The sequence below is a fragment of the Lepisma saccharinum genome, chromosome 18, assembly GCF_977018435.1.
Source record: "Lepisma saccharinum chromosome 18, izLepSacc3.1, whole genome shotgun sequence".
In the NCBI taxonomy this organism is placed as follows: domain Eukaryota; kingdom Metazoa; phylum Arthropoda; class Insecta; order Zygentoma; family Lepismatidae; genus Lepisma; species Lepisma saccharinum.
This window is the reverse complement of record NC_139246.1, coordinates 34,695,127-34,756,875: the sequence shown is the minus strand read 5'-3', so window position 1 is coordinate 34,756,875 and position 61,749 is coordinate 34,695,127. Positions and strand designations below refer to the sequence as shown.

The 61,749-nt window shown below is 36.2% G+C and overlaps 1 protein-coding gene across 2 annotated transcripts; it reads left to right on the top strand.

Annotated features, from left to right (window-relative positions):
* The first annotated feature begins 1,347 nt into the window (after window positions 1-1,347).
* Window positions 1,348-30,911, top strand: LOC146001955 (endoglucanase A-like). 2 transcript variants are annotated; one of them, XM_083139674.1, is made up of 9 exons: window positions 1,348-1,405; window positions 6,714-6,878; window positions 12,473-12,568; window positions 14,924-15,106; window positions 20,567-20,744; window positions 23,714-23,876; window positions 25,308-25,472; window positions 26,816-26,958; window positions 30,553-30,911. In XM_083139674.1, the coding sequence occupies exons 1-9, from the start codon at window positions 1,363-1,365 to the stop codon at window positions 30,758-30,760; spliced, it is 1,344 nt and encodes a 447-aa protein (XP_082995800.1). In that variant the 5' UTR covers window positions 1,348-1,362; the 3' UTR covers window positions 30,761-30,911. The 2 variants fall into 2 exon arrangements, with proteins under 2 accessions (XP_082995800.1, XP_082995799.1); XM_083139673.1 differs by lacking the exon at window positions 1,348-1,405 and adding an exon at window positions 4,124-4,233.
* Window positions 30,912-61,749: the final 30,838 nt, after the last annotated feature.

Below are 61,749 nucleotides of genomic sequence, written 5' to 3'. Positions count from 1 at the left end.
GAATTCCATGTAATTGCCCTTATTTAGAGATGCTGCATTTTCCTCATGGCCTCGGAATGGCAGTTCTTGCTTTGCTAATAGCAGACGGCGTTAATCAACCTCTTTAATATTTCCCTGTTCTTTTTTACTTTTTCAGTGTGTAACTCTATTTCAGCTTTTTCGTTGAGTATCCAAAAGAACGTCAATTCTAGTAGGGGTGGCAACAAAACTACTAAATTTAAAGAAACTAGAAAGATGCAAATCAGACTCATTGTGTTTTTTTTACTGCAGTATTTAGATGATTCAAATCCGCATACCCTTGATAATTCCAAACAACTTTTTTTAGTCGAGAATAATAAACATGTCCAACAGCAAAATTTATTCACCACATCACACCCGCAAAGCCAGTCTGAAATTTCATAGAGTTCTTTTCGAAAATGTCTCTCAAAACCTTTTCCAGCACCACTTTTTCCTTTAACACATGTTGACATCGTGAGATTCGGACATGGTCGAATTGTCAATCACTTGTTTCTTCTCTGAATACGAAAGCGAAGAAAAGGAATTATTTAAATACCTTTGCAAAACACTTTCACTATTCTCCATCTTAAAATAATCAAATCACTTCACACCATACGTTCAAAAAATAATGCACAACAATCACGAGCAAAACAACGCGGAACGCGAGGTGAGTGAAAGCGAAATCGTTGGGAACAAATACATGTAACCATGTATTGTGGGTGGCAGGGTGCGCATGCGCGGTCATCCTATGTTTTGGCAGTGGTAAGACGTTGGATTTCCTCTCCAACAGACCCGGGGCCGCTTCCATCGTTAGAAAAGTTCCCGGATTTGAACCGGCCGGGGATCGAACCCGGGACCTTTAGCATGGTAGCCAGACCCCTTACCGACTGAGCTATTACCTCTGCCAAGTGTAAATTTCATCGTCGCATATCCTGACATTGTCTTTAAAATAAAGGGGTTAAAGCTCCCGAGGCTTCAGCGCCCCCTACTCTAGCCCTCGCTACGGGCCTGTCAGTTCAGTAACAGAAAGAAATAAACAAAAATTGCCATAATGTTTATGAACCGGATATGACGAACACCTTTCGGTACACAAACGTTCAACAGTAGCTAGGCGATTACGTTTTCCGGAAGGAAACAATTTGGCGTTGACAGATAATTGTTTAGTTAGAATATTCCTGCTGCTGAACAAACACAATAAGAAAAAATCCTTTTCACAATGTTGCCACGCCATGTCACTATTTTCTTGCACGCAAGGATTTAAAATAGTGCTTAGTAATGCAGGATTCATGCTTCGTTCAACCGTGACTGCAAATATAGTATTGTAGCATCACGATATTGTGGCCAACAATGTTTTAAGTGCAAGTGATGTTTGCCGTGCTGGTAATTTTAAGCCTTTTGCTTCAATTTGGTAAGAATACAGATAGTATGTATGACTATTTTTATTTTCTAGTTACTGTTAGTTAGTAATATGTTTATATAGTAATGTGTAGTAAAATGTTTCCTATCTTTCCAAATAGTTTAGTCAGTGTATAGTACTTATGATGTCTGAGGCAGTAATGTGCGTCTACGCGTAAACAACGATTGTCTACATTCTACGTGTAGACAATGTAGACTATGTAAACTACGTAGTCTATGTCAATGACGTAATAAACGTAGACAACAAGGCGCTCGGCGTTCTTCATGCAAAGCACGCGCATCGTTCTAGAAGCAGCAATCAGCATCAACAGGTGGAAATAGAAAGTGTGGAGTTTTCCACTGTCCAGAAAAATATGTGTTATAAGTATTTATTTACGTTCAACCAATTAACTAGGTACTGCAAAATTAACTTGTTGCGACGGCCCTCAAAAAATGCGATGTCGTAGAATTACAAGATTTGATTTACTTCTGTTTCCACCATTTTAATCTGCTTTAAAGACACATGCACTTTCCTATGCAGTAACAAGACAATACAAATATTTTTAGCCTTCCCTTTTCTCAGTGTAAAAAATGATGTCAGTTTTCACTATGGCTGTCATTTGTTTTTCTTCCGATAGTTCATTTTCCTCTTGTAAGTGAAAATTCGATACCTTTGATTACGTCCAATGGTCTTAAGTTTGTTATAGGGCCAGATTACAGACATGTTTGAAGAAAAAATACTTGATATTTCTAAGAGCACTGAAGATTCTTTCTTCCCTGTTGTTTGCATTGTCTACAGTATCTATGTAAACTATAAGTCAATGTAATCTTCGTACACGTAGACAACGCATGTAGACGTAAACTGATAGTCTACGGCACATAACTGCTGAGGTCAATTGGGGAGGACTTTGTAAATCAGGAGTGTCGTAATATACAAAATGTTTGAGAAGTTACTTGTTAAAAGTTACTCACAGTACACTTGCATCGAAAGGCAAATCTCGTTCTCCCTTGGGTCATCCCCAGTAGCGGAGTGGTTGGAAAATCGCGCTACGACACCAGGGGTCCCGGGTTTGTATCCTGTCCTGCACATGGATGTTTGTGAGTGTCCATTCATCAATTTCATCATACAATCATCATCCCCATCTTCGCAAATTAGCCAAAAGTGGCACAAAAACGAAGTAAAATAAAGCAAATCAAATAAAATGAAGAGTCGTTCTCCCTTGGAGTCTCGAAATAGCGTAACTTACATATTTACATTTCCTAACTTGGTCTGTACTGAGTATGCCATTAATAAAAAATATAGTAAATGCAAAAGCACAATAATATTTTTAACGCGGTGGCTCAGTCGGTAACGCGTCTGACTACCATGCTAAAGGTCCCGGGTTCGATCCCCGGCCGGTTCAAATCCGGGAACTTTTCTAACGATGGAAGCGGCCCCGGCGCCCACCCAGCGTCGAATAACATGGGTACCTGGGGGAAACCCTGGAGGGTAAAGGCGGTCAGGGGCGTGATGCTGATCACATCACCCCACTCACGACCGGATCAAGAAAGTGTGGGGCGTTACCCCCACACCCCCTATACGCCTTCATGGCGTGGTGCTATGCACAGGGGAACACTTTACCTTTTACTGCAATTTTTGGCAGTGTATTAAATAATTAATTGTGGTAAATTTATTTTTCCTCCGGCAAACTTAATATACATACATAAAACAACAACAAAAACAACGTGTCACTGCAGAAGCTTTCAAAGTGTGTAGGGATCATTAAGGCAAACTTTTCATCATAATGCTTTTCTGGTTGACGCCTCGTATCGACGCTACGAATTCTCGATAAATGGAATTTTATTATTTATTATTAATATACATGAAACTACGGTATGCTGTACAAGCTGACAAATACTAATTTTGATATCGGTCTCCTACACTATGTCTCGGTCTCGTCCCGACAAGTCTCGAAGAGCCTGGTCTCGTTCTCGTGTTGACTTTTACAAGTCCGTCTCGGTCTCGGATCCATTCTCACCCTTCTCGCCACTCAAACAACCAACGAGGGACTCTCAGAATCGGGAAAGAATCACGAAGGGTGATAAAAGAAGAGGAAGAAAGATACTGAAAGAATGAGAGAGGTGATAAGGAAAGAGAGGGTGACAGAGGAAAGATAACTTACAGAAAGTAGCAAAATTAAGATAGAAAGAAAGCAAGAAAAGGAGAAAGTGATAGAGAATCAGAGAGAAAGAGAGAGAGGAAAAGACGTAGAGAAAGAGAGATGATAAGAAGAATAAGGCTATTTCTCAACAGAACACTATTTTTATGCAGCCATTAACTTATATTGTTGGTTATTCTACAGAAAACAAGAACATGTGCAAGGAGTATGCTATGTGAGAAAAAAGTAACGCATATGTGCACTGATTTGTGTCAAGGTTAATTAACAATAGTACTCTTCTTTATCTTCACGAACGAGCATTGCCACACAAATAGCAACCAAAATGCAACATGCAATATAGAAGCATTGCTCCCGTTTTCGATTGTTAATTTTATCACTGATGAAGCCAATTATACTTGAATTATTCCTGCAAACTGTTCCTAAGTTCTGGTATCATGTGTTTTATGTTTGTCTTGCGTTTAACTTACTTCTTGTGATATGTTCTTAGGTCTTCAATTGCTTGTTAAGCTTACATTTATCTCTTATGAAGAAAAAATATGGTACACATTTTTCTGTTGTCAACTGATGCATACACCTAGGTAGTATATAAAGCTGCTTCAGATGTTAAGGAGTGTCTACTTCAGCATGTGGAATCTAGGAGCATTAACGTGCCTGTTGCTTATCGCAACAGGAAATGTGGCAGGTAATAACAATTAGATGTAATTTTTATTTTTCATTTAGTATCTACGATTAAGGGCGTGCCAAGAATAAAATTCAGGGGTGGTTTTGCCTGATACTTAATATTTGCAAACACTGTGTATAGACTCAACCTAAAATATATAGATCTAAACGCACTTCCATGAAAATAGGCGGTTGAGCAGAATTGCGCTGGTGCCACATATGAGAAAAGCAAAGCGAGAGCTGGACAAAAGTCGCTGGTTCCCGCGCACTGTGTGGCAACATCAACCGGGTTGCGTTGCCTAGTTCGAGCGTCAGACGCACCTCTCTCCGGGTCATACAGTTGTCGTCCCTTACCTTTCGAGCAAATACTGTCAATTTGTATCACATGGATTACAAACACCAACTAAACAACGAGATCTTTTATTCTCTTAAACCTCCGAACACACGAGATTGTGCTCCGACGTGGCAACAGCGCGAACTTCTGCCACCCGCCTAATTTCATGGCCGTGCGTTTAGATCTATATATTTTAGGTTGAGTCGATAATGTCAATAGTCTTACCGAATCAAATTTGTAGAGTTGCTCGAACATTTCACAAATAAAAAAGTTGCTTAGAATTTTCTTAAAACTTTAATCTACCAGAACTTTGATTTAAAATATTCGTACAATTGCAGATGAGATAATAGGAAAATTAAGATAACTTTAATTGTAAAATCGACTTTTGCCACACAGTGTTGATGAAAACTAATTAAAATTATGTATTTTGCAAAATTCACAGGGAAATTAGCGAAATTGTTCAGCATTTTTGAGGCCCCAGATCTCGACAATTAAATTCTAACAAAAACTTTCTATCTGTCTCTCTCTCTCTCTCTCTTGTGTGTGTGTGTGTGTGTGTGTGTGTGTGTGTGTGTGTGTGTGTGTATATATATATATATAAAGACAGAGAGAAAGAAAAACAAAACTGATTTCTTAAGCTTTTGTATTACTATTATTGTATTAAATATATTTCGAGAGGGTTGATCCAGACCCAAATGACAATTTTTTTAAAACATGAAATGATACTGGATTTACAAAACCTTTTCTCTTAATTACATTGAATTTGTTACCATTTTCAAGTTGAAATGTGAGGCATATTGTTGATAATTTTTTGTGACAAACAGACATTTTATTGAAACTAATAAATGATCATTTATAATGGGAAACTATTCAACTAAGGTTCGATTCCGACATGCTCTAAATAAGCTACAAATACCATTCTAAACTCACAATTAAAAAAATCTAGTTATCCGTATGCCCGGCAGGTAGGTTCAAGGGTCTCTTGACTCCTTCCCCTTTTCGAGAAAATGGCACGCTCTTATTTTAATTCCTTTATTTTAATCCGTTTTCTACTTTCGAAATTTATCGGAATCTCCTTTTCTGACAGGTAGACAATAAGTTCTGGGAAAATAGCTAAAACAAGCACAGATATAAATTATTCAGTTTTAGAAAGTCAGCCTCTTTGGATGTGGCTTTTAGCTCCATTTTAGTCACGTCTTAGGTCTTTTCCGCTAATCTGTTTTGGCAAATACGATAATTATCGTGGGTTTATCAAACATATTTAGGACAGGTAAGCCAGATAGGGCCGGATTAGCAAACATGTATACATAACCGAACCAATCAGAGGTGTTGATGCTTCAAGGACAACCAAGATGGTTATGTGGGGGTGTAAGGGGTGCTGCTTCCACGTAGTGCACCCAATAGTTAACCTCACTTCCACGTAGTACACCCTGGACTGCAGACTAACGAGGCTCTGGCGACTGGCCCCATGGCCAGTATAATTTTGTTTGTGTGGTCCTGTCTTTTGTCCTCAGCTTTTAACGAAAGTCAGAATATTTTAATATTTTATGATTTTAGTCCCGGGTTCGATCCCCGGCCGGTTCAAATCCGGGAACTTTTCTAACGATGGAAGAGGCTCCGGCGCCCACCCAGCGTCGAATAACATGGGTACCTGGGGGAAACCCTGGGGGGTAAAGGCGGTCAGGGGCGTGATGCTGATCACATCACCCCCACTCACGGCCGGATCAAGAAAGTGTGGGGCGTTACCCCCACACCCCCTATACGCCTTCATGGCGTGGTGCTAAGCACAGGGGAACACTTTACCTTTTTTTTTTACCTTTTTTAGTTCTGCAATGTTAGAGTTGTTATGTGGAACGATAAGGGCTGGACCCCGTATAACGTGACGGCTGCAAAATAGCCTTAGTGCTGACGCACTCAAAATTTTAAATTCAAATTCAAATTCAAAGATGGTTATGTTTACATGTTCGCTAATTCCATTCAATCAGACGTGCTTTGTAAATTTTGTTTTAAACTTTTCTTGAATAAATACGAGTCTATTTATAATGTTACGTTCACATTCTCGTGCATCTTTTCCCTATCAGTTGTATTTTAGAGAAAATGTTTTTTGCAAAGGTTTTTTTGTCCATTGATATGTCAACTTAATACAATGAATGTTTCTTCCTCTACAGTTGCGCAATACAACTATGGAGAGCTCATAGGGCTATCTATGATGTACTATGAGGCTGCTAGATCTGGGAAGCTTCCAGCAGACAATCGCATTCCATGGAGGGGCGACTCCGCTCTCAACGACAGGGGGCAGAATGGCGAAGATTTAGTAGGAGGGTATTATGATGGTAAGATCTAACAACTAAACAAAATCTCGATACACAATATCCATCTGAGGGTCAGGGCTTCCCAAACGCCTTTTCATTGCGTGACGCAATCTATTCCTATCACCGTTGTTTTCTGACCCAAATTGTTTTCATGATGCTGTGTCAGCACCTAAATTTTTGTGCCCCATCAGGCATCAAACCTCTTCTAGATTCTTATATATTAATGTATTTTTATTATTTTGTGCCGATCTTCTTCTCCTTTAAGCTAATCCCTGCGATGAATATGAATGATGATTAGGAAAAATCGATGAAAAGGTTCTCATAAGGGAACACTCATGTCCACTTGGGATTCGAACCCGGTGGCGCTGTATCAACATGGCATCTAGAAACAATGGAGTTAAACGCCCCTCTTGATTGAGTTGGTGTTTGAAGTCCACTTCATGCACAGTGAGGCTAATCGGGACTGGATTGGATTGGATTGATTTGGTGTTTTAAGTCCACTTTATGCACAATAAGGCTAATCGGGACTGGATCTACAGTTTAAAGTGAGATCCGAACCACTATGTGCCTCTACCGGCAATCGAAACCCGGACCCCATGATTACAAAGCGACGACTCTACCACTGTTCCATCGGGGAGGCTCTAAAACGACTCTCTCAAAGATGACACTAAATGCGTTCTAAAGTCTGGAAAGTGGTTTGCCAACTACAAGTAGCGATAGATGGAAGCAAATGTATATACAACGGGTGTTAAAACGATATTGGTCGATTTTGTTAGGCCATATTTTCACCAATAGTGACAGAAATACACGATACTACAACCATTTGAAAGATGAATATTTACAGTTTCACACAGATCTTAAATGCATTCGATGTTCATCCTATGTGCGGCAAGACAGGTGTCCAAGTCGTACTTCCATTCTAGTCCATTCTCGCCAATCCTTCTCAAGCATGTCTTGTGTGATGTTTCTGATGACGATGTCGATTCATCTTCGCAATTCTGTCAGTCAGTACCTTCGGATTTTCAGCGCTGAAGCTTCAGTTGGAGGCCACAGTTGCTCTTTTCTCTGCAGTTTCGGCTTTTGCTTCGGTTTTTATGGAAACAGCATTGATTAATGAATTTAAAAGAACAATTAAGGATAGTACGAAGAAAGAGGTAGATTTATTTCAACAAGTGCAGTGGCAGAACATACACATTTATTCTGTAGATTTCCGGCCCGTAATTAACTTCCATTGTTCTCATCGACGCCATTGTAGCTCATCGTTAGCAGGTTACAATTACCCACATTGGACATTTCCACTTTGACATGAAAAACGTTTTAAATCCATTCATTTTACAGATAATGACACAAACATGAGATGGGCAAAATATCTCGGCGATATTTGTTTTGGTTCTCGAGAAACACGCCTTCAAACACCGCTGAAATTCACCTCCTACGTCACGGATTTGAAAACGTCCTCTCCACAGACAGGAGGTCCTCTGACGTCATCACTTAGAAATGCGTGCAGGCATGTCTTCTGCTCGTCCCGTCAACTTAGCATGAGCCGCGGAAGCGACAGCAAGTCACTTGTTACTGTGTAAAACAAGTATCTTGTAACTTCCAGTGTAAAAATCTGTGCTCCATTTCTTGGAGATGAATTATGCCCTAGCAGTATAGCAGAATTTACTATAATTCAGCCATTCGGTAGAGGGTTTTGCCATTAGGGTGACAAAGCAAAACTTGTAACAGTCAATGGCTGAACACGTGAACAGCCTTGTTCATTGCGAATACATAGGTTAGTTCTGACTGGCAAGAACTTAATGTTATAGGAATGCCTTTTCTGGAATTACAATTATTTTCTTCATAATATTTTCTTCGCAAATTTTAAGATAATACGTTTAGAACACTCTGGTTTACACGTCAATTTCTGAAATATAAGAGGTGATACGGTATAAAAAGGTACGGGGAGTTTTTAAATTTCCTTCAGCAATTGACAATTTTCTTCAGATAATATATTTATTGCAAATTTTTGTATTTAGCCTACTTTTACGTCACTTTGTTTAACCGCAACGATGAGAACGCATGGTTAATTTAGTATGTATCTTCTCTAACATCACATTTCTTCCCACTTTTGGCTAATCGTTACAATGAAGATGAATGACTACATGCAGTATTCGAAGTCGGGGTGCAGGAGGACACCCCCCCCACACACACTACCACCACCATCATGGACGTCCGCAGGATATTTTCCAGGGAGGGGCAAGGAAGGTATTTTTCCCAGGGGGGGGCAAAAAAGGCACATTTTCCCCAAAAATAGTGTTGTACCCTAAAAAAACATTGCTTAATTTGAATTTATGGTGTTCATGCAATAATTAACTACATATTATTGTAGCTAAAATGACATTATATGTGTGAAATACATAATTTTTGGTTGACTTTCATTTTCCAGGGGGGAGGGGCACGGCCCCCCCTTGCCCCCTCCCGGACGCCCATGACCACCACCACCACCAACAACAAGCACAATCTAAGTATTACCCAACCTGCCACGATACGAGACGAAATTTTTCTTCTGTCCCATCTCATTTCGAAAACATTCACTAGTTCTTGTCCCATTTTCTTTTATGAGACGGACTGAAAATGTCTCGTCTCGTTAGCAACACTAACATTAACAATAGAAGCATCCCCCTAGCTGTCCCCAATGTCTCGAGCAGACATCCTCCCATGTAACAATTTCCAGTTCAATGAAATGTCACTCACAAGGGAACAGTCATACCCAGGTCGAGAGTCAAACCTGGAACATGAGACTTCCTCAGATAAATCATGAATTTTGTGTATAATAATTACAACGCCAGTACATTTCTGGTAATTCTGAATCTACGGTTTGGTTTGCATATATAAGCAGGATAATATTCAGTTTTCGAGAGCTCGTACCGTTAAAACGAGGAGTCAAAAAATATATATATTAAGAAAGGTTGTTTTTTTTGTATTTAAAATGATACGTAGGGCTCGGAAGTTAGGAAAAATCCTTTTCTTTCCTAGTGTCCGAAGACGGGGCCCAACATAATATATGTTCAATTTGGGTCATTGTATGCCAGAAAAAGGTGGGTTTTATTTGTCCTTTTTTGCCTTACCCGTCGTTTTTTGGCTTATTAGTCCTTTTTTACTCTTTTTTAGGTCTTAACGGCTTTTTTTTGCAACTTCAGTTTCTTTCGACTACGTTTTTACTGCACATTCTCAGTTCGAATCATCATCAGTTCACCATCTCTTCAACGTCCTTTCTGTAGTAAAGAAATAAAAAAAGGAAAGAAAGAAATATATTTGAACCATCCCTGAAACGAGAGAAAAAACATTTTTGGACGACTGAAATAGGATCCGAAGTTCTATTTCTGTAACCCTAGTGTGGTTAGGCCAAATATGATTCTTCAATGATTTTTCAAATTATGTTAATCTAAAAAATATGTAATGTCTGGAAGAAGATGCATTTCATTCATATAGTTTTTTTCGCACTGTGTTCCATACCACCAGAATTTTGAATTTTTTTATTCATTAAATATGTAATTAAAACTGAAGTTATTAATTAATTTGGATCTCATTTATACGTCCTTTAGGTCCTTTTTTTGGTATTTATAGGTCTTTTTTTGGCAATTTATAGGTCTTCAACTTCCGAGCCCTAATGATAAGCCTTTGCATACGTAGTTAATTCTATATTTTTCGAGGCTTGAGACGAGAACAAGAATTGCCCTCCCAAACTGAGACGGGTGTTTATAAATCGAGACGAGACTGTCAATGAGACATTTACAAATAAACACGAGACAGACATTTACAACTCTCAACGAGAACGGGACCAAGGCTGCCATGTCTCGTCTCGATAGGATCCTTAGTGGCGAAGTTGTGAACCAACCAATTAATGCGTTCGGGGTAACGAGATGAGGCGGCTTTTTTCGCAGTATAAAATTCAAAATATATCGTACCATTTCAGTATGGGATATTGTTATGCACATATGCGTATATAAAGTTCACGCGGGGGTGGGGGATGGATAAGTCCGAAGAATTTTTTTATGAACAAGCGGATGAACAGGTAACTCTGGCAATTTTACTGAACCAAAGGGGGGTAGACCCGTTGAACACCCCCCTTAAATACGCCCTTGGTCATACACATTATTTCTTTGTAATAATGATACATAAACTAAGTATTAATATGTACTGTGCAACTGATGTAATCTTCTCAGTGTATTTTCTCTTTATTGCCCAAAAATATTTGATCATAACTTGCACAACAGAAATGAAACACAAACTGAAATTGCTTTATGGAAAATAAAGTAAAATAGGCTTTATAAATAAAGTGAAGAATGTGAATATTCTTATTTTGCACTACATAGGTTACGGTAAATTTCGACAAATATAATTTTAAAATATATATGTTTTTGAAAGTTTGGTCAGCAACCCATTTTACGAGCAATATTTTTCTTATGACCTGAGAACACGCACGCAGCAGAACCCTTTCATTTATTTCCACGTGAGCAGCAGGGATATTTCATGGAAGAATGATTATTACAAAGCATAGCTTTCCTTTCCACTATCGCTCCTTCTTCCATTATTTAAATCTGTACAGATTTGTAAAACTGCTGCACATGTTCGCTCACCGTGGGCTACCCGCAGTAAACTGGACGCTCGAAGCAGACGACAAACGAGCTCTCTCTAAGGCGTGACGTATTAACATGGCGGCGGCGTGTTTTCAGCGCAACGCTAGCCTCGCAACTTTGGAAGTCTCGTTTCTGCCTTAAACTGGACGCAGAGAAACGCGAGAACTTGCAGGGGTCATTTTTACAGGGTGTAGTTTTTAAAATTGTTGTAAAAAAATTGAGTGGAAATGTCCATTCCTAAAATCCACCGCTTGCACCAGCCCGTTTGTGGTGGAAGACGTGGAATCTGATGGATTCAGGGCTGAATCCATCGGTGAATATCCGAATGAAAATGCTTAAGCTCTGAAGTCAGCGCTGAAAATCCGAATGTGCGGAGTGTGTGTGGAAGTGAAGAAACGTAAGCATTGTCCTTGATGAATCCGCACGGACAGAAATCGCACACTGAGTCCTATCGGAAACGTCGCACAAGACATGCTGGAGAATATTTGGAAATCTATAACATTACCAATTCTTGGGCGACGCAGCTGAGGAAAAGGGTGTTAATGTATGAAACCAGTGGAGGCGATTGGGGTGGGGCGAGGGGGCGTTACCCCCCATTTTTCGTCACTTTTGCCCCCGCACTATGCTAACCTTATCTACAAAGGGAAATATACTGTCTTTGCCCCCTCAGTTTTGGCACCTTGCCCCCGCGGTTTTGGAACCCAGTCGCCGCCACTGAATGAACCCATGTTCATTTCAAAAACAGACAATTTAACAATGCCAAAAACTTCTTTACACTGAGAGAACCTTTTGGCTAAATGTCATCTTGTCATACGTTCTTCTGAAGAATGAAATTTGTTAGCGACAACACCATCAACAGAAAAAGAGAAGTATTACATTAAAAACTCCCATGTGAAGTGAGATATTAAAGAGTCATCTTTTTTAGAAGCATATAAAAACATATAAATTGTATTACGGCTGATTATATTGAAAATTTCACTTTCTTAATTCCAGCTGGTGATCTCGTGAAATTTGGATTTCCAATGGCGTACACAGTGGTTGTATTGTCATGGGGATTCCTATCTAACAAGGCTGGGTACGAAGCTGCAGGTATGTAGGGAACATATTAATTTTTACTCTAATTTTACTTTTCTTGGTTTTTAAAATACATGAAAAGTGCATTACTATTAATTACAGTCAGGGTTGGCATATTTAAAACAAAAGTGTTTTAAACAACTTGTTTTAAACGTTTAAAACACACGGCTTTGTTTTTCACAAATGTTTAAAACATTTAAAACAAAGTCAGACTTGTTTAAAACACATTTTGATACTTCATGTTTGATTGTTTGTGGTTATTTGCGAGTTTTGTAACTTTGCCTTATCATTCAATCCGTGTCATTTTGTTTATTGTGCATAGAAATCTGTTCAGGGACTGAAAATGTACATCGATTAACAAAGAAACATATCATGATGAATACCTGTGGGCCACGTTTAAAATATCTGGCTGTTTTTTTTACAAGTGTTTAAAACATTTTTAAAATTGAATACTATGTGGATGAAACAGTTTTGTTCCTCATTTAACACACTGCACATAGTTGTTAATGCCAATATTTAGTTGCATTCACGATAAAATGTATTTAAAAAAACAGAGTAGCTACAAAGTGGTCTGAGTGGGGCTTGGCAACTGTGGGTTAGTTGACGAGTTCTGGAACATCTAACATGCGAGATTTAAGACTAACATAAACATGTATTTTAGGAAGTTAGGCAATAATAAAAACACAGTCTATCCTTGGGTGATTAAGAGATTCTTTTTAATTATTATTCTTAGAAAATAAGTCTTCTTGGCATTATGTTTTAAACGTTTTATTTGTTTAAAACATGTTTTTTCGATTCCTGTTTAAAACATTTAAAACATGTTCAAAAACTGTTTTTTTTGTTTCTTTTTATTTATTTAGTCAAATTTCAGATACAGAACTTGTAAGACCAATTTACACTGAACATTCTAATAAATCAACAAGAACAAGTCAATATGGTTTTAGGTAAATACAAAAGGGATACACATAAACAGATAAGACATAAAAAGGAAACAAACAAACGATTTCCATATTCGTTCTTAGAGAAGATCGGAAAATACTTTCAGGGGCAAAACTGTCGATGCTTATAGGTAGTTTATTGTAGAACTGTGGCACCCTGTGGATCAGAGAGCGCTGTTTAAGGGAAAGCCTAGCGGTAGAGTTGTGGAACAATTCAGTGTTTTGGGTCGATCGAGAGGGAACTCTGAAGTTGAATTCTGTAAATCTTAGTTTTCTACTGATGATTTTATAGAAAAAAATCATATCGGCCGTATCGCGTCGGGTCTGCAGTAACTGAATGTTCAAAGTAGTCAGGATGTCAGGTCTCTGAAGATGCCGCAGAGAAGGAATTCGCATAAAATACACAAATTTTGCCAACCCTGATTACAGTTAGACAAATATGGACGCCAGAAAAAATGTGGGGCGAGGGAGAAGAGGAAGGGAACGGGAGGTATTCTGGCGACAGTTTTCTCTAATATATATCTCTAAACATCACACACGGATTTAGACTAAAAATGCATTCAATTATCCAGTTTGATAAGCCAGCTTTAGACGGAAGCATTTCCCTTAACATTTTTGCTAGTATAGATGCTATGACTGTAAGCTTAAATGTAACCCTACTTCAAATAATAATAATAATAATAATAGTTGCTGTTACTTATGGCTTGTAAGTCACGGAAAACAAAATTTATTGTTGTTAAATATCTCTACAATGTCATCATTCGAATTACATTAACTCTTTCCAGAAATCTCAGGGGGCAAGCGCCCCCCCGGCCCCTCCCTGCTGGCGCCCTTGATTGTATCAAATAGCGTTAATTTCATATCGTAAACCTATTGTTGTAAAAATTGTGTTATTTTTCTAAAATAAAATTAAATTCATAACATGAACACCTTGTACATAATTAACTTTTTTTTGGAGATGTACATTACATTCCAATGTGTTGTGTGTACAGTGCACACACACACACACACACACACACACACACACACACAGACACCCCACCCCCCACACACAGGCATTAATTTTGAGTAAATATGGTAATACATGAGGTGCTATATTCCAGTTGCCCCCTTGTTACAGTCAAATATCTTCGCTTCAAGAAAAGATAGTGACATTTTATTTGTTTAAACTTGATAGAAAATGACATCAAACTTGTTCATAATTTGTAGCCGTTTGAATTAATCTTCATGAATTTTTAAAACTATGCACTGTTCCCATTCTTATGTTTTCATAGTTAATCAATTTACATGTAAGAACCGTTGTTATCTTGGTGACATTATTTAAAAAAAAAATGGTTACCTAAATTTTTGTGCAGTTGTAATGTTGCTAAGAGAATCCAGAATTGACTTATAGACCACTAAAATGTAATTTCGATTGTAATTCCAATTTCAGGACAAACCCAATATTTCTTGAACACCATAAAATGGGCTACGGACTACTTCATCAAGGCCCATGTATCTCCTCATAAATTCTACGCCCAGGTGGGAAATGGGACTCTCGACCACAGCTTCTGGGGTAGACCAGAGGATATGACCATGGAGCGACCAGCTTGGTTCATTGACGAACAACATCCAGGTACGGTAGAGACCCTTTGTTTATTATACAGGGTGTCCACATGAAACCTCCCTGATTTAGAATTACAATTCTGAGGAAACTATTCGACATGGAAAGCAACTCCAAAAGTTTTTTTTTTTTTTTTAAATAGTGCACTTCTACTCGATCTTGAACCACTGGTGACCTGATTGTCGGTTAACACTCCCACTGACTAGGAACTTGTCATACCGATCCTTAATTGTCTTTATGTCTGGTGGCTCCCGTTCAAACGCAAGTCTGAAATGTCTTTCGACTGAAATTGGCGATTTCGTTACACCATACCCCACCACGCAATGATCGCTCTCTCTTGTGCTGTCGTCGTTGTTGCTAATTACTCAGCACCTAAAACAAGCTTCTTAAGTTACTTTACATGATGCCGCAAACAGCAAGGCTCTATGTCGAGTAGTGTACTCACAATTGTAATTTGAAATCAGGGAGGTTTCATGTGGACACCCTGTATACTTCTTGTATGTACCAATAACAGTTCATTCATAATTTTTCCATGATCTAGACCCTAAAATACCTTATAATTTTACATTATTTAATTTTTGGCAATGATCATGTGGCGACTGTTTCAATAACCTTTATTGTTTTCCAGCTAGTTTAAAATACAGAATACATCTTTCCGTTTTTTGCGAAACATCTCAACAATTCACACAAAAAAAATTGTAATTTTTAAAAATTGATGAGTGATAGAGTTTCCAGTCTACAATATTAGAATTACTACGCTATAAGAACGACATTGGCGTAGCTACATATCGCGAGGCCCTGGGCGAGATTAGAATTTGAGGCCCCCATCCGTTCTTTAAATTTGAAATCTCAATGTGAATCGATACAAAATGTTCAGTCTCTTTGTCAGAAAAATATTATCAAATTTAAATAATAAAAAAATAAAATTACTGATTATGAATTAATGTTAGGATTAACACAATGTTTTCTCTATGGAGTCTTTAAATAATTTTTCGTATTTTTGAGTTGATAAGTTGCAAGGTTGAGATGCAATTTAAGAAAGCTTGATTGTAATTTTCTTTCAAGATGAAATCGTAACACTTTTCCTTACATTCGTTTTAAAATATTTCATCAGTTACACACCTAAGCTTTTATTCTGCTTTGCTGTTTCAGTCTTTTCTTTTCTTTTATATCCTCCGAATAAGAATATTATTTCCATATCGCGATCCCTACTCTATATTACTGATAACCAGAGATCGGATTTATATGTAGTAAAATGTGCTAAATATGTAAATATTATATTTTCACCAAAATATGGAGTTAAATATGGACTTAAAATTGTAAAAAAATTACTTTTTTAATAAAAATAAGACACAAGACGACCTACATAAAATACAGTTTCCAAAACAATGAATTACAAAATTTTATTGTGTTTAAACGTGAATCATTGACTATAAATGCATTCAATATCACAAGAAGTAATGGGAGTGTATTTCAAATTTGTCAGATATTCGCAAAAAATTCACACAACTCTTTCGGTCACACAGGGGCAGGCATGTATTATATCACAAATATGGAGTATATGTTGATGTTCTAAAATGTGGAAATAATACGTAAAAAATACCTAAAATATGTAAAATATGAGCCAAGACCTAATATATGTGCAAATATGGAAAATAAAAACTGAATTTCTCGAGTTTACATGCCATGATGCGCAAAGATAATGCAAAATATAACTGATTTCAGCTTCATACATAAATATGTATTTACATATAAATCCTTTCCCTGCGGACAACTGTACGTACTATCACTGCACCATTTACCCGTATCTGGTTGCACCCAGCTACTAAATTTCAAATATGGTGGAGAGCTCACAAAGCGAGCAAAAATTACTAATCTCTTGTCACAGTTCACGATGTCACAACAATCAGTCTGCATTTGTTGCCTAGGAATCGATACAAAATCTTAACTTTGATTCCCATTGATATTTAAACGATCACTTCCGACTTTCATTTAAATGCGAGACACGAACAATAACAGATTCGATACGAGAAATTATTCACAGCTTGTTTATAGCGGCGTGGCTTCCAAAATCAGACTGCTACTACGTCTGGTTTATTAAAAATATTAAATATTTGACGTATTCATTCAAATTGTAAAGTTTAACTACAATTTATAATCGGCTAAAAACAGAATGTTGTAGTTCTATCGGCCATAAAAAATAGCAATTTCCATATATTTTCCCGCTTCTAGAGGTATATGAGCCCCCATTTGTTTTGTATTTTTTAAAATTTGATTTTTATCTTTTTTGTTCAGATTCTTATTATAACTTTAACTACAACATTTCATAAAACTACTGTTAAAATATAAATCAATTTGAGCAACTTTAAGGATATGAAAAAAAATAAAATACAAAACAAGTCATTTTGTGGAAAAAAAGTTTTTGTGCTGGTAATATGAGCCCCTAGGAAAAAATAATAGAATAACTGGTTTGGAAAAATGTATGAAAAATTGAATCATACAAACAACATTTTATTCATTACAAAACCTTAAAAAATATATTATGATGTGAAATACCATAAAAGAGTTCATAACAAAATCATTGAAAAAGTCATTACAAAACCAATGGAAAGTGTCATTAAGAATGAATTGAGAGGGTCATTAAGAAACCATTTAAAAAGTTTTATTTTGTTTCTTTGTAATGCCTATTTACAAAAGTCGCAAATGTAAATATCCTTCTAGCATCCAGCGCAATCGTTGTGTGCCCACATTTCACAGATGAGACATTGCACCCACAGTTCTCCTCGGTTATCAGCCGAAAATAGACCCTCAAAGAACAGACAAACTGCTTCTTCATCACAGGGATTTTCCACTCCGATTGGTGTTTCTGAGACAGATTCCCCAAAATCGATATCTGATTCACAGGATTCCTCATCTGAATCTTGATGAAGCTTCGGTTTCACTGCATGCTTTGTTTTAGTTTGTATTTTTTCAGTAGGCTGTTGATCATTATCAACTTATATTCCTGTCTCGTCGACATTAAATACTCTATCTGCCGGGCGTACTCGGCTTCCAGGATATCAAAGAAATTATCGTCTGCCTCTTTGTTAAAGCCATTTGCTCTTGAAAACGATGTCGCAGCAGGTTTCAAAAGAGATAAAACATTGTTATAACGATTCATGAAGTGGTCGAACCAAGCTCTACCAGCTAACCCCTCTTCTGTGAATGGGTGATTAATTCCATTTCTTTGACACAGTTGGTAAGCTACTCTGCGAACATCTTGTCTGGTAAGACCACAGAATTTACTTTCCATCATAAGTAAATACTCGACTCACTCTGTTTCCAGCTCCTCGCCCATTATAGGTTTTCTCCCTAATTTTGTTAAAGCGGATTCTTCCGGTGGTTTGTCAACTCGAACAAGTCTTTGAAGAGTAGGTCTTGGAACAAGAAACATTTTTGATGCCTTTTCCAATCCCATATCTTTGTTTCTTACAGCCTTGATCGCCTTAACCATATCTTCAGTATTCCAGTTTTATTCTTTTGGTCTTGTTTTTTGGACCTAGCACTTTTCTTGGCATCTGAAAAGACAAAGTTGAAACCACTTCTGTAGTGTATATAATATGAGCCCCTTAAAATTTGGGGGCTCATATACCAAGCACGATGGGGGCTCATGTTACAACCCTCGCCATATTGGAATTGGAACACGCATAACGAATCTTTGTTACTTGCAAAATTACATAGTATCTACACAAAGACAATCTTTTAAACATGCTTTATCCAATGCAATAATACACTACGATGAGTTTAAATGAATAAGTACTGCAATTAAAAGCAAAACACTTACCTTTCAAAGTTTTTCAGATCGAGAAAACAAAGAGAACACGTTCACTCATAAACTATCAGCTGCAACTGAACGAGAATTCTCTGGCGGCAAAAGGCATTACTAAACTATCAGTTCAAATCGTCGCCTCCAGGTTGAGCGCCCTCCATGAACAGATATTAGGGGGGCTCATAATATATGAATGGCTCATAATACCACCTTTACCTCTATTTATTACAATGTTTTTTTTTCTGTAAGCCGTGGGACGCGAGGTCCCTTCAGGTGCGACGCCACGGGCGGTCGCCCACTTCGCCCACTCCTTGCTACGCCTATGAAGAACGACGCGAATATAAACAAATCCTATTGGTTGTCCGAATGGCAGCTGCGCAGGGATCTTGCACGTAAAAATACACACTCAATTGTATTCAAAGAGTTGCCGCACGGAAGGACCTGGGCCTCATATTTGAATACATCTCTGCAAACACCAAGGGTTCCATGCGTATGCTGGGTCTACTCTATAGTTTTACTGAAATAAACAACCTGTCTGCTCTCAGCACTTATACAAATCTTTCGTTTCACCTAAAATTCATTACTGTTCTCCGATCTGGTGCATGGTATGCTTAAAATTTATATAGACTAAATTCTGTTCTAAATTTCTACCTGGCCATTGTTCGTCACCGAATTCCATCCACTAAACACTCTTCTGAAAATCTTAAATATCTAACTTCCTCAAGAGACACATAAACTGGCAGACCATGTATTCCTGCACAAGATAGTTATGGTACCATCAGAAATGACCGCCTTCTGCAAGAAATTCCCTCTCGCACAACAAGAAGCACTTAACATCTTGCTTCTCAGAAGCCAAGGTTATGCCTCATCCAGCATTCCCTGTGCTACAGACTACCCAGCCAATTCAATAATCCAACAAGTCAAATAGATATTTTTGAAAATCAGGCACGTTTTAAAAGGTTGTTGTGCAAAAACGTTTAAGGCTCTTTATCGCATGTAATTATTGTCTATGTTGTTCTTTTTCTAATGTTATACATTACAATGAAAAATGACTAGCGCTGTATTTGTAATTCTTTGTTAAATAATAAATAACTACTCCCTCTGTCCCATAATTATTGTCCGGTACACTTTTGTTTGTTGTCTCATAATACTTGCCCGATATTCAAACTTTGACATTGGTGTATACAGAAGCAGAAAATGAAACACGGGAATGAGTCATACAACGTTATTACTCAAGGATCAGTACAAATTGGCCGATCAAGTATCCAAAAGAACATAAATAAAAAAATACCATTTTGGCATACCGGACTATAATTATGGGACAGAGGGAGTAAGTAAAGTCATACCACTAAAAAGGGTAGGTGCTATATGGAAGTTGTGGGACCATACGTTATGAGGTGTACAGCCACGACGAATATATTCTTGCAAATGTTACGATAACTTTCATCAGTACAGTGTGCAGGTTAAATACTTAAATTCTTTAAGCTAATATGTATGCTACTGATATTCAACGAACATAGGCATTATTGTAGTTGTAAGACATACCAAAGAGTGCGTGATGAACTGGTGCAAATGAAGAATAATTTTGAATATTGAAACACAACATTAATAGCTTATTCTTTCGCATAATTTAGATTGAAATGATTGTCATTTGTTTCTACCAGGCTCTGACGTTGCTGGTGAAACTGCGGCTGCGTTTGCAGCAGCTTCTATGGTCTTCAAGTCCTACGACGCAAGCTACTCGTCCCAGCTGCTATCACATGCAAGAACAATGTACGAGCTGTCAGATGGTTACAGAGGAAAATACACGGCGTCAATACCCGATGCTGCTTTGTGGTACAAGTAAGTCTCGTGTCACAATCTAATTACGATATCCAATGTCAAACGCATTTACTCGAATGAGAATGACACGCTAGGGTGAGGCACAAGTCAGGCACAAGTGAATGACACCACGGTCGCCAGACCTAATATCCCAGGATTTTTAGATGTGGGAGCACGTAAAGGCCGTCGTGCACTCTAAGAAAATTAAGAGTCTGAACCCCCGCAAGGAAAGAATCACAGGTGTCATATCCAAAATCACCCCTACCACGCTAGCACTAACACACTAGTCCTACAATTGAGAGAGTCGAATTGGAGTAAGTATTGAAGCAGATGGTTCGCATATTGAACATATGCTGTAACTGTAGCCAGGGTGCAAAATCATTGAAGACTGGGGAGGGGGGGGGGGAGAAAGATCTTAATCTATACACAAACATTATATATATATATATATAAAGTAGCAAAGTAATCCCTTTACTAACTGGTTCCAATGCTAATAAATTACAAATTAATTTATTTCATAATTATATTTAACTTGTATTCTTGTTTCTATTCTGTGAATATTGTTATTGACGTGGATCTGTCAATTATCCCTTGAAAAAGAGAGAGAGGCTGAGAGGGAGGGAAAGGGTGGGAAAGAGAGAGAGAGGGGGAGAGATAGAAAAAAGCATGCAACACTAACAAACACAATGCTTTGTGTGTTGCTTCGATGTTATTTTTAGTAAAGTATATTTGAAGTCAAAATTAATTGATTACCTTTTCATTGTTATAACAAAAACTCCCCCCCCCACAAACAAATTTGGTGGGGATTTTTTGAGGACAAGATTGTTTGTGCGGGGGAGAAATCCTCCATCCCACCCCATTAGGATTTTGCACCCTGGCTGCAACCATTACATATCAATCATGTGTATGCTTGTGTACACGTTTTGTTTTCTTAAATAACCTGTCATTTACCTCACCCGAAGGACGCCCGTTGAGGAGAGCCAGAGGGGCACTTGTCCTCCCTGAAATATCTGGAAAGACTTCATATAATACATATTTACATATTTATTGACCTTTAGAATGTATACATTCATAACTTTATCATACATTTCATTGGATCACTACATTTTCACTACATCTCATTACAAAGCTTTTCCTTCTGAATTTAATTGATATACAAGATACACTAGTTCATGGAATGAATCAGGATATAATACGTACTTTGTAATTAGAACATGAAGCAGACAGTAGTGCAGAACATATTGAGTGAGTATAAAATAATACTTTTTGAAACACATATACATATCTGAAGGGGGGGAACCTCCCGAAGTAGCCCACCTCCACCCGCGTACTTTCGAGGGTATGCTCTTAATGTCCTGGTACCTTTAAATAAACCAGGACGTCAGTTTCCTGAATTTAAACGGTTCCCCCGCCTTTTTATCCTCCTTCTTCTCATCTTTATTTTCATACATAAAATACAAGTACAAAAAAAAAGAAAAGAAAATACATGGAGATTCTATACATAGCTACATTTAATAATTTTTAGTTTGTATTATTTTAATAGACCGTTCTGGTGACCGGAACAAGTCTTAAGATTTCTTGTAAATTTACTGTGCATTTGTATGATTGGTAATTAATTAAACTTGTTAATAGTAGTTATGGATTAATTTATGTTGGTTTATTGGTTAGTTTTAGTTATCGTATAGATAGTAGGAAATGCTATGTACAGGAGGGACTTCATATACAGTAAAACCTCGTAAATCCGGACCCCAATAAGCTGGACTTCGCTTAATCCGGACAGGCAAAAGGCAAAAGGCAAAAGGCAAAAGGCAAAAGGCAAAAGGCAAAAAAAGCAGAATGAAAGGTTTTAAATGTGGCTAGAAGTCAAGAAGAGAACTTCCCAAAGAGTAGGCAGTCAACCACTGATGAAATTCTGTTTCCCGCAGACTTTGTACTGTACTGTATAGTGTATTTAGGCCTATGCTCTTTAAATACACCATAATAGTAGAACTGTTTTGTTGCTATAAACTGAGTTTTAATGCACTTTCTACTGTTTTTTTAGGTTATTGCAGTTAATCTGGACTTTCGTTAAACCGGTCAACTTATCCCCCCTTTAATCCGGATTAACGAGGTTTTACTGTAATTCAAATTGTGAAATTCTAGCTTAAAAACATAGATAGACAGTACATACAGTACCATGAAAGACAGTAGATGAAGTGATCTTTGATGCATTATGAGAATTTTCTTAATTGGGGGAAAGCATCACCTCAGTCAGCCCCCTCCACTTTCACCACTGCTTCTCCCTGAGAGAAACATCTTCCGTACGGCCTTGTCTCACTCTGTGTATACATTGTACATTAATTTGTGTTCAAAGTTCCAATGCTTCATGAGGGATCTAGCCTAGCAGTAAGTAAAACTTTATTTTAATATATCAGATTTACTTAAATCATTAGCATTTCAATCTATATGTTTTGTAGAAAGATTCACTTTATAGTTTATACAATTATAATCTTTTCGGCGAAAATGGGAAAAGAGAAATTTAATGAAAGACATCAAAATTGCACGAATATTTTAAGCTATTGGTTTGATACATTAGAGTATGAAATACATTTTCCATTCTTTCATAGCCAACTTTTACTACCCGCAAAAAATGAACCACTATTAAAAATTAATTTGGTTTGGAAACAATCATTATTATCTAACTTCTAAAATCTTCTTATTTTTCTCATCCATTCCACTCTAAACCTAATATTTCTGTGAATCAATAAATATTTTCTAAGAGTCAGTACTACTACGACTAATAATAATTGCTAAGGTTTTGTGATTGAAATTTTAGTGTTTTAAGATGTAGAGAAAATTTGAACAAAAAGGAAATTTTGCAAAACCAAAGGGTTATTGTGTTTTCTGATTATGGCAACATTGTTTTGTGGAAAAATGTATAGATTTTTGGAACATTTCAGTTCTAAAAATAAGAAAATATATCAAGAACTTTTGCTTAATTTAACTTGCAGCTCTTATGATTATCACGACGAGATCGTCTGGGGTGCTGTGTGGCTGTACAAAGCAACGCAAGAGCAAAGTTACCTCACCGCTGCTGAGAATTACTACCAGAGCATGGGCATTGGCTTCAGGGCTGTAGATTTTGGATGGGACAACAAACACGCCGGTGTTCAGGTAAATGCATTGGCTACAGTCAGTGACATGGAATGAGGCGGTTGACAGAATTTGCACTGTTGCCACATAGACCTGTTTCACCACTGAATTTGTATGAACTCGTTCTGTAATCCGTGTAGTACGTGACACAAAAATGGCATCACCAGTCTGTTTCCGTTTTAGAAGGACTGTGAATTCTTGGACTAGGCAAACCTGCATTGTGAACGTTTTTTACATCGTGTGCGGAAACCACACGTGACACCAGCGCTCTCTGTCTAGTCGCCTACTTTCGTGGCCCCTCTTATAGAACATATGCAAGGTAAATAGTGTAGTCTCAGAGTTCAATTATTCAGAATAGAGGCATTGGTTAGTCAGAATTTCCACAATCAATTATTCAGTGTCACATTACTTTAAAAGTCAGTATACTGCTATTGCATTATTAAAGATCCAAGTATTATTCAGAATTTTATTTCATGATTGTCCATAATTTCAGTATTTATTTATTAAAAATCCCGGTATTTTATTGTTCAGAATCTCTGCAATTTATAATTCACATCATTTTATTATTCAGGATCTCAGTATTATATTTTTAATAATGCCCCCTATAAGATTATTCAAAATTCCAGTATTTTGGGGCTTAAGACACCCAAAATTCAACCTCACTTCCAACAGTACACCCTAGACTGCATTGTTGCAGACTAACGAGGCCCTGGCTGGACTCACAGCTAGTATAATCCTCTGCGAGGCCTATGTTGTTTTATTTCCATGTCTTTGTGATTGTCCTCGCATTAATATCATCTTATGATCATTCGTCCTCATCTTCGCGATTAGCGAAAACTGGCAGAAAAGCGAAGCAAAACAAAACAAACCATTCCATAAATCACCATTCATCTCCATTGCCCAGATTAGTCAAAATGGAAGAAATGCGACGGTAAATAAACCAAATCAACCAATCCAGTAATTGGTTGTATTCAGCTATTAAGATTTCTGGTATTTCGTTCTTCAGAATCTAGGTAGCCTATTATGATTATTCATAATCCAGGTTTTAGATTATTAAGATTTTCCACATATGAATATTCAAACCCATAAACCCACTCATAAATTTTCTAGGAAGGGTTATATTCTCATTCTGATTGCAATTATGATTTGCAAAATTGAACGAATTAAACAAATTTCCCAATTAAAAGAAGAGATCGAAATGGGGTTTAACCCCCCCCCCCAGCCTTCTTTTAGCGAGCTCCTGAGCAGGTTCGCATTTTAGTGCATAGTGATTATGTACGTACATACATACATACATATATATATATATATATATATATATATATATATATATATATATATACACACACACACACATAGTAATCGTATTGTATTTATCTGATATCGAACAGAATTTCTTCTATGGTCAAGTAAATTTTACTGCATGGAATTAATTTTCTCTGTGAATTGTAGGTTCTCCTGGCTCAGATAACCAAAAAGAGCACGTATACTTCACAAATTCAACAATTCTGCGACTATATGATCAACGAGCAACAAAGAACTCCAAAAGGACTGGTTTACATTAGAGAATGGGGCACGCTCCGATGGGCCATCAATATCGGATTCATTTGTCTGGAGGTAAGTTCTCAATAGTATGCTATTCATGTAGGTTTCATTCATATGTTCCATAGATAATGGAATCTGAACTTAATGATGCGCTGTTATTGTTGGTACTTATGAGTAATATTGTAATAAAACAATAAAGTAAATGTGAGATAACTGGGGAGATATCTAGTGCTTTTCTAAATCATCTGCCTGTTTTATTCAAATCATTCAAAGCAATTCATTCAAAATCGCCTCGCATGGAGGAAGTGGTTCCGAAAGTACCCGTTAGGGGACACTCTTGGTTCTCAGCGCACAGAGACATCTATGGCAAAAGTTTGAAGTATGTCCGTATTGGCTAGATTTCAAGTTTCTCTGCTCATTCGGTATTTACATTGTTTTCCCATCAAAATATAGAACGTCTGTATTCAGTTGTAGTCTTCAGTTTGATCTAACAAGAATTCAAGTCTTCCCCATCTAATCCGTTTCTTTCTTTTTCTGTTTCTCTCTTCCTACTCTGCTACTTTTTTCTTTCTCCTTATCTCTTTCTATCTTCTTCTTGTTTTCTCTCTCTTTCTCTGACTGTTCTCCTCTGATTTATTTTTCTTTTCCTTTATCCTCTGTCTCTCTATTTCTCTCATTCTTTCTCACTGTTTCATTTTGTTTCCTGCTCTATTATAAATCTGAGTACAGTAAAACCTCGTTAATCCGGACTAATGGGGGGATAAGTTAACCGGTTTAACGAAAGTCCGGATTAACTGAAATAACATAAAGGACCGGTAGAAAGAGAATTAAAACTCCGTTTAAAGCAACAACACACATTTCTTATGGTGTATTTAAAGGGCATAGGCCTAAATACACTATACAGTACAGTACAAAGTCTGCGGGAAACAGAATTTCATCAGTGGTTGACTGGCTTTTCTTTGGGAAGTTCTCTTGTTGACTTCTAGCCACATTTAAAACCTTGCATTCTGCTTTTTTTGTACCTTTTTCCTGTTCGGATTAAGCGAAGTCCGGCTTATCGGGGTCCTGATTAACGAGGGTTTACTGTATTTCTAACGTATATTCTGTCTCGGTTATCTCTGGAGCTAGCGAAGGAAAACAATGCTCTGTGCAAGTAGTGACGCTAACGGCTTCACCAATGAATACGTGAAAGGGAATGGGATTGCGTGGAGGGGGAAAGTGACTGCAGCAGCAGCGTGTACTGCTTCGTTCTGCCCACTCGGCCTTACTCCAGAGATAGTCGGGACAGATTATAAGCTATTTGACTGGAGATAAGGGTGGGCTAACATTATTTACAGTGGGCTAGAGCCCACCCGGTGGCGACGCCCCTTTTGAGGACAACATTTTAAGAAAGTTCATCTCTTTTATATTTTCAGGCAGCAAATGCTGGTGTGGGGGATGCCAATACGTATGTAAACTTTGCCAAGGAGCAGCTCCACTATGCTCTGGGAAGCACTGGAAGGAGTTTCATTGTTGGCTGGGGAACCAATCCACCAACACATGTTCACAACAGAGCAGCGTAAGTTTGCAACAATCCATTACAAAAATATTGTTGAATATGTAATTTCTAGTTATCACATCACATAGAGAACATTACGTATCATGTGGGTTGTTACACGTCCTAGCAGCATTGATAACCGTGTGTGTGTGTGTGTATATATATATATATATATATATATATATATATATATATATATATTGGGAGGCTCATTACTTCTCCGCAGTGGTTCATGCAAGGAGGGGCGCTACCCCATTTTGGTACTCAGATACGTCAACGGCTGGATTAGAACTTCCTTCAATGGATTGGACGTAGGGGATCCGTGGAATGGGCTTCCTGATCCCCGGATTTGAATCGAATGGTTCAGCTATGTAGTGTAATACTTCACACCACGTATTTACATTTCAATAACAATGTTTTAAAATCTTCCACAATGTGTGCGTGTTTGTGTTTGTGTATGCGTGTGTGTTCAGGACACACACTGAGAAGCATCATGGCGGCAGAGAATACGCCTCCAATGACCAGGAGACTTCCGTTTCTGCACGCTGCCATTGGCTCTATTGTCTGACTCATCTTATCATGTTGTGACACGGTTGTATGGCAACGCTCATTGGACAGATCTCTCTCTGATCATATTATTACCAGTGCGTAGTTAGTGATCGGCTAGTTTATTGAACTCCCTAGCCTAACTATTGCATATTTTGGGGGGAGCAGGAAAGGGTTTTGTAAGTCCTTGCCTTGACTCATCTCACCCAACAGGTCGATACGTGCCGGGGCTTGCCCCGAGTTGATATCTTCCTGGTGATGAGGCCTGCTCGAAACGGTTTATTATCCATCTCCTGAATGGAACTCGTTCGGATGAAAGCCTCCACTGCCATGGTCCGTGCTTGAACCGGCCAACTGTCCATGAGAGACTGCTTGCGAGACTTGTAGCTGACTAAGCAGGGTTTCCCTTATCGCAGAACGCGATACCAACCTTGCGTTCTGCGATTTGCTTTCATTGTTAGACTCAATGCGTAAGGTAATAATAATAATAATAATAATAAATTTTCTTTATTCAGCGGGCGAGGTTCAGCCAAGGGCTGCTCTGCCACCTAACCCTTGTCAATGTGAGAATACATATGAGATGATTAAAAACTTATGGAGCAGTAAGCTAAACGTAAAGTAATAATAATAATAATAATAATAAAAATAAAAATAAAAAATGAAGAAAGAAAAAAATACATAGGAATTAGTTGCAAAAAAAAGTGTAACTAGAAATAAAAAAGACAATAGTAATAATAATACAATAATACAATTCCTTATAGTGAGTGACTTGATACCTTCAGTATGTGCCCCGACTCTGCCATTGTTCCATTAACAGCAGATCTTTTATTTTACCTTTAAAATATAATGGGTTTTTTACACTAGCGATATTTGCAGGCAAATCATTCCATGCTTTGGGAGCCGAAAAGGAGAAAGAGGATTTGTATGCCGTGGTAGAGTGATGGGGTAAATCGAAGTTGTTCCGCTTACGGGTAACATACTGATGGATTTCCCTACGGGAATGCATCTTCTCAAACAGGTACTGCGGTTTACCTTCTGTCAGTATGCGGCGTATAAAACAGAGATAGTGCAACTTCCTTCTGTTTGCCATGGTAAGAACCTGATTATTATTTAAGAATGGAAGAATATGATCGGATCTTAGGTTAAGGTGTTAGGTTAAGCTTGTTACCTTTAGTTCTCTTAGCATAAATAATAAATTTGCTGTGTATTTATGCTAAGAGAACCAAACCTAACAGACTTAACCTTACAACGTAAACATTCCGAGTCTGACATCAGAACGCAAGGTTGGTATTGCGTTGTACGATAAGAAAGACCCGACTAAAGCATGGAAGACTTCTGCGCATGCGCACCTGCGTTCCGAAAAGATTGCCAAATGATAGTGGTAGATACAATATGCGCCACCCTGTATATATGTGGAGGTTAAACTTTATACCACCCTACCAAAATCAAAAACGTTCCTGCACTTCCTAGTATTATTTGTAGGATTCATTGTTTGTATTCTCGTCACTTTCTGTTACTCCCGTATTATTTGTTTTTATTAGTCGCACATTCTTTGTCTCGCACTTCCTACTTGAATAAACACAAAATCAACTTCTGTGAAACAAATTTAGTGTTAATTTCTATAATACACAAGCTGATTATACCCATCATTAAAGCAATACAGACAGCTTAAGAATTGTATTGTTGTTACCAAAGGCGCCCGCAAGGGGGCAGAGGGAGCACTTGTACCACCTGAAATATCTGCAAAATGTTCATGTAATTCAAATGGTAAAATTGTAGCGATATTTTATTAGAAATAATATTGCTTTCTGTGATTAACAGACAGTAAGTTACATCAATTGTCTACTATGGCTAATAAAGTAACAAGAAGACATTTCACCAGAGATAGAGTATTATAATCATCTTAACTGCCGTAAGGGGCCATGAAGGATAACAGTTTGATAGTTGTGCAATGTCAAAAAGTACAAAAAGAGAAATAACTATTCATAAACTAAATGATAGATATTTATGGAAAGGAAGCTAGGCGATTCCAGTTTCTACTTAAATAGTGGACTCAAGTCTGAACTTGTCAACAACGCCAAAGTATTTTCAATTTCAGAAGAGCCCAATCCTATAATATTTGAGATTATACGTATCTTGTTTTTCTACTGAAAGTCTGTGTTGTAATAAGAAACACAATTATGGTCTGAAACTGCCAATTGAGTATTATGAATATTTTCTTCTTTTTTCCCTCTCATAATTCTTGTTACTACACAAAATGAAATTTTATATTACTATTACCATGACAAATCAACCAAGATCTGAACCTTGACATCTCAGAAATTGATAAATTTTTGGTACAGTGGTAGAACCAGTAAAGTTGACGAAAAGTGCCAAATTTCAGATATTTTCGCTGCTTAGATTTTGAGTTATTGACTTTCAGAAAATAAAAAATCCCAAAATTAGACGACATTTTGAAATCTTTAAACAGCTGTACATAAAAAAACTATGTTACCTAGAGAGTTCAAATTGGTGTCATCCTCTTCTGCTTTTAATGAACTTTAATTTGAAATGCAACATGACTGTGGTATTTGAATTTTGTAATTTTTATAAAACTCGAAAGAAAGTTTTTTGAAAATCTCAAAAACACCTTTTTTAATTTTTTATATATATGTTTTGAAGACATCAATTGACTATTTTCGTATTGGGACGGCAATGGGTTCCTATGGAAATTATTTTTCACACATATGTGTAAAATTTATTAAAAAAAGGTCTTGCAGTTTGAAGACGAATTATTCGTATTTTAATTAACTATAAAATTATTGTACTGAGCAAAGTGTTGATTATAGGGCAGAATCCTCTGATCAGTTGGGTATTGAACATTAATCCTAAAACTCTGCGTTAAGAATGGAAAACTTTGTGTTACCGGGATAGACATTGTTACCATATTTTGTTAATTTTTGTATTACTTAGTTCAGTGACCTTAATCAGAAATCACTGGATGAGATTTTAATATTTGTTGTCTCAAATTCAATTTCAATCTGTAGTTTTGGGCAATAGTTTGTACAATATAATATCTACTTTTTTCAGTTCTTGCCCTGACCCACCAGCACAGTGTGGCTGGAGTGTGTACACTGGAAGCCAACCAAACTACCACGTTCTAGCTGGTGCCATGACCGGAGGTCCAGATCAATATGATAATTATGAGGACACGAGACCAGATGCTACGCGCAACGAGCCAACAAATGACTACAATGCGGCTTACACAGGAGTTCTTGCCTACTTTAACAGCCACTAAGACTGATTTGCAATGTTGTCCACTAATCTCCTTGCACTAAAGTGTACAATTGGTTGAACTAGAATACTGCACACACTTTGTAAACTAATTCTTATGTCCCTTCACTCATTGTATTATTATAGACCTAATAAAATTTGAATTCAGTACAGTTCTATGTAGAGGAAGATTATTTCCGTAACATCTTTGGCTCTTATGCATTTGAAGCATCGGAACGAGTCACAACTCTCGAAGCAGCCAATTAACCGACCGAGCCTCTGACGTCATCTCAACCCAGAACCTATCGCTAAGCCCGTTGCTCAGGTTCTACACGCCCACTAGGCCCGCTAGACAGATTCGCGCAGTTCACCGGAGCTGTTCCGAAAGTAATTCGACTTCTACTTTGGTTTTTACAACCCCGTGTTGTAGTGCAGAGCTAGGGAACGGATTTTAAGGTGCAGCATCTTTCCAAAAATATAGCTGTTTTCATACCGATTCCTTTGAGATATGTATTTTAGGACATGAAATCAAGTAAAACGAACTTTGTTGCACTTGTTTACATGTTTTCGTGAGATTAGCACAATTATTCCAGTTTTACCCTCTCCTTCATGCTTCATCACCTTTTTCCTTCCATTTCTTTCATGTCTTGTTAAAAAATTGGACAGAAAAATATATGATTTTCACTCTTCTTGAGCAGCTACATAAAATCCCATAGTCTCACTTTGTAGAGCAGAACGAGAGCTATAAAATGGTATAATATAATCATTCCAGCTTCAATAGTTCCCAAGAGAATGTAGCAAAACCCGCGAGAGAAAAACAAACTTCAACAAAACCGATTCTGCAGAACTACAGTTCTCTATGAGGTCCGCGCGCATTATATACAGAAGGCGCAGAAAAGGAGAGCATTGAATCAGCACTTTTTTTTGCACCTCTTTGAAAACATTTTCAGAACTTTTTTGGCCTTTACCTATCATAATTTTGCACCTTAAAATCATCTCCCTATACATAACTATTATGAATGTGTTGCTTTCAAAAGATAAGTTTCATTTTCAGGCGCGACTCAAAATAAAACTTTGACCCGGCGAGGTCTTCCCATTCTGCCCCCTTTCTTTCTACCCTGGTCCTAACATGACCATGTTATATATTTACGGCTTCAATGACTAATTTTAATAATAATAATACTTAAGTATTTTAAAACTAAGGCTATTATTTTTCGTCATTAAAACCTTATATACGTATACCACCAGTGGCGGCGTCGCCATCTTTGCCCCCCTACTATGCTGAAACGTATCTACATAGGGAAATAAACTATCTTCCCCCAGTTTTGGCATTTCTGTCCCCCCCCCACAGTTTTGGAACCCAATCGCCGCCATTTTATACCACGTTTAATGTAAGTATGAGTTTCTTTATTAGCTACATAATAATATAAACTACTGTAACAAAATAACAGTAATCTCTCATTTTAATTTCTACATGATTTTACAATATACTTATTATATTATGCAGTAGTAACTTATATTAATATTTATCAACAAAAAAAATCCATATTTTTTCAAAACAAAAGCCAAGTACCTGTGGGGAGAATTTTTTTTCTGGTCAACTTGTGAATGCGGTTTCATTTCTTGCTCTCTGATTGGCTGTTGGAAACTTACTGTGCTGTGATTGTGAGAATGGCTTATTGCCTATTTTTTTAGCGCAAATTTGCTGCTTTCTAATCTAATGTAACCTAACCTAACCTAACGTACAGCGCAAACAAGATATTCTCTCAATCACAGCACCGTAACTTTCCAACAGCCAATCAGAGAGCAAGAAATGAAACCTCATTCACAAGTTGACTGGAAAAAGAAAATGCGCACCCGGGGGAGTCACATTGTGGTTCGGATCCCACTTTAAACTATAGGGCCAGTACCTCGGGTTGTCGCCCGGCCCTAATCCGCCCCTGTTCATTTCCTATACATAGGCGGCTCTGGTAAATTGCAACGTCATCGAAACGGGCACTGAAACTGAGATCCTTCGCCCCCCTTTTACAAGATTAAATATTTTAAGCACTAATTTACAACAACTGTAATAGCTTGTAAACCTTGCTGTACTAATAGTCATTGATTTCTTACTACCTGGATGCCGAAACTGGCCCGCGGGGGGGGGGGGGGAGGAAGTTTACCTTTCTTAGTAGACAAGACTTAGCAAAAATGTAAGGGGCAGCTGCTGCACATGGGGGCACGCTTACACAAATTATCCCAGTTGTGGGATGACATCCTCACGTTCTCCCCACTTCGAGCAGTGAACATGAGAAATTAGACAACAGGAGATTTTTAGAAATTAGAGAAGACTAAACTCTAGAAAAATCAGTTGCTAAGCTACTTTAAAACTTACGGAGCTAAAACAAACATCGAAAAAGTAAGAAGTTAATATACACTGGTAATCAGTAGAATTTAATATGTTGCCTCTATCTCACAAACAACATAAGTCTAAGAAATTACAAGCACTGCAAAAGGTGAAGTGGCTATCTATAGAACTATTCTAAAAATTTGTACGAAACCATTACATATCAGTGGCGGTGACTGGGTTCCAAAATGGTAGGTAAGGTGTCTAAACTGAGGGTGGGAGGCAAGGGCAGTTAACTTTCCCTTGGTAGATAAGATTTAGCATGGTGCGAGAGTAAAAGTACTGTGCGTGTGTGTGTGGGGGAGGGGGGATTACCACCACGCTCTACTGAATCGTCGCCACTGTTACATATTATTTATCTTTTTTGTATATGGATGCATACACAGTAACACAATTCAAGTTTTTTACTTTATCCCCATAATGAAAAAAATGATTACATTTTATAGAGTAAGTATGGTTCTATGAAATCAATAGGTGTTAAATGATTTTCTTGTTCCCATACTGTACGTATTTAACATGTCCAACAGACTCAAATTTTCAACAACAGATGGCACCTCGGACTTAATTTCTGAAATTATAACGTAAAAGGAACGGTTGAAAATAATTTAGATCTTTTTTTCTAAAGTATATTCTACGTAATATTATGCATTACACGGAAATAACGAGTTACAATTGTTTGAATCCTACTTAACATATCTTTATTAATTTGGAAGGTGACTTAACTTTTTCTATTAGATACTTCATAAGATTGAATATCATATGGCGCCATTTGAATACCATATTTATACATAATTAACGTGAACATTTTCCAATATTTTAGCCGGTCCCAGTGGTGGAGTGGGTAACACATCGCGCTACGACGTCAGTGGTCCAGGGTTCGAAACCCGCCATGGGTTTGTGAGGATCCAATTTCATCATATCATCACTCATCCTCATCTTCGCAAATTTGCCACAAGTGGCACAAAAAGCGAAGTAAATAGAGCAAATCCATCAATCAAATCCAATATTATATTTAAAAGAAAACTGTGGTGCGTGTTATAGTTACATGTAATAATTCTGACATCTACATGAAATCACGTTTAAGTGAATATTTCCCACGATTTTTCACCTTCTGTAGGAACCTTTTTGCATCACCGAGCAAAGCGGCGGGGTTCTGGCGAGAGATGGAGCGTTCACCTACCGTCACACGGTAGCTGTAACATCGGTAACATCGCATTAGAAATAATTTAAAATAGCTTCCTCAAAACTAGTGTACAGTGTATGAAGCTATCACGAACAGACATAGTTGTGACTGACCCAAAGATGTTCATTTATTTCATTTATTATGTTTTGTTTAATTTTTGTCTTTAATACACAAGATGATATATCTATGTTATCTCTATGTGAGATACTTTTCTGATATTTTTGTGAAGAGCGCATTATGTCATGAACTAGATTGCGTTCTTAGATGTTATGAACGGAAACCGCTGTTGTAATGTTACTCCTAAAGGAAATGAGTCTACTTCACTCGGTTTCAAATGTGGCGGCGATTAGGGGGGGCGTGAGGGGTACAGTTGCCCCCACTTTATGCCACTTTTACCCCCGCACCATGCAAACCTCAGGTACCAAGCGAAAGTAAACTGTTCTTGCCCTCGGTTTGGTACCTTGCTGCCCCCCCCCCCGTCACCCAATTTTGGAACTGAATTGCCGCAACTGATCCTAAGAGTACCTGAAGTTCTTCGTTTCCAATTTTTTGTAGGTCTTCCAAAATTATTGTATGAAGCATGTAATCTTCAGATAACACGCTATCTCTACTTCATTATATCTAGGGGCATTGGTCGGTTATTATTATTATTATTTTTTAATTTTTTTTTTCAAAATTGGTGTTATTTTTCTTACTTCTCGTTTTTATTTTCCTCAAAAATTAGCCTTTATATTTTAGCATACTTTTCTGATACAGGGTTTTCCAAAAGTACTTCACACATTTAAACTCACTACAACTTTGTAATGAACAGAGGTATATAAGTTTTTAAAGTATTACCTGGCAGCACTGCATGGCTGTCATCCTCATCGCCACACCTCCAACTGCGCACCATCCATATCGATACATTTCTGCAATTAAAGACCCCGGTGCAAAAACCAGACAGCTCCAATTTTTGGTCAAAATGGTTCTTTTTGCTGTAATCCATCATGAAAAAAATGCTCTATCTGCTGGTGCAAGAATCAGACAGCTCCACAGATTTATTGCGTAGTAGGAATGGAGAAGGAGTTGTCTGGCTTGTTTCTGCCAGCGCATCATCGCAGACAGCTCCTGGAGCAGTCTGGTTCTTGCAGCGGCTATAGTTCAGTGCTCGGCCACTCGGCGGCGTGCAGCAGTTGATATCGAGACCGCACACTTCAATATGTATGTTACTGTTGCTTCTAGCTATTGCACGTGAATACCCCTTACTTCTTCGACATTTCATTCTTTTCTTAAGTTTTTCGTGTCTCGTGAAAACTTTTATAATTTGGAGCTGTCTGGTTCTTGACCCGGGGTCTTCAATTTCGTCCTGAATCTGAAATGGCCGTGATGCTTTAAGGTCATCCAGATCTCTTGGCTTTTCCGCGTACACTTCCGTCTTGACATATCCCTACAGCCAAAATTCACACGGAGCTAGGTCCGGCGACCTTGCGGGCCATGATGTGGGTTATCTGCGGCCAATCCACCTGCCTCTTGAATCGACGCCATCTTGGAATCACGTGATCTTTCGCAATCACCTGATCATCTCAACGTGTAGTGTTGCCAAGTAAAACTTTAAAGATTACAGTGCAGTACAAACTTTATTTCACCGAAATATTTCAGTTCGTTACAAAGTTATTGTGAATTTAAATGTGAGAAGGACTTTTGGAAAACCCTGTATACAAGAAATTAAACCTAAATTTTGCTTTTAATTTAAAGTGTAGGTTACGTGGACTATGTCCGTTCGTGATAGATTCATACACTGTACACGAGTTTTGAGGAAGCTATTTTAAATTATTTCTAACGCGACAAATACCGATGTTACAGCTACCGTGTGACGGTAGGTGAACGCTCCATCTCCCGCCAGAACCCTGCCGCTTTGCTCGGTGATGCAAAAAGGTTCCTACAGAAGGTGAAAATCGTGAGAAATATTCACTTAAACGTGATTTCATATAGATGTAGGAATTATTACATGTATAACACGCACCACACTTTTCTTTGAAATAAAATATTGGATTTGATTGATAGATTTGCTTTATTTACTTCGCTTTTTGTGCCACTTGTGGCTAATTTGCGAAGATGAGGATGAGTGATGATAGGATGAAATTGGATCCTCACAAGCCCATGCCGGGTTTCGAACCCTGGACCCCTGACGTCGTAGCGCGATGTATTACCCACTCCACCACGGGGGCCGGCTAAAATATTAGAAAATGTTCACGTTATATTTGTATAAATATGGTACGTTCTTATATGTTTAAGCCTAAAACACAATAATCTTGGATTTTCCAGATATTGTATAAGAAGGAAACAATTCGCATCTTATACAAAATGCGCCTAATTTCGCTAGTTCGAATGGATGAAAAATATGTTCAAAACGTGCCACTGCACATGTATAAACACGTTTTTGCAGCAAATTAACTTTTTAAGGTGCTACTGCGTTTGCGAATAATCAAGGGGCCCGTTCCGAAAGTCGCACGAGTTTAACGCGTTAAACGAGTTATGGTAACTGGCCGTTCCATAAGTGCTTCCGTGCGTTTCGTGAGTTTCATTATGCTGTCCCAAAAGTCGCATTCCGTGCGTTTCGTGCAAGAACGAGATTCACCAAACGCACGGGCCAGGAGGCTGGTTTGTTCCGTGAAAGTCGTCTGCTCCTTGCAGACAAAGCGCGTGCTGATGGATTCAAACTGTATTAGTTCGGAAAATGTATTATAATTTTAACAGATAGCGATATGAAGCAACATGCACAAGACGAGTATGCCTTGACCGTTCGTAGAATGTGATTAAAATGAGTAACAGTGGCCATAATAGAGTTTATTTTTGCCGTAAGGAAATTCCTTCCGCTGACGCCATGCGGAAACTTTCTCTAAACAAAACGCTGCGCCTGCGCTTTCGCCTAGAGTGTCCCATAAGTCCGTAAAATAACTGGTTTCACCAGATTTACGAGCCCAGTTATTTTCGTTGAATGCGTTCGTTTCGTTAAGACTTTCGGAACGCACCCAAGGTAACGCAATCGTATAAAATTTTCTGCGTTCGACGCCAGAGATATCAACTGGATATCTGGACTTTGACTACTAAGACGATCTCAAGTTCTGCATTTCTAATCTTCGTGTAGGTTTTCCAGTATAATTGTCGGAATCACTTAAGAGCGCGAGGGATCCTTTCCTCGAGGCTAATCTCTCCGCGGCAGCTGGGAGCAGTGTTGTCAACTTAGCTCATTTAGAGCCAGGTCCGGCTCTTTCCAGCATTCGTTTGGCTGTGAACTGAGGCGCCCGCCCCCTAGCTCCACTATACCATCACTGGCTCCGGCCCACATACACCAACATTTTCCATGAGTAGGCTTACCATACGTCCGGGATTAGCCCGGACAGTCCTGGTTTTTTAGAGCTGTCCGGGTTGATGTCCGGGATTGCAAAATGTCCGGGGTATTGAGAATCTGAACATGAATATAGCTACCGGTATTGAATATTCACGACCAGAATTTATGACCGGCAAGGATCGATTATACCTTTTCTGATTTACAAGAGAGTGCACAAGTTATTAATGAAATTGTAAAAGATGCCGTAAATATTAATGACCTATTTGATGAACAAGGTAATTCAAAACGAAAAGGTAGGTTGTGGTTCAAGTTCTGAAAAAGTACCAGATACTGTTGAAGAGAAGTGGCAAGCAATTTTTAAGGTGTTTCAAAAAACTGATATTTCATGTACCAACATTTCTAAAATGGTTGAGTTTGCTACGACTTCGTTTGGAACATCTGTTCCAGTTGAGAGAGCATTTTCAATTACGGGGAATATTTGGTCTGCAGAAAGCGGTAGACTTCTAGTATCCACTGTTAAACATCTGCTGAAAGTTAAAATTAATTTAGAACTTTCATGTTGTGAATTTTATGATGTTATTAAAACAAACAAGCCATTTCTGAAAAAGTCATGTCTAGTGTAAAGTACAACTGAGTGAACTAACAGATAAATGCTACCTACGTATAACAGAGGGGCTTCCTAAACATCAGAAAATGTATTATTCAATTAAACATTTGAAAATTAATTGATTGATTTTAGAAAATAATATTAATATTTTTTTGTACAATTTATAGTTTAATGTTCCAATAAAATGTTAAGGCTTTTAAGTCATTTCAATTTATTTTTGTAAAAAATCCTGAAATTTAGCAGTAACGAGTTGATCGCGAATATCAAGGTTATTAGAAGTAAAGGTTGGGCCAGTCCGTTGTTTACTCGTGATGACGAAACGACGGTAAGAGGTGAATTAATCCATGAACTGAATTCCAAATGTATGCGCTAGTGTTGCACTATGCAGATAGGAAACCATGCCAGAAACTGAACACATGAAATAGAGTAGGCTACACAAATGAGCATTTCCACCCATTTACATTTTGTGGCTTCAGACAAATTGAAAATAAATATCGATAGGTACTTATTGTTATGCGGGGCCGAATATTATTGATCGGAACGGGATTTTTTTTTTGTAAAAAAAATTCCGACATTCGGGAAATATTCGCAATTTTTCGACTAGTTGGGAAATTTTCAGGACGGGAAATTTCCGAAATTTCCCGAAGCTCTGGAAATCTCAAATTCTACACGTCATTTTCACTTATAGTGATTGTCTTTGCATTTCTGGAATGAAAACTAACAATTTCCGGTAAGTTCCAGACACTTGCAATGTAGAAAACGTCAAGAATTAATAACGACTGCTCGGGATCCAGAAAAGTAGGGAAGTCATTTGCTGAAGTTGTGTTGTTATGTTATTTTACGTTGTGATATTTCTTTAGTTTAGAGTGAGTGAGTGATTCTAAAATTTTGTGTACATCACATAAGGACAAAACTGAGGACAGCCCACACACAGTCCTACAAAGATCATTCTGGCTGTAGGTCCAGACACCAGAGCATCGTTAGTCTCCAAAACGCAGTCCAGGATGTACTCCGCGAACATGAGGTTGAGAATTGGGTGTACTTTGTACTACGCCCCTTCTCTAGTTTACGCTCGACGAAGAGGATGAACGATGATTTGATTAAATACATTTCACAGCAAAGACAAATTTACTGTGCCATGTTTGTTTGTTTGTATTTTAACAAATGATGATACTTGCATTCCACTTTTGTTTCTGACAAACTGTTAATTGTTATAAAATGTAAAATATATTCACATTCTCATCCGCTAATCATATATTTATGCCGTGCAAATAAGCAATAAATTTGATATTTCATAACTTGAGCATTTGAAGCAATGATAGTATCATTCATTTGTCAGAAGTTAAGTTTAAGATGATACAAGGTATATTTATTTAAACTCATCCTCATACCTATGTGGGAATTATGTAGAAATTAATGAAAATGAACAGTAGTATTAATCGTGACAATATATAGCGTGAATAATAATTTTGGATATGAAGCCTCGCAGCAGTGGTTCTTAACAATTATATGAAATATGAATTGGAGAAAGGTGGAGGAATTGTGCGCTTGCGACGAGCTACATGACATTCGTTCAACTTATTGATTTAAACCAGACAACAACGACTCAATAACTGAGTCTCAACGATCTTGAAACGTGCTAAATGTCATTAGTTCGAATTATTTGTTTTAAGAAACTTTGCCTAATAGCGCTGGTGACGCGTGCAGCGCACTGGGAATGAAATTTCTATACCTTACGATTCCAAATAGAAAATGCTTAATTTACAAATAACAACATCCACTTTCCATAATAACGACACTAACCCAATTTACAAACACATGCGGAATTCCCCCCTCTGAAAAGGAAGAATTACACATTTAAGCATTGTCACGAATAACCAAATACAGATGAAAGAATATGTTAAAGAATGCAAATATGAACACAAAGAAACAATGAACTCATTTATTGAGTTGAATAATTACACATGTGTCATATTTATGAGAGCATTATCAGTCAGCTGATTTGAAAGTACTTGAACAGAATTTTCCAACCTTACTGAAGCATATATTGTTTTTAGTATGAAGGAGTGTATCTCCTTATTGAACTATGATATGTGAATCAACTGTCAATGCGTTGATCGTGAAATTACCATATATGGTCATGTGACCTTCAAGAACTTATCAATACCAAATGCACACCATGCAATAGATATCTGCAAAAAATATATACATATGGTATATGTGATCAACGAGAAGTTAACAATAACAAATATACATCAAACCAAACAATTCTGTGACATACAACGTCCAAAATTTATCATGGACAAATTACCACTTTATATATTATCAAATGTCAAACGCGTTTCGCTCAAGATGTTAAGAATTCAAATTTCAGACAACAATGGCGTCCATTTCCATCGCGCTCCTCCACGCGGTGCAAATAATGATTTGTTCGTTATCCAAAGAACCACACTGACCACACGCTAGCATGCTTAGAAATACTTTAATAGACGGGTACATTGACATTCCACCTATCGTGAATTCTCTGCATTAGAAGAGTTCCTCGTCTTAGGACGTGAGTTGGGCTACTTTACCCCAGCAAACACACACGAAACTCAAGTTACCAGAATGCCTTATGACAGCTCGTCATACGCTCCTAAGGATAATTACTCATGGCCGGGCATGTAATGGAGTTAAACGAATTGTAAAGACATAAATTTCGACTGGAATACTTTCAATCCGTCAATACTTTTTTCCTTCAGGGCAGAAATATAGTTTTCTTGAAACATTAATATAAAACAAAATTAAAGGCGTACAGCCAACTACAAATATTAATTCATTGATTTCCATTCACTTGATCACACAAGTATAAATGTCACTATGATATGGGATATGTCAATAATATTAATGTCTAATTTTGAATACAAGGAAATTAACCTATAGTCTAGTTATATCTATTAAATTAGTATAAACATACTTTAAGAAAGTTAAGAAGTAATGTAGTGTATTTTGTAATAATAAGAAAAAGTTTTAAAATTAATGTTCCTTAATGGAAAATGTGACCCAAATAATCTTCTATGAAACAAATGTTTACTGTGGTTCTAAATTTAGATGTATTTTTATTCTTGAAGAGATAGATAATAGTAGGCAAATTGCCCATCGCTATTTTCATTTTTTTTGTTGTACCTGTGTTTTTTTTTTAAATAATGGAAGGCAGATGTTGTCTTCTGCTAATTTCAATCTATGATCACCAGATTGGGGAAAACAGACTGGAAGAAACTGGTGATGGGCAATTCGCCTACCATTTCCTTTGCCATTGGTGTACAATTTTCTCTCGCTTTCCCCTACATATTCACACAAAGCAATAACAATACAAACTGCTAATTTTTCATTCTACTATTTTGGCTATTTATTAAACGGTACGTGTTTGTATTTATATTTGATAAATTTACTTTGCTCTTCTGGCCATTTAAGTCAATTGAGATGATGAAGAAGTGATAAAATAGATGAATGACCAATCACAGTTCCCCTTACTTATAAGAGTGACCAGAAGAAAAAGAACCTTCGTCGAAAAGTCCCCGCTCATCTTCCTCCTCTTCCGTTCAACTCGGGCTATAAGAGAGCATGCTCCACTCTCCCCCTCCCCTCCACACTGCAGTACGGTGCACGGGAGTCGCGAGTCTGCGCAGGTTTCTTTGCTTGTGGTTCCTCTATAATAGTAATATAAAATTGTACACTCACCTCACTTACTTCTCTGGCAGTTTGTTTCTTTATACATCATATTTGGAGAAGATACAATTCAATCTATAGGTGTACACTGTATATAACACACCTTATTACTGACTTCCTTGACCCTTGATGTACAGGGTAAGGAAAACAAAGAAATGAGCATAATTTTCTCTTCGGAGAAGATGTTGAACCTAAACCAAAAAAGAACACAAATGACGAACTCGATAATGTAAATTGATGAGATTTAGTAAATCATTTGATGAAGTGAACTAATTCTGAGTGGACTAATCGCAAAGGACATAATCAGCTCAGATCATATTACTACTTCATGGTATGTGACGTAAAGTTCCTGCCCAACCGTTTGACGGCGTTAGTGGTTATCGCATCTCCTTTTCCGCATCCTGTAGTACATATCCTCATCTAGACATTGTTCTTGTTCTGGTGTTTAATATCTGCATACTGCAACACTGTCGTTCTGTCATTTCACGTGAATTTACATTGAAGTGATGCATTCACTTGGCCGGTTACACGTCATCGCACGCAAAAACTTCAACCGTTACCATGGATATGGGCCAGGGCTGGCGAATATGTCCTGGGTTGGACCAAAAGTCTAGCCATGAGTATACATTTTGCTCGTCACGTGATATTGTTATATTGGCTGCGTTGCCCCACCCCGTCTTATTTCGCCAGTTACTTTTATGTAGCACCGTGGCTGACGTGGGGATGACATGATATTGTTATCAGGGAATCCTTTATTTTCGATTTAATACGGTAGGTTATTGAGATGGGTGATGCCGCCAGATCTAGACGGTGAAAACTAAGAATAAATTGTCATCACTTTAAAGTTGACGGTAAAGGTCCCCACACCTTCGGCAACTAAAGTTACCCTAGGAGGCACTTTATCCAGTTTTCCTAGATCTAGCTCCTAGAAAGTCAACTTTAGCTCCATTTAAGGTGAAATTTAGCTCTTTCTTGCACATCAGGTATAGCAGCACTGCCAGGATGGCCGTAGGAGACAAGGAGAAATGCGTTACACTTATGGGAGCATTATTTTATTTGTTCTCTCGGGAATATCAAACATCCAATTGCGTAGAAAAGTACATGAACGGAAATGGGACACGTTGAACAATTTCTTTGTTGTAGGAAGAGTCAAAACTCCCATCTGATTAGTCGTAACTTGAAGTTGATTCTGCATAAGGAATACACAGGATTCTGTAAATACGTACTCATCGTATTTTTTTTTCAAATATCGTGTCTTGCTTAATAATCAACTTAAGAAAACAGCTTCCACTTTCAACATGGAGAGAAATTCATACTCTCTTGTTCAGCTGGGGATGGAAATCTTTGGAGAGAAGAGAATGCAAACTTTACTTTCTTCAAGCAGAAAATAACCATCGAGAGTAGAGAGATAATCGTTATCCAAGAAATATGTAAACTTCTACCACAGATAAAGGTATATAAGCAGATCTTCATCTAAGGTAGGAAAACCGGTGCACGGACCTCCAACTAGGAATCGCCATTCGCAAGAAGTTTTGTAATAATCCGCTAAGAGGCGCTGAGTGCACCACTCGCACTTTTGCTTCAACTTCTTATACCAAACAGAATAAGAGATGGAGCTGCTGAATTTAACAGCTGTCTAGGTTAAGAACTGACGTCACCAAACTCCCCCTCCCCTACCATGTACGACAACAACAACAACAAAGGAATATGAGTGACATCCCACAGGAACAGGACATCCTTCTTCCTGTCAGAATTTGTATCCTACGATTTCCATTTTACTTGTCTCATCCGGTGGAAGGGTGCCACCAACTTTGACAACCGGATCTGAATTGACAGGTACTGGAATTTGTACACCTAAGCATCCGAACCGATCTGAAAGTTATAAAAATTAGCCTGATCTTACAGAGTGGTTAACAAATATCCTTGATGTTCTATTCTACACAACAGGAGGTACAGGTATGCAAGGGCGTCCGCAGGATCTTTTCGGGGGGAGGGGGACGCCCATGAAGATAGGTACATAGATCGGAAAGTATAGGGTGTCCAAGAATTATCTTTACAACTTCAAGTTTTAATAACTTCAATTCTAAGTTGCATATTTAGGTACTGCCATGATACAGAAACTCATATTTTCGGCTCATGCGTGCACCTCAATGTGAGCACCAGTGGCGGCGATTGGGTTCCAAAACCGGGAGGAGGGGCAAGGTGCCAAATCTGAGGGGGGAAGACAGTATATTTCCCAAAATACACATTGCGATTTCTCCTGTGGCGTCCACATGGTCAAGCACTAATAGTTACCTTCAACAGGAGAGAACTGTATGATTATCTGCATCATGTACAACAAAGAGCATGCAAATATGTGACATAGTATTGGAGTTAAAACTTGAAGTTGTAAAGATAATTCTTGGACGCCCTGTATAGCTTCTGTGGTCAGGTCGGAGCAGTGGCTAGAGATTTTTGCACCCTAGGCGAGAATAGAATTAAGCTAGGGGTGATGTTTTCTCCTATTCTATGTCCTATACAGTAAAGGAATACACGTGACTTGTGAGAAATCCTATTGGTTTTTGGAATTGCATGTGTGCAAGAGATTTTCGCAGAGGAATATAGTGTTTGTGATAAATCGATAGCACTCAACGTGGCTGTTATATTGAAGCAATGGGACTACGACCTACAACTACGAACAATATATTAATAGGAAAGTAACCATTTCTCAGAAATCACCTGGTTTTGATTACATTAACTTCGTTCTTGCAGTAGATGTAAATCACCGCCCTGCATTTTGCTTAAAACATCGAATGATTTGAAATCAATAGGTGATTCTGGAAGTATTTTGAATGCTGACGACAGATATGACATACATTTTTCCCTAGATCAGAATTTTTCTCGATGTCATTAAGTTCAATCAACCCATAATTTATAATATCGAGTTTTGGACATTTTGTGAAGGAAACTTTTATAAGGGGTTTCGAAATTGGAACTTACGTAATCAAAGTTTACAATCTTCATGTCAATGTGTCTTCTAGAGATAGAAGGTGGATTAAATGCTTACTCTTCCATGTGCATTTGTAGTTCAAATTGGAAGATTTGTATTCTAGAAAACCATTTTTTTATCATAATATAAACAGAGCCATCTATTGAGGAAATCATGGAACCACACATTTTTCTTTTGTGAAATAAAGGCACTTAATATATTTCTATTTTCTGAAAAAACTAAGTAAGAGTAAGTATGGATTTCATTTTTGGAATCAGCATACTGAAATTATCCAGGGGCAAGAGTCATCTGTGAGTCAACCAAACCCATGCAGGCCTGTGTGGAATTGTTTACCTCCTTTTTAATATTCGTGCTCAAAAAGCAACTCCCTGAACGCGTAAGGATCAATTCATGGATTTGGTTGACTTTGCTTCATTCTTCTGCCACTGTTCACTAATCGCGGAGATGATGATGAATGACGATAAGATAAGATGGATGAAAGGACAATAACAAACATATATCAACGACAGAACACGAGCTCCACGGGGGATTATACTGGCTGTGAGTCTAGACGCCAGAGCCTTGCTAGTCTGTAAATTGTAGTCCAGGGTGTACTAGGTGGAAGGAAGTTTGATATTTGTGTTTTGTGTTGGGGAGCCTGTAATTGCACATTTTTCGAATGGACAAATATAGTAGAGGAAACAAACGGACCTAACCCGGAAATAATTGCAACACAATTTTTTTGTGCCAGATTATGCTGAATGGTACAGTGAATAATATATTAAAAATCCGCTATCCAAACGTTTGGGGAAAATCCGCCATCTTGGAAAATGGCGGCAAAAATTCAACTTAGAAATTTAAAAATAATAATATCTCGAAAACGGTGCATTGTACACAGAAAGTGAACATAACCAAAATGAAAGAACAGAAAATTTGCTAAATTATGAGTTTTGTTTGATAGAGCTACCATAAATTTTAATTGAATTAGAAAGATTCAAATATTTTCCTTAATTTTTAGAATTAGCGTAAAAGTTGGTTTCTGACACAAAAAACAACAAATATGTAAGAAACTATGTAATTTACGTCCTAAAGTCACTGAACCAAATTCATAGCTTATGATTTCCTCTAGAGATTTAATTTTGTTTCGTGACTCTAGAGTAAGGGGTTGAGGAGATATGGAATTTAATCCAGATTCATGTGTTTTCCTAAATTTACGTGTTCCATTTCCTATGATATTGGTTGATTGATTGATTGATTTGATTTTTAACTTCACTTTTGTGTCACTTTTGGCTAATTTGCGAAGATGGAAATGAGTGATGATATTATGAAATTGATGAATGGACACTCACAAACATCCATGCCCAGACTGGAATTCGAATCAGAGACCTCTGGCGTCGTAGCGCGATTATGATATTGGTGAGAACGTAATGCATTGTTTTATGCAATGTTTCGTTCACGTGGCGTTTGTTACTTACTTGTTGTTTTTGTTGTTTAAAAATGTATGCACACAGTGGCGGCGATTAGGTGCTTTAACTGTACGGGGTAGGGGGCAAGGATAGTTTACTTTCTACTGACTGCAATTAGAGAGAAGCGTATTGAAAATGGTACTCGGGCAGATGAATTTGGGTCAAATCCACTGGTACACAAGGTTTAGCATTAAGAGACCATAGTACGGGGACAAAAGGTGTGTATAGGGGAGGGATTGCTTCCCATGCCCCCATACTTAATCGCCGCCTCTGTCAATACATTGAGCTAATATGATACGGTAAGATACCGTTCTAAACCGATCACTTTGCCTTGGAGTCCATTGCAGAATTTTTCGTAGATACCTGGTGCTAACATGTTAAATTGCATCATTTCCTCTACATACAGACGTGCACTTATAGCACAGGTGTTGTCCCTGCTGCAGCAAAAGTAGAACATTTGCGTAACTGATTGAAGATTTAAACTTGACTTCCCAATACGCTCGGCTTTAATGAAATTCCGACGAATATCCTATTGCAGTCACATAGCAACAGTATCCTGTTATCTTTCAGAGTTGAACCAAATGTAGATAAAAGATTTTTCCAGCACCTCAGAGTTGAACTTACATAGCGTCTACTTCTGAATTGAGCAGGCCAACGATTTATTGAACGTATCTCAGAAATATGCTCATTTGTAATGCACTTTGCTTCTTCAAGTAGCTTGAAGAATGCTGCATAAACTATGAAATAAACTAACATAAAGATACATATTTTGAAATGTGATCTTAAATCATTTAATTTATTAATTAATACAAGATTGAATTCAAATTAATTAGTTCTTGCGCAAGTTGTGGCCTTTCTGAAGAAGACTCTACCAGTAACAGCATGAAAAACTAGGAATATTATACATTCTAATATGTGGTCACCTCCACTATATCGCCGCAGATTAAAATGCAGGTAACGACAGTGCAAACATTTATAATGGCATGTTTATTATTATGAATTAATGTTACACGCGCTACAAAAAACATGCAAACATTAGAAGACATATTGTACTCCTCACTATTTTTTTTTTAAAAAAAGGTAATGAAAATTTCCATAAGCGACTTTGAAATATTAAGAAAATACATCTTTTTTTTTTAGAACTAAATTTAAAAATTGAGGCGGCCCTTCCCCTAGATGGCATACTATTAGCTTAGATTAGGAAGTAAAAATGCGAGTGGTGCTCTCAGCGCCTCTTAGCGGATTATTACAAAACTTCTTGCGAATGGCGATTCCCAGTGGGAGGTCCGTGCAGCCGTTTTCCTTCCATAGTTGAAGATATGCTTATATACCCTAATCTGTGCTATTAGTCATTAAGTGCCTTGTACAGTGTCTCTCAAAAGACTTAGGACAACGACATTTTAAACTAGGCAACCCAATTTACGCAAAGCATCGGTGGGTTGCGTGTAGAGTTAGGCTCAATTTTAGGGTTGCCATATGCGCAATAGACATTTATGAAATACGCGAAAGAAATAAAGAAACAAGCAACAAGAGGTGAGAGGAAACGAAATGTGACAAAGGAGAGGAAAAGAGAAAGGGAAAGGAGAAAAGGAAAAGTAGAGGTGATAAGAAAGAGAGGATAAACGAGGAGAGGAGAAGTAGTGAGAAGAAAGGAAAAAGATTCGAGGACAGATGAGGAAAATGGGGCAAAGAAGAGAATAGAGGAAGAAAAGGAGGGGAGCAGACGAGAAGAGGGGAGTGGAGGGTAGATTAAAAGATTGAAAAAGAGAAGAACGAAAAGAAGAGGAGAAGAGTGCACTGGAGTCGTAAATCGAATACAGGAGAGGAGATAAGAGGAGTGGAGAAGAGTGGGATGGAGACAAGATGCGAAAAAAGTAGAGAAGGCGATATGAGATAAAATCAGAGGAGAAGGAGGGAAAGAAGAAGGAGAAGAGAAGAACAGAAGAGACAGGAGACGAGAGGAGATTAGAGGTAATTGCAGAAAATATCGTCTCAGCATCAAGAACTGATGCATTTATCAAATTATCGACATGAAACATTCAATAACATTTTGAAATGTATTAAAGAATGTATTTGATCGGTGTGAATTGTCTTTTGGCTGGGTACAAAGCAAGATAAAATTTTCCACGTAAGATCTTTCATTTTACCTGCGATTGTATCTCCCCATCGTTAATTCCAAACTAAATCATTCCGTTTCACACGGCGTGGACAATGAACGCAATAGGATATGTTTAAAACTTACGAAAAATTTCTGCCACTGGAGTGGTTTGAACCAAGACCATCAGGTTGACAATCCTTAATGGTAACCACTACCCTAGAAGCTTTCGCTCCTGAAAGCATGTAGAAGCAGCTGACCAATGTGACATGTAGATGCAACATGTAATGTGCAAAGAATATTTGTTTGTAACAAAGAGAACGAAGGTAGTACAAATCTGCGAAAACATTTAATGGAGAATTGCATATGATGAAAACTTTTCAGTCGATATTTGCGGAGGTATCTTTGCATTACCAACTCGCCTTGGAGGACTAAACCTGCTGAGCATCGACCGAGAAGCGCAAGCCTTATTTTTGCACCGCCATATCACGATGATAGTCCAGCATCAAGATAGCATTACGGCTCGTGTGCTACGCCACATGATAGATGAAGTGGAACTATGTGCCCTAATTTACCTAGGTGTTATACCCACTCAATTCCTCTATATGCGAACAACCATAGTGGAAATTTGTTATATGTTAATGCTCCAGTAGTATCGATCTGCGCCAAGGCCTGTTTTCTCCATGGGTGGTCTTTTATTTGCACGTACTTATAACTAATTTGCACGTACTTAGAACTTATTTGCGCGTACTTAGAATTCATTAGCAAGTACTTAGAGTACTTTACATTTATGTATTTGCATGTTTATAACTTTTTATGAATATATATTTATTTATTTTATGAAAAATATGTATATAGAAGGTAATTAGAGGTACTAAACGCTATGCATATGGTTTTATATTCATTACTGCAAAGTATGTAATGTATCAATCGATAATAATTAATGTTTATAATATTGAAAATAAGTTTTCTATGGTTTATGAACCGCTATGAACGGTGGTAATGGCTGTAGGTACAGGTTCAATTACGATTGGGGACGGTCCCGGTACTCGAACCCACGATATGTAATATTATTAATTAGTACTATGTAATAATTGCATTATATTATGAAACACGATGGTGCAACACGCTAGACAGAATACTGTCTCAGAATCTGAACTCCGCGCAGGTAGAGGAGAAAGGAATTTTGGGGAAGCGCGCTCAAGGTCAAATGACGTCACAACGTCAGAACAAACAAAGAACCCGGTTGACCAATCAGAACCGGTTTTTTCAAGGTTAACCAGTACGCAAGAACAGGGGAAAGCTATGCAATACTGTAGGGCAGGGGAGGGATTCAACCAGACAACAAAGAATGTCTGAAAATGCGCAGCAAGGGTCAAATCTCTGAAGCTATGCGTCACTCGTAGAACCGGTTTCCGCCGCCAATTAATATTCCGCTCAGGTTTGTCTTCAAGGCACAGGACGCTTTAGCGCAGGGTTTTTTTTATCTGTACTATGAAGAAGGGAGAGCTATTAGGGACGGGGCCTACAGTTTTCACCATTTGCTTTTATTACGGGGTATCGAACCTAGGACCCTTTGATTATTGATTTAGGTAGTAAATGTATGTTACTGTGTGCTATTTAACTTAATTTTGAGTTTATTTTTTTACCAAACTTTGACTTTATGTCAAACATTTTCACAGCTTATCCTTATTTTTACAAAAATAACACTATTTGTACTATTCAGGCAACATTTTTTATTAAATTTTGGACTCGCAAAGATATTTTTACAACTTTTTAACTTATTATTTTACAATTTTATGTTAATTTTTTACCAAAATAACACTATTTGTACTATTCAGGCAACACTTTTATTAAATTTTGGACACAAAGACATTTTTTCAACTTTTAACTTATTATTTTACAACTTTAAGTTAATTTTTTACCAAAATAACACTATTTGTACTAATCAGGCAACATTTTTTATTAAATTTTGGACTCACAAAGACATTTTTTTCTACGTCTAACTTATTATTTTACAACTTTATATTAATTTTTTACCAAAATAACACTATTTGTACTAATCAGGCAATATTTTTTATTAAATTTTGGACTCACAAAGACATTTTTTCAACTTTTAACTTATTATTTTACAACTTTATGTTAATTTTTACCAAAAAAACACTATTTGTACTATTCAGGCAACATTTTTTATTAAATTTTGTATTTACAAAGAGATTTTTTCAACTTTTAATTTATTATTTACAAGTTTATGCCTATTTTTTTACTCAAATAACACAGTTCTATCTGTTCAGGAAAGACTTTTAGTTACATTTTCGACACACAGAGTGTGTGATCTCAATTTCTATCTGTTTATTTCACAAGTTTAGGCTTATTATTACGAAAATAACACAATTCAATCTGTTCAGGAAAGATTTTTAGTTATATTTTCGACACACAAAGTGTGTGTTCTCAACTTTTATTTGTTTATTTCACAAGTTTAGCCTAATATTTACTCAAATAACACGATTTGAACGTGTTTTTATTACATTTTGGACACACACACACACACACCATCACACACACACACAAACACACACACACACACACACACACACACACACACAGCTATATTTTCCAAGTTTACAAGATTATTCTCTAAGTTTACTCAAATAACACATTTTAAATGTGTTTTGAATTAAACTTTGTACACACGAAGTGTGTTTCGTCAATTCAAGAAAGTTTTCAATTATATTTTGGATGCAAAAGTATGTTTTGTCAAGTTCTACCCTTTTATTTTACAAGTTTAGGCTTATTATTACTCAAATAACCAATTTCATCTATTCAGACAACATTTTGTTTGTTATATTTTACTCACAAAGACATTTTTTCAATTTTTAACTTATTATTACTCAAATAACACAATTTAATCCAGTCAGGAAGGATTTGTTATTATATTTTGGATGCACAACGAGATGTTTTCAACTTTTTTACTGATTTTTTGCAGGGTATGTATTAATTTGTATTTATTTTGTTTTGTATCATATATACATTTACAAATTTTTAACTTAGAGTTTAGTATTTATTTAATTTTTTCAAAAACACTAAAAAAAATACTTTTAGCTAAAATGTAAGCCACAGAATATATTATTATTATTATTATTATTATTATTATTATTATGGTTTACTGATTTCCACTATACTATTTTTGGTTCTGTATTTCTATATGTATTTATTTAGGTCAGGTTACGCCTGCTACGTAGGAAAGTTTGTTTATTTTAGAGTTTGCTGAGTATTTTGTTACTTTTATACTAGGTAAAGTTTTCTAAATATATCAGGAAGGGCTCCATCCATATACTTTTGTTTTTGCTGTTTGGAGATGATGCGATCAGCATCACTCTCCATCTGCTTTTTATTTTATGTACCCTATATTATTTTGAGGCTTAGTGAATTCTAGAGCCTATTTATGCAGGAGAGAGGGCTTGAAAATTTTCATTTCAGATAACCCACAACTATTTGTCAGAGTATTTTAAAGGATATTTTATATTTATTATGTGCTACTAGAATATCAAAGCTTGCTTAATTTTTATGTCTGTAACGCTGTTATTGTATTTCTAGCTAAGGTTTACTGGATAAAGTACACGAAATGTTTATCATTTCGACTATTTACTTTTATACGAGGCCAAATTTTTAGTGTAACGAAAATTATTGTGTGTCTATAAAGACTGAAATCCCTTTATCGATGGGTCCATAACTGGACGCCTAACAACATTGTTCCTTTTTTTTTAAAAAAAAATATATATAACCATTTATCAATATATTGACAATTCACAGGACAAGACGAAGTTCACAGACGACTGACTATATGGACCATAGGTCCACTTGCTACACTTTTTTTCTATGCTAGAAGAATAACTTAGGCTTATAGCCTTTTTCAAGGTATTTTTTAAGTATTACTGGTTTTTTGGGTGCATCAACACTTGGGTTATTTCTATTTGGTTTATTGTACGAGGCTACAATCACTATCTGAACACTGAAATTCTCTGAATGAAACTAAAAGCTTAGGCTGTAACTAGGGGCTTAGTATGTATATCGACAATTTATAGGACAACACGAATTTTACAAAGGATTATAGGTGACGTAGGACCACACGCCAGAGCTTTGTTAATCTGCAAGAAGCATTTACAGCTAATATTACGAGGAAATGAGGTTGATTTTTTACTGTTTCACAAGAATGCTATCTTTTATACACCCAATATTTGCTTCTTCAAGTAACTACATGTACCAGAAGCACTTACAGGCCAACTCTAACTAGACTTCGACTTATTCTATATCAGGTGCTAAATTTATAAAGAACTATGATTGTGTATATTTCTGAGGAAGTACGCAAAAGCAGATTACCCGATTAAAGTATCTGAAAAACAGATTTTTCTATGCAAGTATATTTTTATTGACTGGATTATTTAACAGATCAAACAGGAAGACTGCAAAATTCATTAAATGTAGTTCTATAGTATAGGTGGTTTCAGAGATATAAAAAGAACAAATATAAGATTTCGTTTTTTTTTTGCTTCTGAGCCTAATCGCGACGCTAAGGATAAATGGCCAGGAAATGTAACGGAGGAGAAACAATCCCAAAAGTTATGGGCTGCACCACAGAGATATTACAGTAGGTGTAGGTTCTACCACCAGAACAGTTCTATCATAATAATACTGGTTATGCTGTACTGTTAGCTAAAGATGCTGATATTTGAGAAACTTAAAAGCTTATTTGCAAAATTTTAGATAAATAATAATCTGTTAGACTGTAAACATATTTTATATCCATTCTGCAAACGATCCGATGACAAAATTTAAAAATTGTTATCGCCCAGACAGGGACTCGAACCCTGTACAGATAGGTTAAAAGCCTAACGCTATACCAACTAAGCTATTTGGGCACAAGGTATTCTTTTTTTGAAAAGTTAGTTATGTTAAGAAATATATTGAAACACTTGAGAACACTTTTGGTCTGGTTCGACAGAGAAGGAGACAACATTTCTAAATTTTTACAGACTGGGTGTATTTTTCCACTATAGAGGCCTTCACTATATGTAATTCGAACGCTAAAGTTCAGCTAGCTTCCAAAATTGAGGTAAAGATTGTGTTTGGCGAGATTAACAAGTTACAATTATATCCAGTTACGGACAACTAAAGCTAAAACTCTTAGATTTACTGTACTAGCCAAGTTTTAGTAACATTTTCTTCACTTTAGTACAAATACCAAAGAAATAGGTATATTTTATTTATAATTTGACAAAATGTACTAGTATTTAATTCACAAAGTTAGGTAAAAGGCAGTATTTTAAAAACTTCAAATTTACTGCCTTCAAATTTTATGTTATTTAGCCACTAACAACTGGTTTACACTGTTTGGCATCCTTTAAATAGGAAAAGAAGGAATTATTTGTTTAGTATTTTTACTACTTTATATTTATTTAAGAAAACAATTCTACAGTTTAACTTAATTTCAACAAATTGTTACTAATTTATATATCAAATTTATGTTATTTAGAGTGTATGAAGGCGTATAAAGTTAATATTTGTACTTATCAGTGCAACTAACAATTATATTTTACACACAAAAGATAATGTATACAGTTAAATCACTTGAAACAGAGAATAATATTTTACAGTAATGGATTCATTCAGAACTAGTTAGTACTTTTATGCATCAGAAAGTTTTTTTAATTTTCTATTATGCATGCTATTTTGTGCTATTCTTAAAATGTATTTCTAAGGCAAACTGGTTTAATTTTCTGCTTATAATGGAAAGTTGACATAGTTTTCGCACAATGCTTTGTACATTTGTTATATTCACTACTTACAATGCAAATATTATGCTTATTTAATGTATAACTAACTAACTCTCTAGCCTTCTTAAACCCGAAGGTTCATGGCTGCATCAACACATGCCTTTCATCTGTTCCTGTCCTGAACAAGATCTATATACTCCTTTCCATCCCTCCAATTTCCTTTAGGTCCATCTCTATATTATCCCTCCATTTTGTTTTGGTCTTTTACCATCAGGTTTCCCAACAAGAATCCTGTATACTCTTCTTTCCTCTCCCATTCGTACCACATGATCTACACATCTAAGTCTTCTTGATTTAATCATTCTAATACTATCTGGACATGAATACAAATTATGTACTTCTAAATTATGTAACCTTCTCCACTCATCTGTCTCCTCATCTGTTTTAGGCCCAAATATTTTCCTAAGGATTTTATTTTCAAATACTCTCAATTTATGTTTCTAGCTTATACTGTAGTTATTATATCTTTTTCTATCAGCTTATTTTGAAATTAATATTATTAGGTATAGTCTTTGATTTATAACTATATTGCTTTTTTATCAATTTATCTAAGAGTACATGCAGACAAACACATGTGTACACACTTTTATGTACATAGATATGCCTTTTTTCAATATTTTAGTATGAAGATTGCACTTTAGCTATTTAAGCAAGGGTAGGAAAGGTAAGATTTCTGAGAATTTGTTGCAGAATTTTGTTGTCCAAGTATAGATGAGAACTGAGCTGGGAGACTGTTTTGAACCTTTTCATGAGAGTTTGCATGTGAACTGTATGCAAATTGAGCACTATTGACTGTGCATGCTTCTAAGTTTTGCTGTTATTTTACATCAAGTCTGTGAGACTGTAGACAGTTTACCCATTTCAAGTAGTTTTTATTGATTGTATTTGTATATGTTTTGGGGACTTAGCAGTTTTATGTTATGAGGCACTTTGTTGTAGAATATTTTTTACTGGATTGTTTTGAGATATTGAGTGTCTGCTGTTTTACTTGTAATTATTTTCCTTCTTGTGTTGTGTATTTGACTATATTTTGTCCAAGTTCGTAGTATTTAGGATAATTGTTATTGATTTGTAGATGTAGGGAGTAATAATCCTTTGCAAGATGCACTATACTTTAGTCTGAACATTATTCTTAGTGTTCACTTTTGAAGCCTTAGTATTCTGGTAGTATTTTTAATGTAGAGGTAAATTAGGCTGAAACGTAGGCATTTTTTCTGATAAATTATACTCACTTAGTTGTTTCAGCAGGTAGAAGTTGCATGATGGTTTACTGCTGATGATGTTAATTTGCTCTTCTTATGTACTACGTATGATGTAGCTTACTTGAGTAACTGGAATTTTCTACTGAAAAAAGGATTGCTTGTCTATTTTATTCCTATGTTGTTGAGTTTGTCCGTTTTTACTCTATTCTATGCCTTGGAAGAATCTAGTTATATTGTGTTTGCAGTTTTATGCTTCTCTAAGGTTTCAGCTATGTAGTTTTTAAACTGTGCTATGGCTTAACTATAGATTTCTTTTTCTGGATGCCATGTTGGTTCTGTGTATTCCTTTTTCTGCTTGAATTTGACTTAGGTTGTTTGCTTTTTTTCTTACATCCTTATTTGTTTATTTGTTCAGTATTTTTTATTTTTTTAATATTCTTTTACATAAAAAATCAAAGTACATTGTTAAAGTCAAAGTGTGTTAAAATTCAATTTTTCAAAGTTAAAATTTTAAAAATACAATTTTCTAAAATCAAAAGTTATAATAGTATATTTTTGTTAGTAGAAGTTTTTATACTAGGGCAAATTATTTTGTTGTTAATTTAAAATTTGTTAGTTAATGTAAAATTAAAGTAATTAAAAATCAATTTTTCAAAGTTAAAGTTTTAGAAATACAATTTTCTAAAATTAAAAGTTATAATAGTACATTTTTGTTAGAAGAAGTTCTTATACTAGAGTAAATTCTTTTGTTGTTAAAGTAAAATATATTAGTTAATGTAAAATTAAAGTAATTAAAATTCAAAAAAAATAAAAAAATACCGAACAAATAAACAAATAAGGATGTAAGAAAAAAAGCAAACAACCTAAGTCAAATTCAAGCAGAAAAAGGAATACACAGAACCAACATGGCATCCAGAAAAAGAAATCTATAGTTAAGCCATAGCACAGTTTAAAAACTACATAGCTGAAACCTTAGAGAAGCATAAAACTGCAAACACAATATAACTAGATTCTTCCAAGGCATAGAATAGAGTAAAAACGGACAAACTCAACAACATAGGAATAAAATAGACAAGCAATCCTTTTTTCAGTAGAAAATTCCAGTTACTCAAGTAAGCTACATCATACGTAGTACATAAGAAGAGCAAATTAACATCATCAGCAGTAAACCATCATGCAACTTCTACCTGCTGAAACAACTAAGTGAGTATAATTTATCAGAAAAAATGCCTACGTTTCAGCCTAATTTACCTCTACATTAAAAATACTACCAGAATACTAAGGCTTCAAAAGTGAACACTAAGAATAATGTTCAGACTAAAGTATAGTGCATCTTGCAAAGGATTATTACTCCCTACATCTACAAATCAATAACAATTATCCTAAATACTACGAACTTGGACAAAATATAGTCAAATACACAACACAAGAAGGAAAATAATTACAAGTAAAACAGCAGACACTCAATATCTCAAAACAATCCAGTAAAAAATATTCTACAACAAAGTGCCTCATAACATAAAACTGCTAAGTCCCCACAACATATACAAATACAATCAATAAAAACTACTTGAAATGGGTAAACTGTCTACAGTCTCACAGACTTGATGTAAAATAACAGCAAAACTTAGAAGCATGCACAGTCAATAGTGCTCAATTTGCATACAGTTCACATGCAAACTCTCATGAAAAGGTTCAAAACAGTCTCCCAGCTCAGTTCTCATCTATACTTGGACAACAAAATTCTGCAACAAATTCTCAGAAATCTTACCTTTCCTACCCTTGCTTAAATAGCTAAAGTGCAATCTTCATACTAAAATATTGAAAAAAGGCATATCTATGTACATAAAAGTGTGTACACATGTGTTTGTCTGCATGTACTCTTAGATAAATTGATAAAAAAGCAATATAGTTATAAATCAAAGACTATACCTAATAATATTAATTTCAAAATAAGCTGATAGAAAAAGATATAATAACTACAGTATAAGCTAGAAACATAAATTGAGAGTATTTGAAAATAAAATCCTTAGGAAAATATTTGGGCCTAAAACAGATGAGGAGACAGATGAGTGGAGAAGGTTACATAATTTAGAAGTACATAATTTGTATTCATGTCCAGATAGTATTAGAATGATTAAATCAAGAAGACTTAGATGTGTAGATCATGTGGTACGAATGGGAGAGGAAAGAAGAGTATACAGGATTCTTGTTGGGAAACCTGATGGTAAAAGACCAAAACAAAATGGAGGGATAATATAGAGATGGACCTAAAGGAAATTGGAGGGATGGAAAGGAGTATATAGATCTTGTTCAGGACAGGAACAGATGAAAGGCATGTGTTGATGCAGCCATGAACCTTCGGGTTTAAGAAGGCTAGAGAGTTAGTTAGTTATACATTAAATAAGCATAATATTTGCATTGTAAGTAGTGAATATAACAAATGTACAAAGCATTGTGCGAAAACTATGTCAACTTTCCATTATAAGCAGAAAATTAAACCAGTTTGCCTTAGAAATACATTTTAAGAATAGCACAAAATAGCATGCATAATAGAAAATTAAAAAAACTTTCTGATGCATAAAAGTACTAACTAGTGCTGAATGAATCCATTACTGTAAAATATTATTCTCTGTTTCAAGTGATTTAACTGTATACATTATCTTTTGTGTGTAAAATATAATTGTTAGTTGCACTGATAAGTACAAATATTAACTTTATACGCCTTCATACACTCTAAATAACATAAATTTGATATATAAATTAGTAACAATTTGTTGAAATTAAGTTAAACTGTAGAATTGTTTTCTTAAATAAATATAAAGTAGTAAAAATACTAAACAAATAATTCCTTCTTTTCCTATTTAAAGGATGCCAAACAGTGTAAACCAGTTGTTAGTGGCTAAATAACATAAAATTTGAAGGCAGTAAATTTGAAGTTTTTAAAATACTGCCTTTTACCTAACTTTGTGAATTAAATACTAGTACATTTTGTCAAATTATAAATAAAATATACCTATTTCTTTGGTATTTGTACTAAAGTGAAGAAAATGTTACTAAAACTTGGCTAGTACAGTAAATCTAAGAGTTTTAGCTTTAGTTGTCCGTAACTGGATATAATTGTAACTTGTTAATCTCGCCAAACACAATCTTTACCTCAATTTTGGAAGCTAGCTGAACTTTAGCGTTCGAATTACATATAGTGAAGGCCTCTATAGTGGAAAAATACACCCAGTCTGTAAAAATTTAGAAATGTTGTCTCCTTCTCTGTCGAACCAGACCAAAAGTGTTCTCAAGTGTTTCAATATATTTCTTAACATAACTAACTTTTCAAAAAAAGAATACCTTGTGCCCAAATAGCTTAGTTGGTATAGCGTTAGGCTTTTAACCTATCTGTACAGGGTTCGAGTCCCTGTCTGGGCGATAACAATTTTTAAATTTTGTCATCGGATCGTTTGCAGAATGGATATAAAATATGTTTACAGTCTAACAGATTATTATTTATCTAAAATTTTGCAAATAAGCTTTTAAGTTTCTCAAATATCAGCATCTTTAGCTAACAGTACAGCATAACCAGTATTATTATGATAGAACTGTTCTGGTGGTAGAACCTACACCTACTGTAATATCTCTGTGGTGCAGCCCATAACTTTTGGGATTGTTTCTCCTCCGTTACATTTCCTGGCCATTTATCCTTAGCGTCGCGATTAGGCTCAGAAGCAAAAAAAAAACGAAATCTTATATTTGTTCTTTTTATATCTCTGAAACCACCTATACTATAGAACTACATTTAATGAATTTTGCAGTCTTCCTGTTTGATCTGTTAAATAATCCAGTCAATAAAAATATACTTGCATAGAAAAATCTGTTTTTCAGATACTTTAATCGGGTAATCTGCTTTTGCGTACTTCCTCAGAAATATACACAATCATAGTTCTTTATAAATTTAGCACCTGATATAGAATAAGTCGAAGTCTAGTTAGAGTTGGCCTGTAAGTGCTTCTGGTACATGTAGTTACTTGAAGAAGCAAATATTGGGTGTATAAAAGATAGCATTCTTGTGAAACAGTAAAAAATCAACCTCATTTCCTCGTAATATTAGCTGTAAATGCTTCTTGCAGATTAACAAAGCTCTGGCGTGTGGTCCTACGTCACCTATAATCCTTTGTAAAATTCGTGTTGTCCTATAAATTGTCGATATACATACTAAGCCCCTAGTTACAGCCTAAGCTTTTAGTTTCATTCAGAGAATTTCAGTGTTCAGATAGTGATTGTAGCCTCGTACAATAAACCAAATAGAAATAACCCAAGTGTTGATGCACCCAAAAAACCAGTAATACTTAAAAAATACCTTGAAAAAGGCTATAAGCCTAAGTTATTCTTCTAGCATAGAAAAAAAGTGTAGCAAGTGGACCTATGGTCCATATAGTCAGTCGTCTGTGAACTTCGTCTTGTCCTGTGAATTGTCAATATATTGATAAATGGTTATATATATTTTTTTTTAAAAAAAAAGGAACAATGTTGTTAGGCGTCCAGTTATGGACCCATCGATAAAGGGATTTCAGTCTTTATAGACACACAATAATTTTCGTTACACTAAAAATTTGGCCTCGTATAAAAGTAAATAGTCGAAATGATAAACATTTCGTGTACTTTATCCAGTAAACCTTAGCTAGAAATACAATAACAGCGTTACAGACATAAAAATTAAGCAAGCTTTGATATTCTAGTAGCACATAATAAATATAAAATATCCTTTAAAATACTCTGACAAATAGTTGTGGGTTATCTGAAATGAAAATTTTCAAGCCCTCTCTCCTGCATAAATAGGATCTAGAATTCACTAAGCCTCAAAATAATATTGGGTACATAAAATAAAAAGCAGATGGAGAGTGATGCTGATCGCATCATCTCCAAACAGCAAAAACAAAAGTATATGGATGGAGCCCTTCCTGATATATTTAGAAAACTTTACCTAGTATAAAAGTAACAAAATACTCAGCAAACTCTAAAATAAACAAACTTTCCTACGTAGCAGGCGTAACCTGACCTAAATAAATACATATAGAAATACAGAACCAAAAATAGTATAGTGGAAATCAGTAAACCATAATAATAATAATAATAATAATAATAATAATAATAATATATTCTGTGGCTTACATTTTAGCTAAAAGTACTTTTTTTTTTAGTGTTTTTGAAAAAATTAAATAAATACTAAACTCTAAGTTAAAAATTTGTAAATGTATATATGATACAAAACAAAATAAATACAAATTAATACATACCCTGCAAAAAATCAGTAAAAAAGTTGAAAACATCTCGTTGTGCATCCAAAATATAATAACAAATCCTTCCTGACTGGATTAAATTGTGTTATTTGAGTAATAATAAGTTAAAAATTGAAAAAATGTCTTTGTGAGTAAAATATAACAAACAAAATGTCTGAATAGATGAAATTGGTTATTTGAGTAATAATAAGCCTAAACTTGTAAAATAAAAGGGTAGAACTTGACAAAACATACTTTTGCATCCAAAATATAATTGAAAACTTTCTTGAATTGACGAAACACACTTCGTGTGTACAAAGTTTAATTCAAAACACATTTAAAATGTGTTATTTGAGTAAACTTAGAGAATAATCCTGTAAACTTGGAAAATATAGCTGTGTGTGTGTGTGTGTGTGTGTGTGTGTGTGTTTGTGTGTGTGTGTGATGGTGTGTGTGTGTGTGTGTCCAAAATGTAATAAAAACACGTTCAAATCGTGTTATTTGAGTAAATATTAGGCTAAACTTGTGAAATAAACAAATAAAAGTTGAGAACACACACTTTGTGTGTCGAAAATATAACTAAAAATCTTTCCTGAACAGATTGAATTGTGTTATTTTCGTAATAATAAGCCTAAACTTGTGAAATAAACAGATAGAAATTGAGATCACACACTCTGTGTGTCGAAAATGTAACTAAAAGTCTTTCCTGAACAGATAGAACTGTGTTATTTGAGTAAAAAAATAGGCATAAACTTGTAAATAATAAATTAAAAGTTGAAAAAATCTCTTTGTAAATACAAAATTTAATAAAAAATGTTGCCTGAATAGTACAAATAGTGTTTTTTTGGTAAAAATTAACATAAAGTTGTAAAATAATAAGTTAAAAGTTGAAAAAATGTCTTTGTGAGTCCAAAATTTAATAAAAAATATTGCCTGATTAGTACAAATAGTGTTATTTTGGTAA

Bases quoted from the DNA above. Each gene is read 5' to 3' on its own strand.
- LOC146001955 (XM_083139673.1), top strand. From the start codon at position 4,152: ATGTTAAGGAGTGTCTACTTCAGCATGTGGAATCTAGGAGCATTAACG. The intron at 12,569-14,923 runs GTATGTAGGGAA...TTCCAATTTCAG, and splicing joins GGCTGGGTACGAAGCTGCAG to GACAAACCCAATATTTCTTG. The intron at 26,959-30,552 runs GTAAGTTTGCAA...TACTTTTTTCAG, and splicing joins CATGTTCACAACAGAGCAGC to TTCTTGCCCTGACCCACCAG.